Consider the following 72,089-nt stretch of genomic DNA (forward strand, 5'->3'; position numbering starts at 1 on the left):
CCCCACGAAACCGGGACTAATGGTCACATTAGTCCCGGGGTGTAAACAAGTAGGGACTAAAGGTGCGGGCGAAAGGTCGGTTTTCTACTAGTGCATGTCAGATTCACTGGAATGTTTGTAGGTTCACCTGCTATCTTGACAATCGAGGACATGAATTATGACATTTATCCGACATAACTTGTCTAAAACAACTACGAAAAAAATGATGTCCCCATAGAAGTGCACCACATCCATCATGAAACCTTGTTCTTTATAGAAGACTTTATGCATTTTGGTCATGTGGTTTTTTATAAAAATATCCATAGATCTTCATTTTTGATGAAAAATTGTTTATTCATGATGAAAGTGATTCGTCGCGGAAAATCGTTTTTCTTTGTAGTGCTATCGGGTACCATCAGCGACAAGTGACCCCGGGACGGTGACGACAAAGGTGCATGAGTGTAAAATCCTGTTGTGGGGGTCTACAAAATGCTTATTCAAAATATGGAGTAGAAAATTACTTTGGTCTGTCCGATTGCCTAGGGCTTAATTCGTGACTTTGCTTTGAGAAGCCTTTAAAATGACCCAACGTGCATGGTGAATGTAAATTTTGTGTTTGACTCACATGATTTTAATTTCTTTGAATTTTGCACATTTTAGTAGCCACCCTGGTTTTTATGAAGATGTCTTGAAGGCTATTTCTTTTATTGACGGCCTACGTAGAGAAGCCATTTCTTTTTCACTTATATATCCCTAGGCCGGGCGCAACGGGACGTCCGATATGACGCATTATGCGGCAACTAGCTGCGGCTTTGAACAGAGCACTTATTCGCCGGCAGTCTGGGCCGCGCCGTACAGTTCTCGCTGTTTCTTCGTGGCTTCACACACAACAGCTTTATTTTTTCTTTTTCTTTTCTTCTTTCCTTTTTCCTTTTTATGTTTTTCCCTATTTTTCTATTTGAAAATTTCAAATATTTTTCCAAAGGTTAAAAATATATTTATCATCTCAAATTTTTATTCATAATTTAAAAAATGGTCATGCTTGAAAAATTCTTCAGGAAATTCAAATACAATTCTAGGTCTCAAACTTTATTCAAAATATTTAAGAAAAATTCTAGACTTTCAATTTTTTACTTAATTTAAAAAAAAAGTGTTTCAGAAAACTTATAGAATTTTCGAAATCAAATGTTGAAAAATTCAAAAACTGTTCAAATTTTCACCAGGAGTTTTCAAAATATGAACATTTTTGTGATAAAGAGAAATTTTTTGAGAAATCCAATTTGTGAACAATTCTTGAAAATTAAAATATTTTTTAACGCCACAATATTTGTTTGAAAAATAGGAACATGTTTTTCAAAAACAAAAATATTTTCAAAAATGATGAACATTTTTGTATTTATGGAAAATTTTAAAAATCGACAGTTCTTATTAATTTAGAACATTTTTAACAGCAAGAACATTTCTTGAAATTTAAGAACAATTTCCGAGCATGAACTTAGTTGAAAAATTGAACTAAATTTTGATATAAAGTACATTTTTTGGAAATACTGAATATTTTCTGAAAATATCGAACATTGTTTTAAAATCCCAAACATTTTATTAAGTTATGAGCGCAACTCGGAAAATCCATTTCTGAGCCCAGACTCATCTACACCCCTCCTGAGTGGAAACAAATTCAAAAAAAATACTAAAAACATTCAATACATTCCATTTTTTTTGGGTGATAGAAAATTTCATGGGTGTGGTTCGTTCCAAATTTTGTACAATTTAAACATCTGAGAATCTCTCGGCAAAATAGACAAATTCGGAATCTCTAAAAAGTTTAATGTACATGCACCGTTTTAAACCGTTTTATGTTTTTTGCTGATGTTCAAATGATACAAAAATTAAAACGGACCTCACGCATCAAATTATCTATCATCCAAAAAACATTAGAATTTTATTTAATTTGTCTAGTATTTGTTTTGATTTTTTATTAAACGGTGCAGATGAGTCTGGGCACCAAAACGCCGCACTCGCGCAACCCTCCCCTCTCATGGCCATGAATAGCATTTTTCGAGCGCAACTCTCCCCTCTCATGGCTCTAGACCTCGTCGCATTAAGACACCTTGTTAGATGGGCCAGGCCCAGCGCACGAGGGCGAATGTTCACTTCGACTGCTCTACTGCTGGTGCGCACACTTTTTTTAATTAAGTTGGTTTTTCTTTTTAAATTATTTTTCGAAATTTAACAAATAAACATATTAAAACCATTTTAGTAAAAAATTCTCATCTGGATCTAGAAATGTGCTTAATCAGCTTAAAATGTGCTTAACCAGTTTACAAAAACTGACTGTGCATTTTAAATAAATTGACCATGAAATTTGAAAACATGTTCATATAAGGACCCGTTCGGTAATCCACTGGCTGCTAGGATCTGTGAAGCGGCTGTTTGCTCGCTCCAAGATTTTGCACTACAGCTCTGTCCCCTTCCGGAGCAGAGACGTGGAGCGGAGTGACACCGAACGGGCCCTAAATCAACAAAATGTTCACACATCAAAAAAACTTGTTGACAACCTTTTTTATAGACAATTCACTACATAGGGTTCACGGAAATTTAAAAAATACATATAAAAATAATATCTTTACCATATTAGTTTTGCAATAGCACTTAAAAAATGTTCAAAGATGCATTCAAAAAAGTGTTGAACGTCTTTATTTGAGAATAATTCTATGTGTTCGTGTTGTGTCCTTTGGCTGTATAGCTTTATATTTAAAGCAGGGTGAAAGCCTATTATAAGAGGTAGAATATTGAGAGTTTCTTCCAAAAAAAAAAGAATATTGAGAGTTTGAACAGAAAATACTCCTCAAAACCTGGGGACCGATAAACCTGATGTGAGAAAAACATAGCAACTCAGGAAAAAGTAAATAAATAAAAATTAGAACAAACTTCACCACTGGCGTACTCATATAAAAATTTCGCCAAAGAAAAATCCCATCTGAAATCTTGGTGGAAAAAACAGAAATTTACATGATAGAAGATTGAATAGTAATACAGTGTTGATTTTAACTTTGTCACCAACAATACTATGAAGGTAATTTCTTCGCAAAAAGTATATTTCGGTCTGTGCAAACATCCGCTTCTACTTCAACATTTCTCTCAGCTGCCCTCTTCATTTGGATATTTCCTGCTAGCTGACTTTGTTTTACTACGGTGGCAGTAAAGATCTTTGGTGTTGAATTGAATCTCTAAAGTGAAACCTAACAGCTGATTTTGACTCCTCGAGGATGGCAGACGTCAAGGGTCTCAGGACCTGCGCTGGTTTCAAAACTTTCAGTGTTCTTTAAAGCCAATGCATGCATCTCCTGGAACAACATCAATAGCTAGAATACCTTTGAATTTCTTCAGGTGCTCCTCTTTGAGAGTGCACACACAGCTCCTGAGTTTCGGCTTCCCTACCTGATGACTTCAGTGGGGTAGCAGCCAGGAAGAGTGCGAAAGCAATAGATGCACAAGACATTAGAATAAGTACAGCATGGGGAATTAGCACAGGGGTTTCTGTGTTCCCTTTCACGCTGTTCGTCCAGGCGCTGTCGCCGAACAGAATTTCCGCCGCGAAGATGATATTTATAAACAACGTAAGACAAAATGAAAGGAAGGCTAATATTTCAACACGTAGAGATACCGTGTAGTTGCCCATTATCCACCTTGATGAGGCGATGCGGAAAATAGGGATAATAGACGAAGGCAGGGTAAACGCCTGGATTACTGGACACAGAATGATTAACTGATATACCCCTTCAGAGCCTGCTACCTTTGCAGAATAGATAGCAGGAATCATGGAAAGAAGCTTAAGTAGCACATGATGAGCAAACAGAGATATGTTCACGCCAAAGAAATGCTCCGTGACTACATGGCTAGCGATAACAGATGTCAATGCAATGATGTGGCTTGAAAAGAGAAGAACAGCTAGCAACACAAGTGGTGCCATGGAACTCGTAAATATCTGCAGAAAACAAGAATCCAAATAAACTAGGGATTTTTAAAAACAAGCCATTAAGACATCCAAAGTCATGTTTGTGATTTGAAGAGTTTGATTGATAGTATGGAGACAGGACTCACAAACCTCGTTCATTAGCTCGACAGCATCGTGAAAGGTATGGATCACATTGTGACTAGATTCTGCTGCTGCTGAGCTCAACAAAATATAGTTCACAAGAAAAACCCCAGTAAAAGTAAATAGTATTGAAAAAAGGTGGTCATGAAACAAGCCACCCACGGTATGAACATGAGATTTCTGAACCTGCATATATGACATCCAAGTTAACATGAAAGGGTAACTCAAATAAGCAAGAATAAATAGTAAAGTGACATCAGTATCTCATCATGGTGTGCAAAGCCATGTCGAAAAAAAATCATGGTGTGCAAAGTGTAAAGACAGCGCTCCTGCCAGTTCATCGAGAGAGAAAAGGTATACATCACCGAGTACAACGTGAAAAGTACAGTGCAATTATCTGATGTGTTTCAAAGTATCTCCGAACCACCATAACCAGAAGTTCAATGGTTTTTTCGATCTTGTAATAGGTGTATTAACTACTCCATCTGTACCTAAATAATTGTAGTTAGAAAAAACTGGTCTAGTTTTTCCCAACTACAATTATTTAGGTATAGAGGAAGTACATCATAAACAGCAAACAGTATACAATGCTAGTTCGGCTCTGCCTCGGGTGGCAAAGGCTGTGGGCACAGCGACCGGCCTTGCGTCGGGCAGCGGCGTTGACTGCGTCCGTCAGCGGCTACTGGATTTGCGGCGACAGGCCATCTGGCCCCGGATCGGCTGCGACGGCATCGAGGACCTGGTGGACGGGTTGGCGACATGCGTGGTCTGGCCGGTGCGGCCTACTCATTGCGCGGCGGTTCAGATCGGCGGCGAACCGTGCACACGATGCTTGATAGAGGTTCGTCGAACGCATCCGGATGAAAACCTCGTTCTCGGCTTGTTGCTAAGACCAGCGATGGTGGCACTCTTTTGTGTCTTTACCTTCTTGAAGGCATCGCCATGAAGAAGCTCTAGACCTTTATCCGCTACCTCTGTGGGAAACCCTAGATCAGTAGATCAGATGACGGCGGCACTCTGGTGCCTCATGGGAGAGGGCCATTCTTGGAGGTGTATAGGGGCTCGAGACACCAGTGGACGGCTTCATCTTACACATTGATGGCGGCGGATCTCGACGACGTGGCACAGTGGAGTCTCAGCGTTCGATGCACGAAGATGGACTCACGTAGGAGGAGGACAATGTCTGGCGTCATGGTGGCATCGATGGCAGAAAGGCCTGACAAGGTCGGTGCGTCAGGTTTTTCTATGGAGATGGATTGGTGGAAGACGGCGACGATGTCACATGAGTGTGCCTCGGACTGCTTTTTACCCCAAACCCAATATGTGGCTTAGGCCCTGTTTGAAACCACAATAGATTATAATAATCTAGATTATGAAGGTAGATTATATAATCTGGTTTACAAAAATAATCTAGGTGGATATGTTTGGACGCCAGATTATATAAACTGCAATCCAGGTTTTACATTGCATAATGATCTGTCCGCCCTTTGTTTTTTTTTAAGAAAGAGGAGGGCGGCGGTGGCAAGAATATAAGTATCTCCAACTTTACAAGGGTAATGGGTATTAGTTATCCATAATCTGATTTTAGCTGGGGGTAGAGTATATTGTGAGTTTTTAATAATCTGTCCATCTAGTTTTTATAATCTACATCATAATCTATTCTGTTTGGATACAAAATAGATTATAAAAACTGGATTATATAATCTGAGTGATTCCAAACAGAGCCTTAGTTGGAGCCTCCGACTTTAGATGTTAGGCTTTATTGCGATGTCTGTTTGGTATTAGGCTCGGACTATCGACACCCCTTCATCAAGTGAATAGGAGTAGCGACAATTGTTGTTATGATGATGGCTTCAGACTACCAGATATACTACTTTGTAAGATTTTTATGAATAATCAATAAAATGTCTACATGCATCGCGCAGATGCAGAGGACAGGGTAATCCTCCTTTTCTAAAAATAAAATAAAAATAAAAATGAGTACATGCAATACCATTTGCAGAAAGACAAGTTACAACAGCTAGCCTAACATGGCATGAGCAAGACACAGGAAAATAGATCAGTTTGGCACAACTTATGCACCTCCAAATATAAACCCCAAATACATGGACAACTTTAACTAGGTATGAGCAAGACACAGGAAAATACCTGAACAATGGACGAATGAACATAAAAGTTGTGTGACATTATATTTGCACCCATAAGTGCCATCAGTGAGTAAGCGCTTTCACCACTGAACTTAGGGAACATCACATTCACATGAAGAGGAATTTCTGGTTGACTAACTAATAAACCAAGCACAAAACAAAGAATCGTAAAGCCAGCTATGCATGCATTTAACGTTCCAGCCATCCTCTTGTCCTAGAATGAACAAAAATAATAAATCATAAGCACACCGCGTCTTAGAGGAATTAGAACAAGTCACCCTTTTAAGAATTAGTAATAAACTTACCCTAGGGGAGAAAATATATGGCAGCACATTAATTACAAGACATGCAAAAATGATGGCTGTGATAAAATCATCCTGATCAAACACGAGGTTGTATCCAACTGCTATGCCTAAAATCTGAAATAGCCAAAATATTAAAAGTTCATGATTAATTAGCAATCCTCACATCCTCAAAATATAGTTAACAAAGGCAATACACATAATAGAGCATAATAAATATGTTACAATTAATAGAACATTGACAAAAACAGTTCTGTTTGAAGTATGTGCACATACGTACCATGGTTAGTTCTGATGTAAACAAAGACATCCCAGCTTGGAGACCGAGGCCAACACATATGAACTGGCTGTACTCCTGGTGGGAAATCTTGAAATTCATGTGAAAATATTACAATTAAGACCAGATAGTACATGTAACTGAGAAAATACACATAATCCAAGGGACCATCTTGCAGAATACTACAGTCCCCCCCCCCCCCCCCCCCCCACACACACACACACAAAAAAAAAACATTTCTTATCAGGTTGGAATATTTGAGAAGGATGGCTTTTTGGCTATTTGGCTCATGTACACCCACATAAACAGTGAATTGCAAACCAACATGTGGTTGAATGATTAGAAAGATAGTGGTACCCTCTATTCACCAGAGTTCAAGTACCAAACTTGACATTGGTGTTTGCATTTTCCTGGATTTATTTCATGTCTTCCGGTGATGTGCCTTCTCTTGGAGCAGGCGTTTCCCTCGACTACAAAGGCGTATGTGACGACTTGGTCAATCTCACGATGATGTGTTGGCTTGGTCTCTCGAAGGTGCTCGTATGGATAGGGTGTGCGTGCGTGCGTTTATAGGGACGCAATTAGAACAGATGAGCCCAGCTCATATTGGATCGGCCCCCGCTCGTCACCTGACGCGGCGGCACGGCCGCAGAAACTCCTTCGGATCGGCACCAGAGGCTCGGCTCTAGAGTCAAGCGCTCATCTTGGCGATACGCACCAATCTGGAGACACGCACGCGCCGCCACCGGACCCCCTCTCCCCCCCCTCCCGCTTCGCCGCTGCCGGAGGGGACGTTGGCGAAGCCGTGCGCGCCCCGAGGATGGCGGCGGCGGGGCCCCTCGCGTCAGCCCTCGGGCTCTGACGGCGGCGCCCCGCGTCGGCGGTTGCGGGATCTGGTGTGATCTCGCCAATCGGCGGCGGCGGAGGGCGGATCCGGGGCTCCATGGCCAGATCTGGCGGGGCACTTGGCCCTGGTGGTAGGGAGCGGCAGCCGGACGCGGCTGGGCACGAGTAGTGTTCAGGGCGCGCGGTGCAGTGGCCTTAGCTGGGGGTCGTGATGGTGCGTGGCGGCCATGCTCAGCGGTCGGTGGCGGTGGATATCCAGCGTAGCTCCGGGAGAAATCCTTGCTCCGGTCCTCATCGGAGCCGCGACGGCGACGCCCGCCGGTGCCGCTATCTTTCTTGGAAGTGTCGTTGTGGAGGTGTGTCGTTCCCTTCGTCGGCCGCTGCCTGCACCGCCACCTGCGCCCCCAGGTCCTGATCTGTGGGCCTCTCTCCTGCGGATTCTTCGCGGTGCCGGCGTGGTTGCCGGGGCCCTTCCTGCGGGTGAAGCCGGTGGAGGAGATTCGGATTGGGGGAAACCCCTTGGTTGGCCCAGGCCGGCCGCGCCGCCGACGACGCTCAAGGGCGCCGTTATTCTTTTTGGAGACGTCGGTATACATCTGCTCCTCTGCTCCCCTTCCTTGCCTCTCGGGTGAAAACCCTAACTCCGGTGAGCGGCGGCGGCGTCCTTGACGTCGTGACCTTCCTGAAGGCTTCGCTTTGAGGGCTGAGTGGTGGTGGTCACTATGTGGGTCCTGAACGGTTGCTGGTCCAGATCGGACGATGGTGGTACTACGGTGCCGTTTCTCTCTTGGGAGCATCGTTTGTGGAGCAGCGCTGGCAGACTGAGGCAGAAGGTGGAGCGGCTTCGTCTTGCACGGAATTTTGGTGGAGCTGTCAAGTCATGCCTGGCCGACAGGTGCTACGCACGACAGATCTCTCAGAGTCTTCGCATCTGGACGGATGAGCGCAGGGCGGTGACGCCGTGGTGGCGTCGACGGATGATTGGACTGGCTTTCCTGAAGATGGGTCAATGGTTCGAGGATGGTGGCGGTTGGTAAAACGTGTGCGTGAGGTGTGCGTTTTTGGTGTGTTGCACCGGCTGTTGTTCCCAATACGTTATGTGGATGGATTGGAAACAACACCGGTCTTAGATATGTGGAGTGAGAGCACTCCACATTATCGAGTTTGTAGGTGTGAATGGTGGCTTTGGATGAATTGATGTATATTCTTGTTAGACCTTTGTAGAATAATTAATAAGATGGCTGCATGCATCGATTGATGCAGAGGCCGGGGGTTTAACCTCCTTCTCTAAAAAAATAGAACAGAAGAACATTTTTTTGCCAGAAAATTTAGATTATTTATTTATTAACAGATTAAAAAAATGCTCGCCCGGGAGCATAAGAGCTGGGGCTTAGAACTGAATTTCTGTTTCCATGGAGAAATTAAATTCATGGTGGTCTGGATAAAAAAGAAACATAACATGTGCTGTTTTTCATGAGAGCATCACAAATAGAGTATTATTTATCCACAGATATTTGAACGCGGTTAGAACATGCAAACATATTTGCTTTTGCTGCCAAAAAATCAGAGTATTTTAGTATTAGTATATTTTTTTAAGGAAAAATACGGTGCACAGATGAGCACCCAGGAACATATGAGCTCGGGCTCAGAACTGAGAAATTCAGTATATTGGAGAAGATTCCTTGTCGGAAACAGTGACCTAGAAGTAGAGGATATTACTCCAAGAAAGAGGATACCTGGGGAACAAGAGCAGCAGGCCAGGAATTATTAGAGAAGAATTGGGTATGTACCTCTGCAAGATTCTTGCCGGTGACCATGCCGATGCAGGTGCAGAGATACTGGTTGAGGACCGCGGAGAAGTTGAAGAAGAGCACCAGCAGCACGAGGTCGTACCCGAAGCGAGCCCCGGCATCAACCGCCGCCACCCACTTGCCGAGATCGATGTACCCCACGGAGATGAGCAGCGCCGTCCCGAGGGTACGTGACACATGGTGCCGCCCATCTCCGCCAGCGAGGGACTCGACGCCCTGCACAGCCTCCATCGATCGCCGCAGCTGCACCTGCACCTGCACCTGCATGGTTTGGTTCGGAGCAACCATTCCCGGACAAGAAATCAGAATCAAGGAGAAGGCAAGACGGAAACGACACGTACGCCAGAACGAACAAGGCGAGCAAGTCAGTGGCCGTCACCGGAGACACCAGCAGAGCCAGTCGACCAAGTTCACCGGAGACACCTCAGTCTTCACTCTAGGTCACTGATGGAGGAGCTTCTTCAAGCAGCAGGTGGGGGAGGAGGCGTACGTGGTCTGCTGATGCTGATGCTGAGAGGATTCCCGGGTGATGGCGTGGGTGGGAATCTGAGACGAGGGCGGTGATCGGCGAGGGCAAAGAGGAGAAAAATCAAGGAAGGGGATAAGGCTGGACACTAAGCGGCGAGGGTATTTCCGGCACTTGGTGCCTGAATGGAATGGGACCAAAATTTTGTCTTCAACAACTAGTGCTGGTACAGTTTTTGCCGCTAGCTAGAAACCTGCAAGCCATCTGGGAAACCAACAAGTCACCTCGGAAACGGCTATTTCGTAGGGAGGTGCGTGACAAGTTTATGCTTACGCTAGGGTCTATGGTGAATGCGACACACATTGCATGCTGCCCACGAAAAACCTCCACACTCCATTTGGTAACCTTCGGGAATCATTGAAGTTCCGGGAGGGATTAGGTGTGAGAAATATATTTACTCTCGTTTCTCTGTTAGATATACTCCCGCCGTTCCTAAATATAAAGTATGTTATTTTTTTTATAAAGTCAAACCTTGTCTATGTTTGATCAATTTTGTAGCAAAATATATAATAATTTACGTTATTAAATATATAGAATATGAAGATATATTTCATGATGAATCTAGTAATAATTGTTTGTTATTCTAGACCTTGATATTTTCGTCTACAAACTTGATCAAAGTTAGTTTAAAAGAATAATACACCTTATATTTAGGAATGGAAGGAGTATGATGCGAATTGTTTTGGGATAAAGCCAAGCCCCACGAATCCAACATTTTTGAGCCGAGAGGCAAGAGAGAACCCCCGCGCCGCCCCGTCTCGGATGACTCGGGCGGCTCCTCAAACCCTAGCTAACAGGGTCGTCGCCACTTCTCCCCCTTCCTTCTGTCGCCACTGGGCTAAACCCGATGGTTGACGGTGGTGACGGGGTTCTGCTACCTGGACCGCGTAGGAGAGGGTCGTGCGGGGCCTCCTCGCATGAGACGACGAGGCCACGATCAAATCCATGGAGGTGTGACGACGTGGTCCGGACGACGACCTGGTGGCGGGTTAGCGACGGCGGATGGAGAGGGCGTCGTGGAGGTCTGTGTTGGCCAGATTGGGTCGGGTGCATGCGCGCATCTCTTGGTCTCCTCGCTTGAATCCAGGGGCACTAGTAAAAAACAGGCCTTTGGTCCAGCCGATGAAAGGGCTTTAATCCTGGTTCTGTTACGAACCGGGACCAATAATGTGAGAATCAATCTCGATTTGTGAGGGCAGGTTGCCGGCCGGGCATCGACAACCATCAGTCCCGGTTCAGATGGGACCTTTGGTCCCGATTTGAGCCATTAGTTTCGCTTGAATCCAGGGGCGACGACTCTGAAAGGTGGCGGCGGGGGAAGCTCAGGCGACCCGCATCGTCATGGCATGGTGATGTCCCTGGTCAAGGCGTAACTACGCCGACGATATGATGTTTTTGGCTTCGAATCGGTGACGGTGACAAGCACGCGTGGGACCCTTCCCGGTGAGGTAGGGGGTGGCAGTCGCTCCCCCCCCTCGAACTCTAGTGGTGGCACACGCATGCAATGATCGGTGTGCAAAGGCTCCCATAGTGGTAGTGATGCTATATGTGGTCGCCGGATCTGGAGCTTTGAAGGTGGGATGGACGATGAACAAGATGTCGGATGGATGCTCGTGGGACGAGATCTAGGCGAAAACTTTGTCTACAGGTGGTCGGTGCCAGTGATGGTGACACCCTTTGAGGTTTTCTTCTTGGAGGCATCATCGACGTGAAGTTCCCGCCTCATTTTGCTACCTCCGGAGAAAATTCTTGATCAGTCGATCAGATGATGCCGACACTCATGTGTCATTCCCCCATGAAGGCGTCATTCTTGGAGATGTGCATTGGCTAAAGGGACCAGTGGATGGTTCCAATGGTGCAACGGTTTCGTCTTGCACAAATCTTCTGCGGAGATGTCAAGGCATGCCTGGCCGACAGGTGCTATGTTGTGTCATACATGTTCGGCAAGTGGTATGGAGGACAGATATTCTAGACACTTCAAGTTGTGTTGGCTGGTGGTACTTGGCGGCATAGTGTTGTGGTGTACCGGCAACGACCGCGACATGCTCAAAAATTTGCGCACAGAGAGGCGGTGTCATTCGGCGTTGTCGTGGTGTCGACGGATGGCTGGACTGTTCGATAATGATGGCGGCTTCCAAAACATATGCACGTGGTGTATGCTTTAGGTTTGTTGCATTGGTTGTAGATTCTGATACATTATATGGATGTATCAGGGATTGATCATCTACGTGGCCTGCAGCAAGATGAACCGGTTGATTTTTGTTGTAAATGAAGATGTATCAAGAAAAATTGTGATAAAGAAGTACATCAACCACTTCTAAATGATCTGGCGGAAAGTAAATTGCTCAAAACCACCACAATTGTGGCAAGGGTATCCCAAAACCATCGCTTTTGTTGAAAATCACGAATAACCACCACTTCTGTGGCAAGTGAGTAACAAAATGCACTAATTCAGAATTGAGCCGCGTCTAACAGCAAAACTGATAGGTGGAACCCACTGTCAGGATGACTTGGCAAAGAAAGTAAGCCACGTGTACAGGTTGACTGGTCTTTCTCTCCCTCTCACTAGTCTCTCTCGAGCATTATGTCGAGCACCTAGCGTGAGTGAGACTGAGGTGCTCGCCGGCGGCGCGCATGAGCATTGGTGCGGCTAGGCGCTCCTCCATGGCACACCGCCGCGAGCACGGGTCGGCTAGGGCCCTCCCATAATGCGTGCTCCTATGGGCTTGGTTAGGGCGCACTGGCTCGAGCGAGGAGTCGCTCTGATGCCCATCCCATCGCGAGGCTCTCATCACCGCCGTCCGCTGGCTCAGATCCCGGCTCCTCCGCCTCCCACCCCTGGCTTCCCCCGTTCGACGTGGATCCAGGGAAGCAGAGGAGAGGAGCCCCACCGCCCTGCCTCCTCCGTCGACCCTCTATGGTCGCCGTCCTGCGCGGCGGTGCGCATGGCCTGGTCGGCCAAGATCCCGTTTTGGCGGTGCGTGAGCTGGAGCTCCATGGTGGCATGGCTTCGGGTGGCTCGATAAGAGCAGGTGACAACGACGCGCTTCAGGAAAAGAGGGATGGCAGCGTTGAGTGGCTCGGCTCGGCCCGGAGGCGGCGACGGCGTCAGGTGTTTCGTCTCAGGCAAGAGGCGGTCGCGGCGGTGGGTGGGTTGGCCAGGAGCAGGTGGAGGCGGTGCCGGGGGGATCCGGCGAGTGGCGGTGCCTTACAGAGGGAGCGGCGGTGTTGTACAGAGGGAGGGGCAACATTGCGGTGCTATGAGGGAGGAGTGGGAGTAGCGGCGTTGTGGGGATGAAGAAGGAATGGAGAGAGGAGATAAGAGGTGTGGCTGACAGGTGGGCCTCCCGTCCATCTCAGCATGTCAAACATTGACTAGGACTAGTCTTCGCCACATCAGCCCAGACATGTGGGTCCCACCTGTCAGTTTTGCTGTTAGACGCGGCTCAGTTCTGAATTAGTGCATTTTGTTACTCACTTGCCATAGAAAGTTGTGGTTATTCATGATTTTCAACAAAAGTAATGGTTTTGGAGTACCCTTGCCACAATTATGATGGTTTTAAGCAATTTACTCTCTGGCGAAACATGTATGGATGAATCATGGAAACCAATAGAAGTCTAGGATCTGTGAAAAATAAAATTTAGGTTTAAACTATGTGATTTGAATATTACCATTTGGATTGCTTAATAAATTTAAACTAAAACCACGACGCTTATTATGAAATGGAAGGAGTAATAATTTTCTTTTATTTATTAAGAGATAACTTCATATTACAACCTCAAATTACCATCAAGTCTGAAACACCTGAACTACGAACCGTCTAATTTACAAGCCTCAACTTTTAAAACCATACTAAAAACAACCCAATGGGGGTTTTGACTATGTTTTACCAGTTTTGACCAGTCACATATCCCAGTCAGCGCTAACTCATATGCCAGCTCTAACTCATATGCCACGTCACCATGCTCCTGAATTGAAAGTATGCTTGTACATCTTTAGCCAAACTAAAAACTTCTTGAAACTTTCACATATTGAATATAAGGATTTTATAGGCTTTTACTTTTTAAAAAAACTGAACTTATTTTTGGGCCTAAATTTGACCCTAAATTACTATGCATTTAAACTTTTGCTCTAACTATTTCTATACTTGTAAAAATTGTTGAAACTTTCCTAAATTGAATATAAGAGTTGCGTAGATTTTTGAGAATTCTTTCTAGAAAAAATTTTGTAGCCAAAAAATTACAAAAAATGACTCAGAATTTGAATATTTGCTCTGTACTTGCCAAAATTTGTTGAAAGTTTCCCAGATTTAATGCAAGGTTATGTGGATTTTTTAGATTTTTTTCCAAAAAATTCTGGAATAATTTTTTGTTTTGGCAAAAATTCAACCCAAAGGGGCATTGCATTTGAATTTCTTCTCTTAATATTTTTCTACTTGGTAAAATTTGCTGAAACTTTCCCAGACTGGGTATAATTGTTGTCTGGCTTTTTAAGATTTTTTCAAGTTTTTCTATGAAATATTTGTTCAGTCAAATCTTGATCCAAAATGGCTTCAAATTTGAATTTTCGTTGTGACATGGTGACAGGGCGCTGACTGGGAAGTTGACCAATCAAAAACTGTCAAATACCGCCCAAGGTTGTTTTTTGTCCGGTTTTGAAAGTCGAGGTGTTTTAGACTTTGATGGTAGTTTGAGGTTGTAATACCAACTTGCCTCATTTATTTGAGATTTGAGATGGCTCGGCAATGCCAAAGTTGTATAGAAGGCAACAGTGTTTTTAGCAAAGATGGAAGTTGCTCATTGGTGTCATGATAATCGATGGACACCCCGTTTGTCCACCTACCAACTTTTTAAACAAAATCTTCTATACATGCATTCTGAGCCCCCAGGATGTAATTCAGCTTCGCATTCTTTGAAGTCGGTAACATTCTTCACACTTTAAACAACATTCAGTTGATATGAAATTTCTGCACTCAGAGAACCACGATCCAATAAATCACATCTTCTAATTTGGCTATCTCATGGGCCTTCAAATAAACTTCTGCATAAATCATCTTGAACTATTCTCATAAGCTCACAGCAATTGGCCATGCCATGTCGAAAATCTGTAAAACTCACTCACCGAAGTTCGACGATGGAAATGCAGTGAATGCATTCCTACCTGGCTCACAGCAGAAGCAAAACAGAATTTTGAAATGGCCAGACAAACAACCTTAGTATGCTGGAGCATCTGGAATCAGAGGAATGTCAGGGTCGTCCAAAACCTCTGGTTTTTTCGGGTTGTCCTGCTGCTAATAATGTACTGCTGGAGCAAAGAATTCTGGCTGCATAACCCTGCTATGATATGCCCAAAGAGATACACTACCAGTTCGCCGCCCTTATATGTATCTACACTTATTTATAGATCGATCCTCTGCAAAAATATGGAGCATCAGACTGTCGGCAGGAACTTCTCGTCTTGAGCAGCAGCCGGCTTGGATTCCTCGTTCATCTTCCGGAAGACAAGCTTCTGCTGGGGGAGCTGTCCGTTCGACGGCACCGTCACCTGAGTGTCGACGGAGATGCTGTCCTCGTCCTTGAACTCGCCTCTGAGGATACCCTTGGCCAGTTCGTTCTCCACGTACTGCTGGAGCACTCGCTTCACTGGCCTGGCACCGTAGTTGGGGTCGTAGCCAAGGCTTCCCAGGAACTCGATTGCTGACGGTGAGACGTCGAGTTTGATCTTGCGGTCGGCGATCCTCTTCTGCACTCTTGCCAACTGTATTTCAAACAGGCAAGGCAAAAGAAAAACTGATTAACAAGTGGCTCACAACCATATGGCCTGGTACTCTTTTGCTAGCACTGACATTTTAAATTGCAAACAAAAATCAAAAGAAATGTTACCTGTAATTTCACAATGCTGTTTATCTGCTTCCTCTCAAGAGGCTTGAAGACGATGTACTCGTCCACACGATTCATGAACTCAGGACGGAAAACAGATCTTGCAGCATCCATCACTCTCTTCTTCATACTCTCGTAGGCCGAATCAGTTGCTCCACCTTCTTCGTCCATATTCAGTATGTACTGCGAACCAACATTGGATGTCATGATAATGATACTGTTGGTGAAGCTCACCTTCCGGCCCTGCGAGTCTGTAACCCTGCCGTCGTCCAATATTTGCAGGAAAACATTGAATACATCTGAATGGGCTTTCTCAATCTCATCAAACAAGACCACAGAGTATGGCCTCCTACGGACAGCCTCTGTAAGCTGGCCACCCTCTTCGTACCCAACATAACCTGGTGGCGCACCAATCAGTCTTGAGACAGAGTGTTTCTCCATATACTCACTCATGTCAATCCTGACAACAGCATCCTCAGTGTTGAACATAAAAGAAGCGAGGGCTTTCGCCAATTCTGTTTTGCCCACTCCTGTAGGTCCCATGAACATGAAGCTGGCAATGGGCCGGTTTGGATCGGACAAACCAGCTCTGGATCTCTGAATGGCCTCTGCAACTGCTTTGACTGCAGGATCCTGCCCCACTACACGCTTGTGCAGTTCGTCCTCCAGATACAGCAGCTTTTCTCTGTCGGATTGCTTTAACTTGGAAACGGGAATACCTGTCCACCTGCTCACAATCTCTGCAATATCATCTTGGGTCACCTCTTCTCTTAGCATGGATTTCCCAGAATTTTGATATTCATTCAGTTCATCCTCTGTTTTTTGAAGGTCCCGCTGCAATGCATTCAGACTACCATACTTCAGTTCAGCAGCACGATTGAGATCATACTCACGCTCGGCCTGCTGGATCTCCACATTTAACCTGTCAATCTGTTGGAACAGTTAAATGAAAGTCAGGTCAATTGGCAACAACAACCGTGCCAATCTACATAATACAGAGAGTGAGAAACTAAAATACTGGAACGGAACTTACCTCTTCCTTAATAGATTGAATCTTTGTCATCACCGACTTCTCATGCTCCCACTGCTCAGTCAATCCCTTCTGCCTTTCTTTCAAAAGTGACAATTCTGCTTCAATACGAGATAGTCTGTCTCTTGATGCTTTGTCTGTGTCATTTGTTAGTGAGAGACGTTCCATTTCAAGTTTAAGCACAGAACGATCAATCTCGTCCAGAACAGTTGGCTTAGATGTTATCTCCATTTTCAACTTGGCAGCTGATTCATCGACCAAATCAATTGCTGCAACAAAACAAGACGGTCACTGTTTAGAACCAGCTACAAAAGAGCCTGCAGTAGAGTTCATAATGCCCTATTATCAAGCAGGCTAGTAACTTCAAGCACATGTGATGCTATAGTAGTAAATACCTTTGTCAGGCAAAAATCGTCCGCTGATGTAACGATCTGATAAAACAGCGGCAGCAACAAGAGCACTGTCTGATATGCGGACTCCATGGTGCAATTCATATCTCTCACGTAATCCTCGGAGTATTGACACTGTATCTTCAACTGTTGGTTGATCAACATACACTTGTTGGAAGCGGCGTTCCAGTGCTGGATCTTTCTCAATATATTTGCGGTACTCATCGAGGGTTGTTGCGCCAATGCAACGTAGCTCCCCTCTTCCGAGCATTGGTTTCAGAAGATTGCCAGCATCCATTGCACCAGAAGTGGCACCTGCAATAAGATGAAGATTCATAAACTTCTGAACAGACAACAGGAAACTTGTTTTTCACATTGATGGTGATGATAAAGTTAGTTTTACGGCATGATGAGAGTCCAAGTTTGTAGACAGGAAACTTTGTCATGTACACTGATGGTAGTGGTAAGTTAGTTTTAAGGCGTGATAAGAGTCAAGTTATTAGACAGGAAACTTACTCATGTTATTCACGTTAATGGTGCTGGCAAGTAGTTTTAAGATGTGATAAGAGTCCAAGTTTGTTGTTCCATGAGAATGTAATGCAAGCGAATTTCATGAGAAAACAGCTATCGTAGAGTTTTCGTGTTGTTTCAGCCGTTGACCCCTACAGTGAACCTATGTAATTTTGATGCATAATACATGTACCTTTTACCAAATTTTCAGTGAAGAAGAACAGCAGGATGAGAACAACCCCACTAGCTGTTTGGACTTCCTAGCATCTACTGAAAGAACATGCAGAGCTGATACTATAACTTCACATCTCCAAATCACTTGGTTCATAATGAAAGGAAACTTAACAAGATGTAACAGCTTTGCCATCTCTGTCAAGCCGGCACAGTGTTGTGCTCAAAACATGTTATGCATTATTTTTCTAACTCGACAAACAAATATCATGTGAGAATACAGGAATAAAAAAAACTGACAAACTGTTTTATTGTATGGAAGAATCAGGAGTTTATCTAAGTAACAATCATCAAACAGATATATAGACTTCGGCTGTAAAATTGCGTTGATGCAACTCAGTATTCATAAATCATACTATTTCACATACAGCGCCCAAATTGAATCAAATGCTGGAGATTCCCAAAATAATATTGTCACACAGTTCACTAGCTACTTGAAACTAGTGCCAGCCAAGCAGCATTTTTTGATGCTGAAGTTAAATTTAGTGATCTATGAGATCCAAATGAGATGACCATCACATGGTTGGTAAAAATTATTGAGTATATAGATCAGTCTAATCCTCAATTTTTAGGCTACGCATGCCATCTTTAAAAAAAAGAGAGGTAAATGTCATTATAAAATAAAATATGTAGGAAGTTAGTGTAAGGAATATGGAAAAGAAAAATCTCATGAGTCAAAACAATAATGATTTATGTATCTTGTTACCTGCTCCAACAACAGTGTGAATCTCATCAATAAAGAGAATGACCTGTCCATCAGAATCTGTGACTTCTTTAAGTACAGCCTTCAGCCTATCCTCAAATTCTCCTCGATATTTTGCACCAGCAATTAAAGCACCCATGTCAAGTGTAATCAGCTGCTCAAAACAAAGTAAAAATCACTCATAAGATCCTCCTGATATAACCCTCAACAATATAGGATCATTGCATGGACAAGTAAACTTACTCGACGGTTTGTCAGTGCTTGTGGGACATCTCCTTGCACTATCCTCTGAGCGAGCCTAATAAGAATGCAAAATATGGTAAGAGAAACTACTTTCACACTCATAACTGATCAAATGATGTGCAAAATTTATAGTTCTCCTACCCTTCAGCTATAGCCGTTTTCCCCACACCAGGTTCACCAATCAAAACAGGATTATTCTTTGTTCTCCGCGACAAGATCTGAATGCACCTACGGATTTCATCATCCCTTCCTATAACTGGGTCAAGCTTCCCCTGACGTGCCATAGCTGTCAGGTCTTTCCCATATTTGTCCAAAGCTTCATACTTGCCCTCAGGATCTGAGAATAGATCATTTTAGTGGATTAGTTAATACTTGTTATTCAGGAGGAAAAATATGCATACCTTTAAAACTGAAGAAATAAAGGAAGCATCCAGTTTTCATGCCTAGTGAAGAACATATATTTAACAAAATTTAGCAGCATCTTCTCTGCTACAAAAACCAGGTCTCTTTCGTCCACATTTGAGCCATACATATAATCTTGTCTTGGGTTATCACTTAGCCATTGAATTTGTGTTTCAAACAAATAGCACCGTAGTGACCTCAAAAACCAACATTTTACAGGGGAAACTCTAGGTTGCACCATGGAATTTTATCAGAGTATGCAACGGTATGAGCATGTGAAGAATGTCAACAAGTTATTCAAACACTAAATCATAGCATTCAGATAAAAGAAAATATTTGTACCTTGATCAATCACATTCTGCTTCCCTCTTATGGATTCAATAGCTGTTTTCAAGGTTTCGACGGTGATCTGGAAGTCCTTGAACAGCTGTCTTCCAAATCGCTTATCATCCGCAAAACCAAGAACAATGTGCTCAACCGAGACAAATGAATCACCATACTCTTTCTTATAGTTTCTTGCTCTCTGTATCAGAGCTTCCAAGTCACGCCCCAACATCGAGCCAGGATCTTCACCTAATACCTGAATCATCAGGGAAAAAGAGGTCTCATTGCAAGTACTTGTTTATATTTCTTGTTTGTTGACAATAAAGCTATATACTGTAGTGCACAAAGAAATGTTAGGGCTGGTATGAAAGTAGGAGAGTCAATTGATATGTGGGTCCATGATAAACCACCTTAGGCTGCCGCTGGATGTACTTTTCCGTGGCCTCGAGAAGCCTTGTGTTATCAACTCCAGCCTTGGAAAAGATCCGACGGGCGAGCCCGTTCCTCTGCTCCAGCAATGATTTCATCAAATGTTCAGTCTCAACGATCTGGTGCTTGCTTTCTTTGGCCACTTCAGGCGCCAGAACAATGGACTGCCATGCCATCTCAGTGAACTCTTGCTGTGTAATCTGGCAGCCAGAGAAATGATAATGAATTACTTAAATGAGTATTGTACTTCTTCTTGCACCAAAGGGATAAACAGGATGCATACAAAATTATACAACTCCAATGTAAGGATACTGAATAAATCTGAGGTCGCGCGTGCGTAAATAAATAAAGAAAGAAAGAAAGAAGATTTCTTTTTGTGATTAAATGAAGAAGATAAGGGAGCGCGGGTCCTCACCCTCCCGTCCCGGGAGCTGGCGTTGCACCTGACGGAGAGCGCCGTCCGCGGCGTCCCGGTCACCGGGGCGAGCCGTCCACGTCCCCTGGCCGCCCTGAGCGCGACGCGGGGCGACGACGGGCCCTTCGCCGTCCTGCTGCTGCCCCACGCCGCGGCGGCGACGGCCGGGGCCGGGGCGGCGGCCGGGTAGGAGATGCGGAGGTCCGCGGCGAGCGCGGCGGCCATGGCGCCCGGTGCCTTGGGTTCTTGGACTGGCGGAGAGTGTGGAGTGAAGTGGCGAGCGGCTGTAGATGTGGTGCCGTATGTGTCTCTGCGAATGATCTGTCGTCGTCCAGATGCGGAGGGGGTGGGATGGATGGTGGTATAAAAAGATGGAGTGGACGGACGGACGGCGGGCGCTGTCACCGGCGTCGCGGCGTGGGGGGTTCTGGGAGGTTCAGGGATGCACGAGGAGGCCGTGGAAGGAGGAAGAAGATGATTGGGTGGGGGTGGGGGTGGGGTGGGGTGAGGCGCGTGGCTGGCTTCGGGTGGGGGAGCGCCGTGAGATCTCCGGACTCCCGGTCCCGGTGGCGGTGGGCGGCCCGATCTGCGGCGACCGGGTTTCACTTTCAGTTGCGTGCGTCACAAAAATAAAAACCTTACCTCTGTCAACAAATACACTCCTAAGGCATTTTAGGTCCATAAAAAATGCAAGACGTTTGTTTTAGGTGACGTGACCGAAAAAGTCTTCCCCGTTCCTTACAATTTAGAGCATATACATCCAAGCCACGGTTTGCAAATCTGAATCCTCGTACGACTGACCGGTCACTCCTTAAATCTACTCGTTCATACCTGACTCTTTCATATTTGATCCCCTAAGTTCATACAAAACATGCTAAAAACAATACAATACCTATTACGGATTACCCTACTCTTCATCGTTCAAGATGTCCTCTAGCTTATCCTTGTCCGCCGCCTCCATCTCCTGCCGATGAAGACGGCTCGCCTCCGCAGCCAACTTCGAGCGGATGGAGTTCGGGATGGCATGATGCTACGCCTGCATATCCACGTCCTCCTCCAGCGCCGGTGCCTCCTTCTTCCCCACATCCAGCGTCGGTGCCTCCTCCTCCCCCACATCCAGCGACGTTGCCTCCTCCTCCTCCTCCACCACATCCTTTGCCGGCTATTACTCCTCCTCCACCTCCTCTGCCTCTTCTTCCTCCTCCAAATCATCCTCCAGTTCCAGAGGTAGTCGTGTGGCCCTCCGGATCCGTACCTTCTCAAGGAGCCAAAGTCGGTGCTACGATGTATAGTGGCAGCGACCTGGAGGCATGGCTTATTAATGGAGAGGAGGAAGATGCGGAGGGATAGGGTTTTGGTGTCGGCGATCGGCTTAAATAGCCAGGCTAGGGATTATGTGGTCCGTCGGTACGGTGCCACGTGATGTTCACACTGCCACGACGGAGGAGGCGTCCGTTGAACCACCGGATTTCCACGCGATTCAACGTGGGTCCATGTCGTGAGACCGACATCGTGGGCGTGCCCGAGCGCGTCCGGACACCTTCGTATCCACCTCATATTTGGACTGGATATGAGGAGTGCGGGTTAGTCCAGGCGTTTGAGGGCGGTTTGAAAGGCCCGGTTGGGTCGAATTTTTGTGACCGGTCAGTGTCCGGGCAGCCTGTCCGAAAGTTTGAGACGGATATGAGGGGTCTGATTATAGATGCTCTTACAACATAAGTCACGCACACTGGATGAAAAGCTATTAAAAAGAATACCATAGGATCTATTATCAAAACTAAACTTTGAAATTTCATGAGCCAGACAACTGGTCTTACAAATCTTGAAATGTTTGAGAAACTTAGAGATCTTGAGACTTTACTTTTTCAGATCAACGAGAGAGGTTATTGTTTGCAAGAAAGGATGTCACATACACACAATTCGATGCACAGGTTGAAGGTGAGCTTTCTTTTCTAAAGAAAAATACACACACTTCGTTTCCGAAAATTAATATGGTTCTGAAGGGAGAACCGATATAGAGACAGGTGAGACACATGTAAAGCTCTAGTTCATCCGCACTTGCGCATGACCCCATAAAATCCCACCAAGAGACGTTGACATCGCTGGAGACAACAACCCTCAAGCTCGCAAGAACCCCTACACTCGTGACACGCATGCTCTCCACAAAACTAGTAGGCCTGCAAAAAAAAATTAGTTTGCTATTAAAATTATTTTTAGTTAATATTTTTTGATTATTCTTAGTTAATGTTTTAGTTGATTCTTTTTATTTTTTTTAATAAATAAATAATTTGATAATTTTAGTTAATATTTTAGTTGATTCTTTTTAGTTCATTCCTTTTAGTTAATGTTTTAGTTGATTTTTTTAGTTCATTCTTTTTAGTTAATATTTTAATTGATTCTTTTTAGTTTATTTTTTAATAAATAAATACTTTGATAATTTTAGTCAATACTTTTTTTAGTTCATCCTTTTTAACAATCAATACTTTGATACTTTAGTTAATATTATTTTAATTTTTTTTAGTTCATTTTTTTAGTTTTTTTTTGCTATTAGTTATTCTTTGAGCTAAATGACCCTGAAATTGAAAATGACTACAAATGAACTCTGAAAAGGTTAAAAATTGACATTATATGATCATTCCACCCATATAACATGTGTTAAAAAGTTAAGAGAGTTATCGCAAAAACTGGATGTACTTTCTGTACAAAATGGACAATTTCTTTTGAAGTATCACGGTTTTGAACGTAAACTCATCTGTTATAAAGATATTTTATTTTTTTTGAACTTATTTCAACTCCAGACTTATTGTGCGTTCAACAGGCACCATTCAAAGTCACATCATCAATTTTCAAACCTTTCTAACTTTATTTGATATTTTTTATGTATTTACTGATTTTTTTAAGCTAAATGACTCTCAAATTGAAAAGCACTACAAATAAATTTTTGAAAAGTTTGAAAGTTGGCATGATATCATCATTTCGTCCACATAGCATGTGTTAAAAATTTAAGAGGGATATGGTAAAAACTGGATGCACTTCGTGTAAAAACGAACAATCTCTTTTAAAGTATCACGGTTTAGAACGAAAATTCATCTGTTACAAAACGATTTCATTTTTTTTAAATTTCTTTCAACACCAGAGTTTTTATGCGTTCAAAATGCACCATTCAAAGCCACATCATCAATTTTTTTCTTTTTCTGATTTCATTTGGTATTTTTCACGCATTTACTCATGTTTTTAGCTAAATGACACTGAATTTGAAAAGCAGTACAAATTAACTCTAAAAAGGTTGAAAGTTGGCATTGTTTCACACACATAACATGTGCTAAAAAGTTAAGAGGGTTACGATAAAAACTGCATACACTTCGTGTACAAAACGGACATTTTTTTTGAATTATCACAGTTTCAGACGAAAACTCATCTGTTACAAAGGGATTTCATTTTTTGAATTTATTTCAACTCCAGAATTTTTGTACATTCAACATGCACCATTCGAAGCCACATCATCAATTTTCAACCCATTCTGATTTCATTTACTATTTTTTATGCATTTACTGATTTGTTTTGAGCTAAATGACTCTAAAATTGAAAACCACATAAATGAACTCTGAAAAGGTTGAAAGTTGGCATTGGAATCATCATTCACCCACATAGCACATGCTAAAAAGTTGAGAGTGTTACGACAAAAACTGGATGCACTTCATATACAAAATGGAAAATCTTTTTCGAAGTATCACTGTTCGAATGAAAACTCATCTATTACAAAGGGTTTCATTTTTTGAACTTATTTCAACTCCAGACGTTTTGTATATTCAACATGCACCATTCAAAGCTAAATCGTCAATTTTCAACCTATTCTGACTTCATTTGATATTTTTTATGCATTTACTGATTTGTTTTGAGCTAAATGGCTCTGAAATTGAAAAACACTACAAAGGACTCTGAAAAGGTTGAAAGTTGGCATGATATCACCATTTCACCCACATAGCATATGCTAAAAGTTGAGAGGGTTACGTAAAAAAATGGATGCACTTCGTGTATAAAATGGACAATCTCTTTCGAATTATCACAGTTTCGAACGAAAACTCATGTGTTACAAAAGTATTTCATTTTTTGAACTTATTTCAACTGCAGATTTTTCGTGTGTTCAAAATGCATCATTCAAAGCCACATTATCAATTTTCAACACTTTCTGATTTCATTTGGTATTTTTCCTGCATTTGTTGATTTTTTGAGATAAAATGACCCTGAAATTAAAAAGCACTACAAATGAATTCTGAAAAGGTTGAAAGTTGGCATGGTATCATCACTTCACCCATATTGCATGTGCTAAAAAGTTGAGAGGGTTACGGCAAAAATTGGATGCATTTCACGTACAAAATGAACAATCTCCTTTGAAGTATGAGGGTTCGGACGAAAACTTATCTATTACCAAGGGATTTCAATTTTTTTGAACTTATTTCAACTCCAGACTTTTTGTGCGTTTAACATGCGCTATTCAAAACCACATCATCGATTTTTAACTCTTTGTGACTTCATTTGGTATTTTGTATGCATTGACCCTGAAATTGAAAAACACTATAAATGAAACTCTAAAAATGTTAAAAGTTCGCATGGTATCATCATTTCAGCCACATAGATAGCATGTGTCAGAACAGTTCGTGAACAGTAATTTTTTTTACAAACCCCGATTTGTCTTTTTGCTGAGACCTGCTCAGATGTCCAAATAAGTTGAAATTTGGGGCGTTCCTCACGCATCAAATTATATATCACACAAAAAAAATGAATTTGTTTCAATTTTTCTAGTATTTTTTTGTTTTATCGTGAGCGCGGGTGCAGATGAGCCCGGAAACAGAAACGCCGCTCCCATGCCGCGCGTTATTTAATTTATAAGAGCATCCCTAGTAGTTGCCCTAAGATATGGACCGAGCCCATTTTACGGCACTTGGGGGGCAAAAATACAACCTCCAAGAGTTGCTTTATCATAATATTTTTGCCGCAAACCAACCTGTGGTTGGATGGTTAGAGGGACGGTGATAACGCCATCAGTGTTCAAATCCTGGTGCTTGCATTATTTCTGGATTTATTTCAGAATTTCCTGCGATACGCTTTCAGTGGGAGGAGACGTTTTCGTCGACGACGAGGCGTCTACAGTGACTTCGTAAATCTCAAGATGATATGCCGGCTTAGTCTTTTAAAAGTGCTCATAAAGATAACATGTGCGTGTGTGCATTCATAGAGGTTAGCACTGCCCAAATATTCAGCACCCCACCTGGGCTGCTGCCGATAAAACAGAAACACAACCGCTATGTTTCTGTTTCTCAACATCCCTAGTAGCTGCTCACAACTACTCATTCATGTCTTGATTTTTCTTCTCCAACCGTATATTTCTCAACGAAGCCCCGATGACTTGCCACTACTCAATCCACTACACCATGAGCAAAATTTAGGGGTCACAATATCTGCCGCAAAAACTAGCCAATAACTACATCATGGACGTTAGCCACACGAAGAACAACTGCATATGCATTCTCTTCATCCCTTACCCCCATGTCGGTGGTGGCGGTAGATCGACCGAGGGCCTTGAGCTCACCTGCGTCTTACCAAGCCCGAAAGAACCAAACAAAGGGCATGGAGCCAGGTGCGTGATCATCACCGACACGAAGAACAACTGCACATGCCAAAGGCGCGTAGCGTCTGTAGTATTCTTGTGTTGTGCCGAATAAATAGTCACATAAATGATAAAAAAGAAGTTACAAAAATAGGAAAGAAAACTGAGATTATCATAATTTACCGCCACATCAAACGAAGCTCCGAAAATGTGGAATCTCGTCTGGCGACAATTATAACCAGCGAGACGATTCACCAGGATAACCGGTGCATATGAAGTGCTTTGGTGACATGAGCGTATGCAATTTTGTTTGGCCGGGTTTTAGAGCATCAGGAGGGTCAAGGTTTTTAGGGAAACGGGAGGTTTGGCCGGTTTGAGGACCAATAACAGATTTGTATTTCCACTTTTGTATGCGCAAAGGCTCTAAATCGATCTACAATCTGGGTTTTCCATTTCTGAATCATGCATTTGTGCTACGACATGCAGGTGCAAACGATTCGCTTCTACATCCAGTTCTTATGATTGTGCTATTATGTATTTCTTGCACTCTGTGATAATATATTTTTTCCCCAACTATAACCTAACCACTCTTCCGGTCACACGGTTTCTTCAACAAACATACGGATTGCTCCGGTTCTGAAGGCCATGCATGGCGGTCAGTGGGTGCTTTCAATGAACTCTAACAAAATTAACTCCTGCGGCGCCGCCTTCTCTTCACAGCATCAGCAGGACAAGCATGATCAGGGCGATTCCTTGCGTTGTTCTCAGAATCCACAGGAGCAGGAGCAGAAGGAGAGACACAAGCAGAAGCACGAAGGATGGATATCGATGACCGCTGAGGTAAAATCAGCTGCACGTATTCTATCAGATCCTTTGCAGTCGCATTCTCTTCTTCAACCATCTTCCTCATCCGCTCCTTCATTGCCGTCAGGCTATCTAACATTTGCTCTGCCTCAACACGGAAAGACTCCCTATCCGCCTTCATTTTGGCAGCCATTTCCATCACTTCTGCCCGCACTTTATCAAGCTCCAAGTCAGTTTTTTCGCTAGAAGAGACATCCAGCGTCCCTTCACCTTTTTTATAATAGGCTGAAATGAGCAAAATAATGTGAGATGTAATTAACATCCAACTTTGAAGAAGCTCAAAACTTCATCCAGAATTTGACCTTGTTCCTCTGATCGATGGAACCAGGACAGATATATAGGCTCATAGGGAATTACCATATGAGGAGGTTAACCAGTTAAATGTATGCTAGATCTAGTTTTTTTATATAGTGTGGTCATCGGCTGTCTTTTACCTTGACCACCTCAGATTTTTCATGAGGTGGATCGGAGGAGAGTAAACTCAAAAGACAATATCCCAAGTAGTTTATTTTGACACATAAATAAACATATATAGCATCATGCAGTGTGTGGGACTGGTTATCTCTAACATTATTAGGAGATGATGTGGAGTAATCACAGAGATAGTATTGTTCCAAGTGTTGCTTTCCCTGAAGAGAGGGGAAAATGTATTGTTTCATATCAACCGAGATATATATCTAAGAAAAGAAACAACTAATAAATTAGTAATTCTAATACACATGTACACCAGAAGCAAGAGATAAAAACCTGTAAGCAACTGTCCCATAGATTTTCTGGTGCATATAGGTTGGTAATAAGCTTGTCTTCAAATTGTGCGCCACACTGAGGGCACTGGAAAGGAAGATATAGATGCATGCATAAGCCATGTACCTTCACTCACATATACCTACTCTGTTCCAAAATAAGTGTCGTTGATCTAATACAAAATTTATATTAATTTAATACTAAATCTGCAACACTTATTTTTGGACGGGGGGAGTACGCACGACACGAGAGATAGCTAACATAAAGTGTATACAGGATTACACATGGCACCTTTGCACTATCAAGGGCAGAATGATGCAGCCACCTCTCCAGACAAGATCTTCCATATACCATAGTATCTAGTTTTATTCGAGGCACCATGTCACCCACATCATTCGAATTATTTGGGCTACTAAATATAGAATTTATAGCTATCATCTAATCAGGGAGCTTGATCCAAACTGTATTTAATTACCTAACACATTTGATGTAGTAGATAACAAGTTATGACCTTATTTGTTTTCAAAAAACGGAAATGGAAATCAGCGATTACTAAAAATCTAGAAAAGAAAAAGAGGGAAAATGTTAAATGAGTAAAAGAGAGAAAAAAGGAGAAAAAGTGAACATCGGTTATAAAAACAAGACGAGTCAGTGAACTACGACTCAGCCACAGCTCGGTCAGTAGGAAAAAAAATGACAAGACAAAAGCGGCCCATTATCAGATGTAGCATGTATAGCCAGCGAGAAAACACTGCCCACATCACTGTCTAAAAATAGAAATATCGACAGCAAATAACACGAATATATGTGCATATTGATCCAATGGTCACACACGTGAATGAGACCAAACAAAAAAAATCAGCTTCCTGAATTTTATCATAACTGGTGAAAAACAAATACATTTTATATAGACAAATAAAAGGATAAAATTTTGACACACTAACTTAGAAAATGGAAAATTATTGATAAATCAAACTCAGCTAGCAAAACCGAATAACTTTACCAACGGCACACTCAAAAACAATTGTGAGTCCACCGAAAATTCACGTTTTCTGTGTTAGAGCATCCACAGCATGACCCTTAAAACCCTCCTCAAACGCCTGGTAGGCCGCCCGATCATAGCCCGGTCACAAAATCTCGACCCAGACGGGCCTTTCAAGCCGGCCTCAAACGCCCGGGCTGATCGACACCCTCCATTTCCAACCCAAATATGGGACGGATATGAGGACGCCCGGGCACACGTCTACCACACATATATTCGTCATCATCCATTCGCCGAACCAAACCCTAGCGACTCCCCTCCAGTCCCATCCCCCACCCAAGCTCACCTCCAACATCGTGGGCAGGGGATCCGAGTCCTTCACCTTCAGATTCGTCGACCACGAGCTCGTCCCACGCAGCCCCGAGGAAGAGATATGTTGTCCGGCTTGCGGTCCGCCACTCGCGGGAGGCGGCCGCCCGACGATAGCGCTCAGACGTACTCGCAACACCGGGATTTCATTGCTTTCGCATAACCGGTGCTTGGATCCGGCTTTGCTGCCTCACCGGAGGCGGTGCGGTCCATCTGACGTCTGAACGCCGTGGCGGAAGCGCAACCCCATCGTTGGCGCGCCGAGGATGAAGCATGGACGACCTCGGACGATGTCATGGCGCGCGTGCCGGTCGGGCAAGGCAACGGGCATGGGATGCGGCGAAGGCTCTCGCGGCGGCGGATATTGGAGAGACAGACTCATACTCTCCGGCGCCTCGTATGCTGCATGGGTGCGGGCGCCGCAAACGCGTCGTGGTGGACGTCGGCTCCTTCCAGGAAGGATCCTTCATCGGCTAGCACCGTCTAGGTCCTCGTCGATGATCAGACGGACACTATGAGGGGCGCAACCAACCGCCGGACATGGGCACAACGCGATCGGACGAGCTCTGCTTAGTATTAGGTTTACGTTGCATTTAATTAATAGTGTAGATTTAAGGTTTCCAATTTGAGGTATCCATATGTAAAATGCATTATTTAAGACGTGACCTGTCAATGCGTGCGGATGCGTTCGCAGGCATTCGAAGGGCCGAATTTGAGGCGTCCGGATGTAGATGCTCTTACGCGCACTAATCTTGCCAAACATCTTTCACTGGCTTGTTTTTTTAACACGTCTTTCAGTGGCTTGTTTTGGAACGAGTGAACGTCTGTAGGCGCACGCACACAAAATCAAAACCCGCGTCCACAGACGGTAGTTTTGGGCACGAGACGGGCAAACAGCAGCACGCAATTGTTGCAATTTCATATTGGCATGAGCGAATCATCCTCGATCTTATATATATATATATATATATATATATATATATATATATATATATATATATATATATATATATATACACTAGCAAAAGGACTCATGCGTTGCAACGGAAGAAAGAAATACCACACGGCACACGCTCTTAATTTATAAAAAATGTCTATAATTTGAGAATTTATAGTTACGATACAAATAAAGATGTTCTTATCCTACAAAAATGCAGTTCAAAATTTCACAGGTCTTCTATTTTAACACGGCTTGCATGTAGATTTAATACGTACAAAGAATCAGTCAAGTGACCTTCAGTTTCATCTCTAATCCTGATTTTGTTGACGTGTTTATTCCCAACCCGGATGAGTACCGGTATGAAAGAAAGACGAATAATGACTTATTTAGTAAGATTGCACCCTAGATAGTATTTTTATTAAACGTTTAACAGATAAAATAATATCATATTTAAATTCTACATATTTTTTTAATCAAATTCCATGTATACGGTTTAAAAGATATGAGTATTTAAAAAAATATTTAATATATACTACGAGTTTAATGTCATAAACAGTAAGAGCTTTTTTGTAAAATCACCTTGGTGGGTTTTCCGACAGAAACGATAGCCTCTTTATTATTATTATTATTATTGTTATTATTAGGTGTGTATATATATATATACTAGCATGCATACCGGCAGTCCGGCACGAGTAATTGACGCGCCATTCTCATGCAGGAATTGACCAGGAATTACATGATCGATCATCATATATGGCTGGCGCCTATCTGTATCCAAAACATAGCTAACTCAAGAGGATGCACACCGGCCGGCCGAATACAATTTCGTTCTCAGATCGAGCAACCATGAGGGACCTTCACCTCAGCAATCCTCATCCCCATGGCCATGCGAGGAGCAGCAGCAGATTCTTCGTCGTCGCCGTCGTGTCCCTCAGCACTCCTCGCGGCTTTCAACCTGCTGACCACGACGAGGATCCCAGACCGGCGGCCGCTTGCTTCCCAGTCCCACACGCGACGACGAGGCGACGGCATGGCCGGCTCGGGGTGCGACATTTTCAGGGGCGACTGGGTGCCGGACCTGGACCCGCCCTATTACACCAACGACACCTGCTCACCGGGGATCATCGACGAGCACTACGACTGCATGAGGTTCGGCCGGCCGGACCTGGGCTTCCTCCAGTGGCGGTGGCAGCCCGCCGGCGACGGCTGCGACCATGCCCCGCTTCGACCGGCGCCGCTTCCTGGCCCTGATGAGGGGGAAGACCATCGCCTTCGTCGGGGACTCGCTGGCCAGGAACCACAAGGACTCTCTCATCTGCCTGCTCACCAGGGTGCCTACTTCTCTTCCAATCTTCACTCCATCTTAATCGTCTTTACTTCTCTTTCTATATCTAAATGAAAATAATAACTTTAAAAAAGATTTTAGTTTTTTCCGGGATTTGTCATATAATTTCCGTTTCCGTAACAGTCGGTTTTGTTGGTTAAATTTATGGTGAAGCTTAGATCTTAAAAAATCTAAACACATTGTATTTTAGCGCGTCTACTGGAGCTACGCGCGCTGCATTTTACAGCGATTGCTGGAGCCGGCGCAGACTGCCGCGTCAAAACAGAAAAAAAACACGCCACATACTGATTTTTAACACGCCGTGTGATTGAGCGACTGTTAGAGCATGTACAATAATGTACAGTCAGCAGGCTGTAAGGATTAAAATACTATATTTTTGCTGAGTTGGATGAGAGAGAAGAGGAGAGAGAAGGGAAACGGGCTCTTCGTGAAGAGTCAGCTCTAACACGTGCTCCTAGGTGTTTTATGAGAATGAAAGGTGGACCATATATGATAAAAGTAGTACTCTTTTGTAGCTAACTATTGTACAAGCTAGCTATAAGGTGAGCTATAAAATGGCTTATAGCCAGCAGTTGGCTATACTATTAACCATGCTCTTAATAATGATCTAATACATGCATGCAGATGGCGAGGCCTATCATAAAATCCTCGAAAGAGAAGCACACGGTGTACTACTACAAAGACTACAACTTCACGATGGCCAGCTTCTGGGTGCCCTACCTGGTCCGGCACGAGATGATCGACGACGACGGGCCGGCACACACGGGCCTGTGGAACCTATGCCTGGACGAGCCGGAGGAGGTGTGGGCGTCGCATGTATCCGAGTTTGACTACGTCGTGGTGTCAGCGTCGAGCTGGTTCTACCGCCCGTCCATGTTGTACGAGGGCGGGCAGCTCGTCGGCTGCCACTATTGCCAGCGGCCCAACGTCACGGACCTGACGTTGCGCTACGCCCTGCGCATGGCGACGCGGGCCGCGCTGCGGGCGCTGTCCGGCGCCGACGGCCGGTTCCGCGGCACGGCGCTGCTGCGCACCGTGGACCCGTCGCACTACGAGGGCGGCGAGTGGAACAAGGACGGCGACTGCCTTCGGACGGCGCCGCAACGACGCGGGGAGAAGAGGGTCGAGGGCTTCGAGCTTGACTTCCGCGCGCTGCAGGTTGAGGAGTTTGCGGCGGCGGAGAAGGCGGCGGCCGATGGGGTGAGGGTGAAGCTCATGGACACGACGGAGGCCATGATCCTGCGCGCCGACGGGCATCCCAGCAAGTATCGGGCTTGGACGCCTGACAAGCTCATGAAGAACCAGCTGTATAGCGACTGTGTGCATTGGTGCCTTCCCGGCGCCATTGATACATGGAACCACATGCTGCTCCATATGCTGCTCAACGAGTGACTGCACTTTCATTATAAATAAATGATACGTACTCCGTTTTATAACTTAATATAAGACATTTTTATATCATTGTGAATTCTAAAAGCGTCTTATATTAAGTTACGCACGAAGTACATGATATTATAAATAACACTTTAGCTGTATGTATGTTGCCTGAAAATTAAATTTGGGCCAGTCAATTTTTCAAACCGTTGATTACATTTCCATTATTGGTGCTCTTCTTTTCTGTAGAATTCGTCCTTTGTGTGTGTGTGCGTGATTTGTTTGTTTTGGTTGAAAATTGGACCGACTTATGCTTTGGGTCTTTTAGTGGGCTGAAGCCATTAGTCTGTCTAACGACCCATCCTTTCCCCTTTTTTTTTAGCTTTTGTTTTATTTTAATTTATTAAAACTATTACAATTTTCTTTTGTGGAGTTTTTTGGATTTTAGGAGAGCATACATATATTTTATATAGTATGTGCAAATATTGCAATGTTATGTGACTAATTTCTGCATAATAAAAAAAGTGCAATCTTAATGTAAAGTTGGAAGTATTTTTTTTCCTAATACCACGTATTGTTTTTTCCTTATAAAGCATCATTATTTTGATTTTTTATTTACATTAGTTTTATTTCATATTTTTCTTCTTTAATGCCAACACCAATGCTTGCACTTCATTACTTTTTAAGGAAACTTTTTTCTTCATAAATTCCACAATTATATGTTTATTATAACATACTCCCTCTATCCCAAAATAAGTGACTCAACTTTGTACTAAAGTTAGTACAAAGTTGAGTCACTTATTTTGGGACGAAGGGAGTACTTTCTAAAATCACATTTTTTTGTATATCGTATGCAAATTATGTCATTGAACATGGTAGTTTTTTGTTTAAATTTTTGTTCTTAAATGGTATGTACGAATGCAACCAATTCATAATTTTTTAGATAACTTCTTTATTTAATTTTTAATTTTTCATGTTTTTTATTCTTTATTCTTAAACAGTAATACCAAAGCCAGTAATTGATTCTTTCTTTTAAAATTTATTAGTTTGATCGCTGGTTTTCGGAAGCTTCCTTCTTTTTTCAATTTGGTTTTTGCTATACTAGTTTTGTTTGGTTTTTATTTGTTTTTTTATTATTCTTATACTTCTTTTCTTAATGATGTATTTCATGTTTGCGATCTTTTTATAAATGTGATGAACCTTTTTTCGAAGTTAACGAATTTATGTTTTCAAGATTAATAATTTGTTTCATCTCGTTGAACTTTTCATAAGTTGAGAACCTTTTAAAATTTTCTAATTTGTTAATGTTTTCAAATTAGTAATTTTCTCAAAATTGATGATTTTTTTTCAGAATAGAGGTACTTTGTTTCAGATCAATGATTTTGTTTTCAATGCCGATGAACTTTCTGAAATTGATGAACTTTATTTTCAAATTTGACGAGCATGTTTAAAAATCAATGCATTTTTGTACAGTCAATGAACTTTTCTTTGAAGTTATTGATTATTTTTATTTTTTTGCAAGTTTTTGAATTCTTATTTTTTTTTAATATATTTTGTTGAAGGGTCATCGTTCGATCGGTCAAAAAGACAACCGTCAACTTGTCAAACTGGTGAACCAGTTAAACATGATAAGTTAACCGGGAAAACGACATGCCCGTGAGCGAGCGATGTCATCCTTCTTAGGCCAGCCCAAGAAAAGGTGAGTGTGGACGATGGTTTCATTTACTAGCGCAGAGGGCGCCAAAGAGGAGGTCTCCTAATTTGAAGAGGGGGTTGCCTTATATAGCCAGGGATAGGTGGGATAAGTAGACTATTTGGCTAGTTTAGATGAGAGGAAAATATTTAGCCTGTTATCATTTTTAATAGCAAATAGATATAACATTAGTGTGCGCATATTGAATTGTTGGGGCATCCAAGGAACTCCGACTGACTTGAAAATTCAAAGATAGCCTTGTTATAAAATAACAGGGCACACAGAAATAGCAACCTATTTGAAGTTTGTTGGATATTTATTTACAAAATAGCTCTATTTATACAATAAATGAGGTTTGCACTACGAGTGATGTCTAGACTCGTGCTAAAATCATAAAATAAATTGGGTGCCTCTCAAATAACACAAAAAGTATGTGTCCCTGGTTTGGGGCGAGTCTCGAGGTAGAACATTGAAAGGTAGAACGGTTTAGTATCAACAAAATAGCAAAATAAAATATCAAAGTTAATTATTGAATTAACCCAATATGATGCTTAGAATGCTTATGAGATGCATATGATGCAAAAATTAATATGATAACAAAATATATCCAGAGTATTACTTCCGGGCTATTACATGGATCGAGGGAGAAAGGGTAGTGTGACCTCGTACGTTTAGGATTAGCTGAACCGTGTTCCTGTATGTAGACTTAGTATCTGCCGTGTGTTTTCACCGGAGCTGATTTTTTATTTATTGTATAAAAGCTATGTCCCAATTAAGGTAGAAGGGGGCATCCTCTATTCTTAAATAGTTACATCCCATTATCTATTTTTTCTTTTCATGCAATTATGCCACATCATCAAGTCATGCATTTGCTTATAAGTTATAATTTATGCACTAATCTATTCATGCAACCATGCCACCTCACCAACCATGCATGTTAGGCCCTGTTTGGAACCATCCAGATTATATAATCTGGTTTTTATAATCTATTGTATTTTCAAACAGGACAGTTTATATTGTAGATTTTATAAACTAGATGACCAGATTATTATAATCTCATAATCTCCTCTACCCCAGCTAAAATGAGATTATGGATTACAAATGACGTGTTATCCTTGTAAACTTCAAGAGAATTACGCAGTGCCACCGTCACTTTTCTATTTTTCCTTGTAAACTGAGGGCAAACATGTCATTGTACAATTTAAAAGCTGGTTTACAGTTTATATAATCTGGCCTCCAAACATGCCCACCTGGATTATTTTTATAAACCAGATTATGTAATCTATGTTCATAATCCAGATTATTATAATCTATTATGGTTCCAAATAGGGCCTTAATTTGTTTCACTTTTTTTTATGTGGACATAGATGGTCATTTACACATTTTTGTAGCATGACCTACATATATTTGTATGTTGTACACTCGAAACAAATATATGTAGATCATATGTTACACATTTTGGTTAAAAATGGCACCAAGTTTGACTTCAATCCAATATGTTTCTCTTTTGACACAACATTTTGTCACATGCTTCATATACTTTATTGTTTTAAAATATATTCCAAGAGCATTCTAAATTTGTATTTGCAATAGTAATAGTTTTGTAGCATCTATTTATGTATATATTTTCCCAGGGTTCCCGAAGCAACGTGCGGAGCATCATCTAGTAATTCCAACTTACATGGCATGTGACAAGCGGGAAGCACCAAGGATTATAATTATAATTTTCTCATCATTATAATATGATAGGCTCGATCGTGCGTGGTCACCAAATTAATATGATGCATTTTTAATAGTTAACTTAATGTGATTCAACGGTGTACGAGAAGGTGCGGTCAAATATGACGTGGAATTGACTAACGTACTTACATGATGTTGCAAAAGGTAAGTTAATTAAGATGGAGTTGATGTAGTGTCGCAAAAGATAAGTAAATTAAAGTGAATGAGCGGCGTATTGGGGAGAGGCATGATGAAAAAAATGGTTGGATAAAAAAACATGGGATGGACATTGTAGAAAGGGGGAACCGGTTGACGAAGATTTCTGCGTGGCAAGAAAGAGAACACTATTAGTATCAGGGATAGAGAAGAGGATATTGGGCCTGACCCAATTCGTTTTTTTTTCACTTTCTTTAGTCAGTAATACATTAACATATTTTTCAACATGAACTTTGGAGATAGATATTCATGATCACTATTTTTATGAAATAAATGAAAGTTTGTCCATAGATTTGTACTTTTTTCTGAAAGTAAATATGTACTGACTTGATTTATATTAATATTTTTTGCGGGTATTATATATAGTAATCTTTTCTGAAAACATGAGATGAATATTTTTGTAATAACTTGCAAAATATGATCTAATTTTTTTAACATACTGAACATGTAGCATAGGGACCATTCGACATAAATGGAAAACTATATCTAAAACAATGAACATCCAACTAAAAAAAACAATGAACATATAGCATAGAGTAAAAATCACTAGCACTACTAGGAAAAGTGCTATAGATAATATAGACACTAATGGCGTACCAGACAAGCGGTGCGTCACTATTATATAGCAGTAACGCACCATGTGCAGGTGCGCCATTAGTGTGATGGACACTAATGGCGCACCACACACACGGTGCGCCACTAATAATATTTTTTTCTTCCAAAGTTACTAATGGCGCACCGGGGCAGAGTGCGTCATTACTAGTTTAACTAGTAATGGCGCACCACTCAACCAGTGCGCCACTCCTATATTTTTTTTGTTTTTTTACAAAACTACTAATCCATTAGTAACCAGTGTTACTAATGGCGCATTGTAGGTGGTGCGCCATTAATGACTCGTAGATTTTTGTAAGGTTGAAAGTGAAGGCGCCGCTCTCCTCCTCACTTGTCTCCGACGCCTTTGGATCTCGCCGAGCCGTCGCCGCCGCCCGCGTCACCATCGCGCCTCCCCGCCGCTGCGAAGGTACAGCTCCTCGTCGCCGCCCCTGTTCCCATCCCTCTCTCTCTCTCTCTTGTCCGCCGGCGCGCATGGGAGCCCCTCTTCCCCTCATCCTCCTCCCATCTCCCCTCCCCTAAATCCTTCATTATTAACTTGATTTTGGGGTGCGCTACGAACAGAGGAGGGGTCGCACTCCCACACGAACGAAGGAGCTAAGGTTCTCCTTCTCCGCCACCGACACTGCAGCCGGCCCTCCGGCGAACTTCCAGCCCGCGCCGCCGCCCGGAGCAGCGCGTCCCCAGACGGAGCGGGCGGTTGCCCTCTTTGGGTTCGACACCGACCGTACTCCCGTGGCTTTTCCTCGATTCACCCGGGGGCCAGGGCGACTTCAGGCTCAGGTACCCGCAGGCAGGCAGAGTCTAGATCTGTGTTTATTTTCGCGTCTCAAGCCGATGAACTGATTTGTAGGATCTAGTAGATCTGTGTGCGGGTTGTGTTGAATCTGCCATGGCCGGGGCTCTTGTAAAGTTGCAATTTTTGTGAGCTAGTAGTAGCATTCGAGGCCGGTCGGTGGGTTATACGCGAACAATACAGCAGGCTCAGAGCTAGGGCTTGTTGAGGGATTCGTGATTATTGATGGCTTATCCGTAGTTGAAGATTGATAACAAATTTGAGGGCTTCCCTCTTGACGACCACAGGGATGTGGTTTTTGTCAGTAAAAGGCTGCAATTTCGTCCATCCCTAATTCCCTATACAAACTGTCTGTTCAATTTTGTCCATCCCTAATTCCCTATATACAAATTGTCTGTTCAATGCCCTTCACCCCCCACTGGAAGCAGAGCTGCTTATTACAAGATTTTACTTGATGCTCTGTTTTTTACTGTTATGTTAATCTCTTTTCTTCTTCTTCTTCTGCTCTATTATAAAGAATAGATGAGCTAATTTAGATGTGAACCTGAGCTATTACATGTGAACCTACGTTACAGTTGGTATATATGTACATTTTTTAAGACGGGTACGGATTTATTCTTGATAGAATTGTAATGTGAAGGCAGGCAAAGTGTTGTACTGTTGCTACATTGTACTCATGGATGGTTACTGATGTGGACTCTTCTATTGAACTACCAATGTTCCGTGTTCTGATCTCCCATTCCATTACCTGAACTACAGACAAATACCGGCAACCAAAAGGGCAACGTCGGATTCTTTTGGAGCTGGTCTTATTGGAGCACATTTGTCTTAGCATGGTATGCTACTGATCACAATAACTTGTGTTGATTCGTGTATTAACTGGTAATGACGAGGTGAAAACTTGAAATGTCCTTTTCACAACATGTAACGTCTGAAACTGCTGCCTTGGTTTTCAATTGCCGAATCGGTCAATGGCACATTTGCTTAGCCTTCTTGAGCGCATGCTGCTTCATTGGTTTGTATATATAGTTTAATGATTTGACCAAACATTTCTGTCAGCTTAACTATATTACATCATTATCTGAACATGACTGCATATTATATTAACTATTGGGCATCCCTTAAATTCTTTTGGAGCTGGTCTTATTGTTGATGTTGCTTTTGTATACTGTAGGCAGCATGAAATAAAAAATCATGTCATCCTTTTTGTTGATGTTGCTTTTGTATACTGTAGGCAGCATGAAATAAAAAATCATGTCATCCTTTTTGTTGATGTTGCTTTTTTTTTCTTAATTTGCGTGATTTCCTATTATAGGTACTTACCAAATCTCCCTAATCGCCCAATGATTTTTCAGGTAGAACCCCTTTTTCTTGCGGAACTCTCTTTCCAGTAGTTATGTTATTTGTCTAAATACAAGACCATTCTCATGTCAAATTGTGTTCATCTGAACAGGGCTATCATTCCTACCATTAAAGGCTATGAGGATGTTGGAGATTTCACGGTTAAAGAAAGGCTGAAAACCAGTATCCGAGCGAACTTGCTCTATTATGAAATTGTGGGAGCTATCGGCTTTTCTGGAATAGTTCTGATCATAATCATGCATCATGATTGGTATGTACTCATGTTTCAAGTTTGAACTGAACTTACATATTGTACGACCCATCTAATATTTCTATGTAGTTCATTCATATGTGTGATTTTTGATTTGATCTGTTTGGGTGTGCTCTAGTGGAACAAATAGGCACTCTATTAGAACTTCTGTCTTACTTAATTATGTCAAGTGCCTTATAATGTTGTGAGCCAAGTTAATACAGATTACTCAGAGGATGCTTTTGTAAGCACAAGCCATATCACATTTTTGCGTGATCAGGAAAAAAAGGTAGAAAGTGAGGACAAGCCTTCAAAATGAGAGGGGGGGGGGTAATGCAAGGAGAAATGGAGAAATGAATTTATAAATTGGTAGAACTCAGAATTCAAAAATGTAGTGTTCCATTAAAAAAATCCATGTGCAGATTTAATGTGTATGATTGAACTATCTTTAGTTTATCGAGGTACTCTTCCTAATATTTAACTGTAATTCCAGGTTTTAGCCTTCAATTACTCGGTTGGAATGATAGAAGATATTATAATTTCTAGCTATATTTTTACAATGGTAGACTGGTCAAATCATTTTGTATGTGGGTGTACATAACTCATGTGAGGTTATGGTCGCGGTAGCGTGAGCTTTTTCATTACTTGATTTGTTTGTGCAAACCAATTTTTCTGCTTTTCAGTTTCTACTCGCGAACATGAGTAGCAGACGTGGTGTTGGGAAGCGAGCAGCAGCCGCAGCAGGCTGCAATGCCGACGAAGCGGTGGTCCATGGTGCCGTTATCATTGTCCTCGACAAAATGTCACACCAAGATGGATCTCAACATTCTCTGTGAGATTTGTCAGCCATTCTCTGTGAGTTTTTACCTGTAGTGTTGCTTTACATAATATATTGTTTTATTGGACCATGGTGTTGATGTGCTCGTTGTGTACGGCTCAGATTGTATGGCCGAGAAGCTTGGCGTACAAGCAGCACGGAACCACCATGGTTGTGCTGCCGAGCAAAGTTGTTTCCAGGTGTCCCATCAATGGCAGATGGCGCGGAGACAATGCTGCATTTGTCACAAAAAATGTATTTTCATAATACCATTGTATTTTCAAACCTTCTCTTTCCAGACAGTTAATGGAATCTGGACAGATTTATGTGAGATTATTATTTGCTCTGCAAACATTCTTAATAATTCCTCTACACGCCACATGTATTTTTTACCATCTTGCAGCAGATTTTATTTCTTGCACCATTCTCACTTCTTTGCATAGATCTGTCAAGTCAATTATCATTAGAGTTCTTTATGGTCTTTTTTATTAATTCTATTGTGAAATATGAACCATGTATGTACTTATGCATGCTAGGCTAAGTAATCTTCCCGTGAATATCAAAATAAGATGATGATAACGTCATCAGTATGACTATGCAATTAGCATTGCCATTCATGCATTCTTGACCAGTATACCTAAAAGGTCAAGCATTGCATTTGTTCTCAACCATCAGGCTATCTCCACGCATGCAGACTAGAGTATGCAATTGGAATTATTAACGTCATCAGTATGACTATGCAATTAGCATTGCCATTTATGCATTCTTGACCAATATACCTAAAAGGTCAAGCATTGCATTTGTTCTCAACCATCAGGCTATCTCCACGCATGCAGACTAGAGTATGCAATTGGAATTATTGGGGTTGCATGTTCCCTTGTTTATGTTAAGACCTTTGTTACCCACGTTTTGTTGCGCCACAATTTATCCTTTTATAGTGCCATTATTTTGATTTCTATTGCTTTGCTTCTTGATTTTCTGGGTTGTCGAGATTTTCTTGTTTTAGTTTGTTTTTCATTGTGCTGATACTTGCTAGCAGTATTTGTGCTGTGGAATACGGATGATGCAAATGGCATGTAGTGTTTATTTCAAATGGATTAAACATTTAAACTACCAATAATAACATGTAGTGTATAGTATTACCACTCAGTACCAAATTGATGCTACTACACTAATTTGTGTCTTTTCCGGCAATGATAAATTATTTTAAGTTAACTATCAAATGCACGAGAATGCACACGAGTTGTTAGTTATAAATTCTTTTCCATATGTTTGGGCGTCTTAAGTTATTTTATCAACACAACTTCAGTTCCTTTTGTGTACACCTTACTTGCCTACTGTAAGCTCTCAATTATTTGGTTGTTGTGTTGTTGACTTAAAACTAAAACTGATGTAACTCAGCTTCTTGTATGTACCCATTAAGGTTGTCATGGGCTCCACATGCGTCCTATTGTTGGCCCTTGATGCGGCGCCTCGGCCTTCCATAGAGGACCGGAAGCTTGCGGTAGCAGGAGCAAAAGCATCTCCGAGCCCTTCGGCCCTTCGTGACGAGCTGCACCTCATAGTTCATCACTGGAATCCTTGGTTTGTTTTTGTCGCTCTCAGGTTGCATATCATGCCAAATTGTCTCTGGCCTGCTCGCTCGTTGTTTGTTGTCTCATTTGTCTCTCGCTATGGAAGAAATATAAGAGTGTTTATATAGTACCCTATTCTAGCATTATTGATGAATTGTATTCGGAGACTAATATGATAAATTGTATTCGGAAACTAATATGATGAATTGTATTCGGAGACTAATCCTCTATTGTATTCGATAAATCTGCTATTTATATGTTGTGCTCTCTATATTCTGTGCAATAATATGTTTTGTAATCTGTGGAAATATCAGAAAAAAAATACCTGATATTCATACTAGTGGCGCACCGCTCAGCACTTTAGTGGCGCACTGCAAAAAGCACACTAGTGGCGCATCGTCAACTAGTGCGCCATTAGTAAGCCAGAGCACATGGGTAAATATGACCCTGGGAGGCATACTAATGGCGCACCATGAGCTATACTAATGGCGCACTGCCTGGTGCGCCATTAGTATACCAGATACTAATGACGCATCATGAGCTATACTAATGGCGCACTGCCTGGTGCGTCATTAGTATACCAGATACTAATGACGCACCATGAGCTATACTAATGGCGCATTGCCTGATGCGTCATTAGTATACCAGATACTAATGGCGCACCTGTGGTGCGCCATTAGTAAAAAATTCTAATGACGTGATGCTAGTGGCGCACCTGTAGTGCGTCATTAGTAGCTAACAGGGACGCCACTAGCAGGCCTTTTCCTAGTAGTGTAGGGAGAAGTTCTAGAAGACTATGCTATAGTACACAACTCATCGTAACGGAAACACTTTATTTGAAGTGAATAGAAACTGATTATAAAGCCAGATACAGATACCGAAGATCTCCGAGGAGTGGAGAGATGGAATCGCTAGCATGATCGAGCATCGGGTCACGCGTGCAATCCACTTCTTTATCGCGCTACATTATTGTTATTTTCTTGTACCAAACCGCCTGTCTCTGCTCTGGAAGGCCTTCAAGGCTTGGAGATATTCGGCCTCTCCGAAATCAGGCCAGAGCGTGTCGGTGAAGAAGAGCTCCGAGTAGGCCGACTGCCACAGCAGGAAGTTGCTGAGCCTCAGCTCGCCGCTGGTCCTGACGAGCAGGTCCGGGCAAGAGGAGGATTCGTCTGCTGCACCGCTCGTCTGCAGCTCGTCGGCGAACAGCGACTCGTCGATGTCCTCTGGCCTGAGAAGCTTGGCGTCCACCTTCTGGGCAAGCTTCCGGCATGCTTGCACGATGTCCATCCGGCCGCTGTAGCTGATGGCTAGGACAAGATCGAGCTGCGAGTTGTTCCTTGTTGCCTCTTCGGCATCTCGTATAGTCTTCTGCACACAAGTTGGCAGCCTTGTGCGGTCACCTATTATACGTAGACGGGTTCCTTCCCTGCAAAGAGTAACACACAAATAAAATCATAGTTTTCAATAACGAGCTATGTCTATTTTAAACGCTGTAGCGCGTGCTATTCGAAACCACAAACATAATCGATCTCTTCTCCTTGTGATCGATCCAAAACTAATAGTATATGTGAGCCAATTAATTTGCACAAGTGTGGTCTTCAATCCGTACACACCTCAAGAAGTCGGCGAGGTTGCCGTTGATAAACCTCTCGATCAAGGCCATCAAGAAGTCAACCTCCGGCTGCAAATGCCAGGAAATGACACCATCTATCAATCAAGAGCCATGGATATATGCACGGTTGAGGAGTGACAAGGTAGTAGTATAAGAGATGTGGACCTTGGAGCGATTCCAGTTCTCGAGGGAGAAGCCGAAGGCGGTGAGCACGCGGATGCCCCAGGCGCGGGAGAGCTGCAGCGTCTTCTCCAGCGCGCGCATCCCGTGCTCGTGCCCGTCCGTCGCTGGCAGGCCCCGCGCTGCCGCCCACCGAGAATTCCCGTCCATCACCAGCGCCACGTGCCGCGGCAGCGACTCCGGCCGGAGCCCTTCTGGGAGGCGCTCCTCAGCCGGCGCGGAGGTGGAGTCGGAGAGCGGCATAGTGTAGCGCTGCCAGGGTGGTTCGGAGCGGCAACCAATTTAACGTGGAAGTGGAACTGGGCTCTTCTCCGTGCTCCTCTATCTAATCTGTATCCCGGTGGCCCAAATTAGGGTTAGAAAATAAACGTAAGAGCCGGAGAATCAAGCCATCCACATATTGATCACATGTAAACTCTTGGAAGTCGAGAGATTTCGGAATGCGTAGAGTGCAGAAGCAAGTTCGAGGTCAAACAAAAGGGGCCCCGATCGAGGGCCATGCATAGATTTTCGTTGCTTGTAAAGTTTCTCTAATCAGCATCTCACTGTCAGTTACCTAATCAAGGTAAAAGCCCTAAGAGCAAGTACAATAGTAGAGCCGGCTGCCGGCTGTAAGCTCATGCCATGTCACCTATAGCCCATCTTATAGCTAACATGTACAATAGTTGGTTAGAAGAATGTACTCCATTCGTCCGGAAATACTTGTCCTAGAGATGAATGTATCTAGACTTATTTTAGTTATACATACATCCATTATATTTATTTTTAGGACAAGTATTTCCGGACGGAGGGAGTACTACTTATTTATTATATGACCCACCTTTCATTCTCACAAAGTGCCTAGGAGCACATGCTAGAGCTGGCTCTTAACTAAGAGCCCGCTTACCTTCTCTCTCCTCCAACTAAGCAAAAATATACTAATTTATTCCTTATAGCCAGCTGACTCAGCTCTATTGTAGTTGCTCTAAGGCCTAGCTAGAGAATCTTTCTGAATTTGCCATGCTGCTTGGCTGCATGACTCAATTTTTCAATCGATTTTTTTGCATGTGGTAGGGTGCTTCCCTGCAGATCCCCGATCGTTTCAACCAGCAGAGTTTTTAAAGAAACATGTATAGGTGCAAATTTTGCGACACTTATTTTAAAACGGAGGAAGTATAATAGTCTGAAATCAACATGTCTTCATTGTACTCTTGTTAAGAAGATGCACTACTACTGTGAAATTTCACCTGTTTCGAGTAGAGAAGGTTTACAGTGACAGTCCATCTTTCTAATGATGGATGCCGTCGATTTTTATTAATTCAATTAATTGATTTTAACTTTTTCGTCTGTGTGAGAGTAATGATCCAACGGTTTATGAAGGAAGTGCATGTCATGTTGTTTATTGGCCTTGAGACTTCGTGCTCCCAAAGAAAGTCATCATATGACACGTCCCAAGCTCCACATGTTTCGAATTAAGCCGAGTACATCATCTCAACAATGTGCACTAGTTTACCGAGTATTTACTCTCGACAAAGACCTAGCAAAACCAGTGACCATGGAGTCACTTTATTTTGCCGAGACGCATTGTTCGGCTCTCGGTAAATAGTTTGCCGAGTGCCCGACGGTTGGTTCTCAGACTAGTTTTGTTTGCCTAAGAGGTGTACGTCGGGTGCTCTTTGATGAGAACAATGCTCGACAAAGGCTTTCTCATCTTTATTTGGCTCGTCGAGTATTTATGGCACTCGACATAGATCATAGTTTCAGTAGTGCTACCTTTTATAAACACCTTTGAGATTCCGAGCATGTAGATCTTGAGAGTGAAGAAGCCGTCATAGGGCATAATGTGTAAAGTTGTGGCACTAAACATTCTTCCTATCATGTGAATTTGTGACAAAAGCAAGTTGATGGGTAATACGGAAAGCCCAAAGCCCCCAAGGGATAGAGATTCTCATTACATGTTAACTTGGAACATGCTCCTCCAATCTTTTTACCTTAGTACAATCTGGCCATAGTTTCTTCATGGGCATATCAGCTATTTCACTACATAGGGCTCAATTAAACTTAATAAGAACCCTAAGAGCTAAAGAATCAAGCCAAGATCTTTCTGCATATGGGATAGTGTCAGTCATATTTTCATAATATATAATATCTTGGTGGTGGAGAGATGGTGACACGTGAACTCGTGGCAGAAGCAAGTAGCAAGGTAAACCAGAGCAATGGGGTTTCTCACAAATCTACACCTTCTTGGCTAGATCAATGTAGGAAAAAACCGTTAGGGCAAGAGAATCTTTGGGTGTGTCTTGTTAGTGGCACGTTTTTTTATCATAAGAAGGGTCACCCCTCCGATTTTCATTAAACAAAAGTAGAAAACCATATGGTTCAGTAATAGCCTAAAGTAACCAACTATTACTAGGAAAGCAAACATAACACCAGTAGAAAATAGGGCTTTGGTCCAGCCGATGAAAGGGTTTTAATCCCGGTTCTGTTACGAACGAGGACCAATGGGAGAATCGGCCCCGGTTTGTGAGGGCAGGGCGTCGACAGGTCATCGACAGCCATGAGTCCTGGTTCAAATGGGACCTTTAGTCCCGATTTGAGCCACGCACCGAGACTAAAGGGGCGGTGGCAACCGTTCACCTGGCGCGAGCCATTTTAGTCCCGGCTCGTGGCTCAAACTGGGACTAAAAGTCCAAACTGTTCGATTCCCACGCCTAGGCAGTTGTTCCGTGCGAGATCATACTCTACAGTAACCGCGACCCATCAGTAAACGAGTGTCCATTCGATCTGTTCGTCCTCCTCTCTTCTCTTATTCCCCATCCTCTCTTCGATCTGTTCGTCTCCCTCCTCTCTTCTTCCCCATCCTCCAACATGAATCCAATCACTCGCTACGGGAAGGTGCTCGCACATGGCACGACCAATCTCAATGTCGTCTACACGAACGACAGCGCCAAAGTGAGTGTTTTTATTTCCATGTTCGAGGAATGGCTTCAAGAGGAGAAACACAAGTTCACGGGCCTCGATCTCAAGTACACGGGCGATGGTCGCGATGTTGCCGTTGTCCAACTTTGCTTAAAGCAACGTGTCATGGTCTTTCAGTGGGCAAGGTACGAAACTTGTCATAGTTTTAATTGGGGCTTCTCTTTGATTCATAGGATAGGAAAATTGCATAGGAATAGAAGGATTAGGAATGTCGAGAACATGTCATAGTTTCCTTCATTCATAGGAAAAATGCATAGGAAAATAGGTGTTTTTTCATTGATTCATAGAGGAATGGGGCTTTTCTTTAATTTTCATAGGAAAATTGCATAGGAATAGAAAATTTCATAGGAATAGGAGGATTAGGGAAATTGCATAGGAATAGGAATAGGATAGGAAAATTGCATAAGAATTTTTTTTGTACATATTGGTCATCGTGCGAACATGTCATAGTTTAGGGGCTTCTTTTGATTCATAGGATATGAACTCCATAGGAATAGGAAACTTGCTACGATTCTTATTATACTTGTTATGATTCTTATTATACTTTGCCGAATTATACTTGTTATGATTCTATTATACTTGTTCTAAAATATAGTATTTAACACATTTGTTCCATTTTTTTGTTGCAGTAGTGACAAGCACTATCCAAAACACATAGAGTTCCTTCGCATTTTGCCAGTGTTGATATAACGAATGACAAGATCAAGATGAGGCACACTTAGGGTATTGAGATAACAGCTGAATGCCATATTGATCTTCAGGGCAGGTTCATGCTTGAGCATGACAAGGCTTCAATGGCTCATATGAAAGCCGCCCTGATCGACGAGGAGTATGCTGATATGAAGACAAAATTCCCCAAGTCAGGGCACAAACTTTGGGAGAAGACCCCACTTGACCCTATCAACATTGACTATGCAGCAATAGACGTGTGTGTTGCATACGAGTTGTATCGCAGGATTCGAATCTGCAATTATGGGCAGCTTCACCTCGTACCGCTCTCTTGCTTTGGGGTATTCTGATACGGGGGTCTCTTGCAAATAGTAGTGTTTGCAATGGCGAACACTTTTATCTCTATTAGGTAGTGCTTGGGGGTCTCTCTTGATTCGAACGAGTAGGTTTCCAATCCGGAAGAGTAGGATTGAAGTACTTTCTGTAATGAATATCTGAACTGTTCTTTCTATTATGTCCCTGTTTAAGTACGGTTTGTGTGTAATAATATTTAGTATGATGTGAGAAAGCTTTCTGAAGCATTGTGATGTATGTGATGAAGATTATCCATGGTTACGGCGTAATAAGCAAGGGGCACACATGAAGAAAAAGTCAAGACTTTCTCTCCAGAAATTCTGATGATGGCTTTGATCTACAATATCACTGTAATTAAATATAATATTAACTAAAATTATGAAAGTATTGATTTGTTAAAAAGAATTAGCTACAAAGTCTTTGAAAGAGATTCTTCATTTTGTACCCTGATAAAAAGTCTGCATCCAGTTTTTGTCATAATCCTCTCAACTTTTTAGCACATGCTATGTGGGTGAAATGATGATGTCATGCCAACTTTCAACCTTTTCAGAGTATATTTGTATTGTTTTTCAATTTCATGGCAATTTAGCTTAGCTCAAAGAATGAACTAATAGCAAAAGGAATGAATTAAAAAGCTTTTATAAAACTCTAATAGCAAAAAGAATGAACTAAAAAGTTTTTGTAAAACTATAATAACAAAAAGAATGAACTAAAAAGAATCAATTAAATATGATATTCTTCAATAGCAAAAATAATTAACTAAAAAGAATAAAAATAATATTAACTAAAATTATCAAATTATTTATTTGTTAAAAACTTTAATAGTAAAAATATTTTTCATAAAATATTTTTTGTTACAAACTTTAATAGAAATTTTCATATAGTATTTTTTTAAACTCTAATAAGAATCAACTATAAAGAATCAATAAAAAGAATCAAAATAATATTAACTAAAATTATCAAAGTATTTATTTGTTAAAAACTTTAATAGTAAAAAGAATTTTCATAAGTATTTTTTGTTACAAACTTTAAAAGAAAATTGCATAAAGTATTTTTTTAAACTCTAATAAGAATCAACTAAAAAGAATCAATAAAAAATAAAACTTATGCTACTAAAATTATATAATATTTATCCAACTAAAATTATATAAAATTTATTTAACTAAAATTATATAACTAAAGATAACAAAATAAAAAAATTAAAAAAACATAACAACTGCAAAATAATTAAAAAAATGCCACCTACTCGGTCATCGCGGCCTACATATATACGACTAGGAACCCTACACAATAGTTGGGCGAGGATGCAGGCCCGGAGAAGGTCCACAGGCAAACATAGTTGGTTTACGCTCGTAGGCCTGCATTTGAGAGGAGCTCGAGAGGGTTGGCGCAACCGTACTTATAAACCACTCTCGGCTCCTCTCAGCTAGCGAGGTGGGACTAATCACCCACCACCCCGCGCCAGTGCTAGGAAGAGCCATTTAGTCCTGGTTGGTGGCTCCAACCGCAACTAAAGCCCTTTGCTTTCCGCACTTTCGGGTGCTGAAAAGGAGCTTTAGTCCTGGTTGGTGGCTAAAACCGAGACTAAATCCCACCCTTTAGTCTCGGTTGAAGCCACCAACCGGACTAAAGCCCTTTCCTGCCCGCCCTTTCGGCTGCTTAAAACGAGCTTTAGTCTCGGTTGGTGGCTAAAATCGGGACTAAAGGGAACATTTAGTCCTGGTTGGAGCCACCAACCGGGACTAAAGGTTGGGGTATATAAGTAGGACTTCGGAAATTTCGATCTCCCTCTCTCCATTCGATCCCCTGACGCCGACACCCCTGCCCCCGACGCCGCCAGGCTGCCGGAGTCGCTGCCGCCTCTGAAGCCGTCCTCGTCGTCACCGCCACCAACGCCAGCCGCCTACACCTCCTCCCCCTGCCCGCCGAAGAGCAGCTGTTGCGCCCATGCCCTCCTCTGCTCCCACGGTGAGCTCGGCCGCTCCTCCCTCTCCTCCCCTAGCTCGAGTCGTCTCCCGTCGGGCTTTGCTCCGACGCCCCCTCCTCTCTCCACGTCGCGCTCCGGCGCCTCCCTCCTCTTCCTCGCCAGCGTCGTGCACCACATTACAAAAGATGCAAGATTTGTTGAGATTTATTTTATTTAGTAATTAATGCTTGTGTAATTCAGATCATGATTTGACAAATGGATTGTAGTTTCAGAAGTTTGACACAAAAAATTGTAGGTTCATCTATGCTACCTCTTGAGCTTGCGTTGGTTTTTCCCTTGAAGAGGAAAGGGTGATGCAGCACAGTAGCAGTAAGTATTCCCCTCAGTTTGAGAACCAAGGTATCAATCCACTAGGAGTATCAAGACAAGTCACCAATGTACCTGCGCAAAAACAAACAAACTTGCACCCAACGCTATTAAGGGGTTGTCAATCCCTTCATGATTATTTGCAAGGTGAGATGTGAAGGTGGAAAGTGCAACAAAGTAAAAGTGTAGCGCTGAAAATATGATGTGAAGTAGACCCCGGGGCCATAGTGTTCACTAGAGGCTACTCTCATGATAGCAAGTATTACGGTGGGTGTACGAATTACTGTCGAGCAATTGATAGAACCGCGCAAAGTCATGATGATATCTAAGGGAATTATCATACATATAGGCATCACGTCCGAGACAAGTAGACCGATACTTTCTACATCTACTACTATTACTTCACACATCGACCGCTATCCGGCATGCATCTAGTGTATTGAGTTCATAACAAACAGAGTAACGCCTTAAGCAAGATGCCATGATGTAGAGGGATAAATTCATGCAATAGATATAAACCCCATCTTTTTACCCTTGATGGCAACAACATGATGCGTGCCTCGCTACCCCTTCTATCACTGGGTGAGGACACCACACGGTATGAACCCAAAACCAAGCACTTCTCCCATTGCAAGAATTATAGATCAAGTTGGCCAAACAAAACCCACAACTCGAAGAGAATTACAAGGATACGAAATCATGCATATAAGAGATCAGAGGAGACTCAAATAATATGCATAGATAATCTGATCATAAATCCACAATTCATTGGATCTCAACAAACACACTGCAAAAGAAGGTTACATCAGATAGATCTCCATGAAGATCATGGAGAACTTTGTATTGAAGATCCAAGAGAGATAAGAAGCCATCTAACACCTAGCTATGGACCCGAAGGTCCGTGGTGAACTACTCACGCATCATCGAAGAGGCAATGGTGTTGATGAAGAAGCCCTCCGTGTCCGAATCCCCCTCCGGCAGGGCACCGAAACGGTCCCCAGATGGGATCTTGCGGTGGCGGAAAAGTATTTTCGTGGCTCCCCCTAGTGGTTCTGGATTTTTAGGGAATTTATAGGCGAAAGAAGTAGGGCAAAGGAGCCATGCGGGGCCCACAAGCCTGGTAGGCGCGCCCCCAGGCCGTGGCTAGGGGGCTTGTGACCTCCCCCGCGGTCCTTTTCCTTGGTTCTCAAGTTCCCTGCGTATCTTCTGTTACGGAAAAACTCATTCCGCAGATTTTATTTTGTTTGGACTCCGTTTAATATTCTTCTCTGAAAAGGGTCAAAAACACGAAAAAAATAGAAACTGGCACTTGGCACTGAGTTAATAGGTTAGTCCCAAAAATATATAAAATAGCATAATCATGCATACAAAACATCCAAAGTTGACAAGATAATAGCATGGAACCATCAAAAATTATAGATACATTGGGGACGTATCAAGCATCCCCAAGCTTAACTCGTGCTCGTCCTCGAGTAGGGAAGTGATAAAGACTAAATTTTTGATGTGGAATGCTACCTAACATATTTGTCCTTTGTAACTTCTTTCATGTGGCATGAATGTTCAGATCCATAAGATTCAAAACAATAGTTTACTATTGACATGAAAACAATAGTACTTCAAGCATACTAGCAAAGTGATCATGAACTTTCAAAATAACAAGGCCAAAGAAAGTTATCCCTACAAAATCATATAGTCTGGCTATGCTCCATCATCCTCACACAACGAATTTTAAATCATGCACAACCCCGGTATTGGCCAAGTAATTGTTTTCGCACTCTTACTTTCTCAAACTTTTTCAACTATCACGCAATACATGAGCGTGAGCCATGGATATAGCACTATAGGTGGAATAAAGTGTGGTGGAGGTTATGAGGCAAAAGGGAGGAGATGGTCACATTGACTCGGCATATCAACGGGCTATGGAGATGCCCATCAATAGATATCAATGTAAATGAGTTGGGAGAACCATGCAACAGATGCACTAGAGCTATAAGTGTGTGAAAGCTCAAGAGGAAAACTAGTGGGTGTGCACCCAACTTGCTTGCTCACGAAGACCTAGGCAATTTTGAGGAAGCCCATCATTGGAATATACAAGCCAAGTTATATTATGAAAATTCCCACTAGTATATGGAGGTGTGAAAACGAGAGACTCTCTATCATGAAGAACATGGTGCTATTTTGAAGCAGAAGTGTGGAAAAAGATAGTAGCATTGTCCCTTCTCTCTTTTTCTCTCATTTTTTTGTTTGGGCTCTTTGGCCTCTTTTTTTCATATTTTTGTTGGTAGGCATCTTTGGCCTCTTTTTTTTATTTCTTCACATGGGACAATTCTCTAATAATGATGATCATCACACTTTTATTTACTTACAACTCAATACTTAGAACAATGATGACTCTATAGGAAATGCCTCCGACAGTGTACCGGGATGTGCAACGATCTAGCTTAGTGTATGACGTTGAAACATCTCGCTAGCTATCTTACGATCAGTCAATGGCAATATGAAAGTGACGGCACATGTCATGAGACGGAACGGTTGGAGTTGCATGGCAATATATCTCAGAATGGCTATGAAAATGCCATAGTAGGTAGGTATGGTGGCTGTTTTGAGGAAGGTATATGGTGGGTTTGTGCACCGGCGAAAGTTGCGCGGCACTAGAGAGGCTAGCAATGGTGGAAGGTGAAAGTGCATCTATACCATGGACTCACATTAGTCATGAAGAACTCGTATACTTATTGCAAAAGTTTTATTAGTAATCGAAACAAAGTGCTAAACTCATACTCCTAGGGGAAGGGTTGGTAGGTATTAACCATCGCACGATCCCGACCGCAACACAAAGGATGAAAATCAATAAATCAATTATGCTCCGACTTCCTAACATAGCGGTTCACCATACGTGCATGCTACGGGAATCACTAACTTCAACACAAGTATTTCTAGATTCACAACACCCTACTAACATAACTCTAATACTACCAAATCCATGTCTCAAAACTTAATTGTTAGGAATCAAACTTCTCTTTACTAATCAGTGCACATGAATATGGAATTTTTTATTATATCCTCTTTGGATGCGTGTCATCTTTAGGACTACTTTCATAGCACACGCCAATTACCAAGTTACTTAGAGAGAGCACTCTCAAAAAGATATAAGTGAAGATCGAGGGTTCTTATTTCTCGAAAATATGACACCACCGTGCTCTAAAAAGATCTAAGTGAAACACTAGAGCAAAGTTATCTAGCTCAAAAGATATAAGTGAAGCACATGTGAGCTAAATTGCCTAACTCAAAAGATATAAGCGAAGCTCAATGAGTATTCTAGCAAATTCACAATGAGTGCATGTCCCTCTCAAAAAGGTGTGCAACAAGGATGATTGTGACAAAACAAAAAGAAAAGACTCCTATAATACACGACGCTCCAAGCAAAACACATATCATGTGGTGGATAAAAATATAGCTCCAAGTAATGTTACCGATGGATTGAAGACGAAAGAGGGGATGCCTACCCGGGGCATCCCCAAGCTTAGGCTTTTTGGTGTCCTTGAATTTGGCTTGGGATGCCTTGGGCATCCCCAAGCTTGAGCTCTTTCCACTCTTTATCTCATTGTCCACGAGAGCATAACCCAAAACTTGAAAACTTCACAACACAAAACTTAAACAGAAACTCATGATATCATTAGCACAAGAAAACAAACCACCACTCTTTAGGTACTGTAGTAATCTGGATTCCTATTTAGATTGATGTTGTATTACTGTATTCTAACTTTTCCATGGCTAGTACCCCCCGATACTAACCATAGTTTCATCAAAATAAGCAATCAACCCAACAAAAACAGAATCTGTCAAAAACAGACCAGTCTGTAGCATTCTGTATACTTCGTATACTTCTGGTATCCCAAAACTTCTTAACAATTACGACAATTTGGGCAATTTTTGTATCAACCAGAAAAAAAAGAATCAACTCAAAAGCTATTTCTAGATAGGAATGAAAAATAATTTCGTGAGCGCAAAGTTTCTGTCTTTTTCAGCACGATCAAACAACCATCACCAAAACTGATCGTAAAGGTTCTACTTGGCACGAACACAAAAAGAATCATAAAAAACACAATCATAACAGAATTAATATGGTGTGGACACAACAAAACATAAAGGAAAAAGCAAAGATAAATTCATTGGGTTGCCTCCCAACAAGCGCTATTGTTTAACGCCCTTACCTAGGCATAAGGCGATAGAATAAAGTGTCGTCATCTTTGGTGCTCAAACCATAAGTAGCCCTCATCATGGATTCATAAGGCAATCTTATTTTTTTCTAGGAAAGTGTTCCATGCCCTTCTTTAATGGAAATTGAAATCTAATATTCCCTGCCTTCATATCGATGATAGCACCAATAGTCCTAAGGAAAGGTCTACCAAGAATGATGGGACATGTCGGATTGCAATCAATATCAAGCACAATGAAATCTACGGGCACATAGTTCCTATTTGCAATAATAAGAACATCATTGATCCTTCCCATAGGTTTCTTAATAGTAGAATCCGCAAGATGCAAATTAAGAGAGCACTCATCAATCTCATTGAAGCCTAGAACATCACATAAAGGCTTTGGAATAGCGGAAACACTAGCACCCAAATCACACAAAGCATTGCATTCATAGTTTTTAATCTTTATTTTGATAGTGGTTCCCACTCATCATGAAGTTTTCTAGGAATAGAAACTTCCAACTCAAGTTTCTCTTCAAGAGATTTCATCATAGCACCAACGATATGATCGGTAAAGGCTTTATTTTGGCTATAAGCATGTGGAGAGTTTAGCATGGATTGCATCAAGGAAATACATTCAATCAAAGAGCAAATATCATAATTGAATTCCTTGAAATCCAAAGTAGTAATTTCATCACTACTCAAAGTTTTGATATCCTCTACTCCACTTTCAGTGCCTTTAGCATCAAGATAAATAGACTCCAAATCATTGGGGTGTTTCTCAACCAAAGTGGATTCATATCCAGCCCCATCATCATTAGGATTTACATTAGAAAACAAGGATTCAATAGGAGTCGCACCAAGCACTTTAAGATCTTCGTGATTCTCATCACGAGAACACGCCTTTTTAAGCCATTCATGTCTAGCACGAATTTGGGCGGTTCTTTCTTTACTATCATTCATGGAAACACGCATAGCTTTCAGAGTTTCATCCATATTAATCTTGGGAGGAGCACATCTCAATTTCAAAGCATCAATATCAAGAGACATTCTATCAACGGTCCTAGCCAAGTCATCAATTTTGAGCAGTTTTTCTTCTATGGACGCATTGAAAATCTTTTGCGAGTTGATAAACTCTTTAATATTACTCTCAAGATCAGAGGGTAATTTATTTTAATTTCCATCAGCATTGTTGTAGGAATTGCCAAAGTTATTAGAGGGATTACTAGGAAAAGGCCTAGGATTAAAGTTACCTCTATAAGCATTGTTGTTGCCAAAATTATTCCTATCAACAAAATTAACATCCAAGCTCTCATTGCTATTATCAATCAAGGAAGACAAAGGAATATCATTTGGATCTAAAGGAGCACTTTTACTAGCAAACAATTTCATTAACTCATCCATCTTAGCACTCAAAGAGTTAATTTCTGCTATAGCATGCACTTTTTTACTACTAGGTGACCTTTCAGTGTGCCATTGAGAATAGTTTGTCATGATATTATCTAGGAGTTTTGTGGCTTCTCCTAGCGTGATTTCCATGAGAGTTCCACCGGAGGCGGAATCCAAGATATTTCTAGAAGCAAAATTCAAACGAGCATAGAAGATTTGTATAATCATCCAAAGACCCAGGCCATGAGCGGGACAATTTCTAATCATCAATTTCATTCTCTCCCAAGATTGTGCAACATGTTCATGATCTAGTTGCTTAAAATTCATGATATCATTACGGAGAGAGATAATCTTAGCCGGTGGAAAATACTTGGATATATAAGCATCTTTACACTTGTTCCAAGAATCAATACTATTTTTGGGTAAAGATGAAAACCAAGTTTTTGCTCTATCTTGTAATGAGAACGGAATGACGGTATTAAGATGGGATGCGACATCTTCACTAGGAAGGCCGGAAAATTGCTCTTTCATAACAAGATTCAGCAAGGAAGCATTAATTTCATATTATTCCGCACTAGTGGCGGGAGCAATCGGAGTACTAATAAAATCATTATTATTAGTATTCGAGAAGTCACACAACTTGGTGTTTTCAGTCATGGTGACTTAGCAAACAGACAAGCACACAAGCAAACAGAAAGCAAGCGAAAGAAAAGGGCGAACGAAGAAGGCAAATATTTTTGTAAATTTTGTTTTTTCAGAAGTGGGGGAGAAGAAAATGAGAGGCAAAAGGCAAATAATGTAAATGCAAGAGATGAGTTTGCGATAGTTACTTGGATAAGCTTCACTTTGAATAGTCCCCGGCACGAGAAATTGACACGTTGAAGGGAGACTATTCTTGACTTGATACTTCCCGGCAACGGCGCCATAAATTCTTCTTGCTACCTCTTGAGCTTGCGTTGGTTTTTCCCTTGAAGACAAAAGGGTGATGCAGCACAGTAGCAGTAAGTATTTCCCTCAGTTTGAGAATCAAGGTATCAATCCAGTAGGAGTATCAAGACAAGTCACCAATGTACCTGCGCAAAAACAAACGAACTTGCACCCAACGCTATAAAGGGGTTGTCAATCCCTTCACGATTATTTGCAAGGTGAGATATGAAGGTGGAAAGTGCAACAAAGTAAAAGTGTAGAGCTGAAAATATGATGTGAAGTAGACCCGGGGGCCATAGTGTTCACTAGAGGCTTCTCTCATGATAGCAAGTATTACGGTGGGTGAACGAATTACTGTCGAGCAATTGATAGAACCGCTCAAAGTCATGATGATATCTAAGGCAAAGATCATACATATAGGCATCACGTCCGAGACAAGTAGACCGATACTTTCTGTATCTACTACTATTACGCCACACATCGACCGCTATCCAGCATGCATCTAGTGTATTGAGTTCATAACAAACAGAGTAACACCTTAAGCAAGATGACATGATGTAGAGGGATAAATTCATGCAATAGATATAAACCCCATCTTTTTACCCTTGATGGCAACAACACGATGCGTGCCTCGCTACCCCTTCTGTCATTGGGTGAGGACACCGCATGGTATGAACCCAAAACCAAGCACTTCTCCCATTCCAAGAATTATAGATCAAGTTGGCCAAACGAAACCCACAACTCGAAGAGAATTACAAGGATACGAAATCATGCATATAAGAGATCAGAGGAGACTCAAATAATATTCATAGATAATCTGATCATAAATCCACAATTCATCGGATCTCGACAAACACACCGCAAAAGAAGGTTACATCGGATAGATCTCTATGAAGATCATGGAGAACTTTGTATTGAAGATCCAAGAGAGAGAAGAAGCCATCTAGCTACTAGCTATGGACCCAAAGGTCTGTGGTGAACTACTCACGCATCATCGGAGAGGCAATGGTGTTGATGAAGAAGCCCTCCGTGTCCGAATCTCCCTCCGGCAGGGCACCGAAACGGTCCCCAGATGGGATCTTGCGGCGGCGGAAAAGTACTTTCGTGGCTCCCCCTGGTGGTTCTGGATTTTTAGGGAATTTATAGGCGAAAGAAGTAGGGCAAAGGAGCCACGTGGGGCCCACAAGCCTGGTAGGCGCGCCCCTCAGGTCGCGGCTAGGGGGCTTGTGACCTCTCCCGGGGTCCTTTGCCTTGGTTCTCAAGTTCCCTGCGTATCTTTTGTTACGGAAAAAATCATTCCGCAAATTTTATTCTGTTTGGACTCCTTTTAATATTCTTCTCTGAAAAGGGTCAAAAACACGGAAAAAACAGAAACTGGCACTTGGCACTGAGTTAATAGGTTAGTCTCAAAAAAGATATAAAATAGCACAATCATGCATACAAAACATCCAAAGTTGACAAGATAATAGCATGGAACTATCAAAAATTATAGATACGTTGGAGACATATCAATCTACAACTAGAATTTTTGTCCCCACTATATTTGCGTGTTATTGAAATTTTTAGCGTGTTACTTTTAGCATGTTCACCTACAAACTTGGTTAGGTTTGTGAATGGCGCGTGTTAGTTTTTATTAATTTGCAAGGTTTATGAATGTGATTGCATTGTTTATGTGCCTTTATTTCCTTTTATAGTATATTGCCTAGAGTGAGAAGTTGATTACAACCTCATTTATTAAATAGTTGTAAAAGTTTCGAAAAGTTTATTAAATAGTAGGAATTTAAATAGTTGTAGAATTGGTTCTCGACGTCGACGTACGATGCATGGCCCACATCCTCGTCATCGACTCGGTGGCGACCACCTGCTTGAGAGGCGCCATGTGCGGGACTGGGCTCCGCCGGGCTGGCACTGGGAGGAGCTACCTTCCGGGGCACGCAGCTTGGTGAGGAACCGGGATCCCGTCGTCGACCCGGAGCTTCTTTGTTGGCGGTCGCGTGGGGCCACTTTCGGTGCCAAGGCTGCCGGCCCCCGAGGAGGAGGTACGTCGCCGTGTCAGGGAGGAGGACGAGCACGTCTGTCGCTACATGGAGGCGTTGGATGTCAGGTTCTCCAATATCTAGCTGGTTCTTCGGGGATCTCACCCGAGCTATGTTCAGGTGATGGTTCCTGCTCTTTGCGTGTCTGATAACCCACAAGAATAAGGGATCGCAACAGTTTTCGAGGGTAGAGTATTCAACCCAAATTTGTTCATTCGACACAAGGGGAAGCCATAGAATATTCTCGAGTATTAACAGTTGAGTTGTCAATTCAAGCACATCTGAAAGACTTAGTATCTGCAGCAAAGTTTCAGTAGCAAAGTAGTGTGATAGCTAGAGTAGCAACGGTAACAGTAGCAGGAGTGACAACAGTAGCGGCAAAGTAACGTAGCAAGGACCACCAGTAGGAAAAGCTCGTAGGATTTGGATCGGTGATGGATAATTATGCCGGATGACATTCATCATGTGACAGTTATAACATGGGATGATTTGTAACTAGCTCCAGTTCATTGATGTAATGTAGGCATGCATTCCGTATAGAGTCATGCGGCTTAAGGAAAAGAACTTGCATGACATCTATTGTCCATCCCTCCCGTGGCAGCAGGGTCTTAATGGAAACTAAGGGATATTAAGGTTCTCCTTTTAATAGAGAACCGGCACAAAGCATTAGCACTTAGTGAATACATGAACTCCTCATACTATGGTCATCTCCGGGAGTGGTTCCGGCTATTGTCACTCCGGGGTTGCCGGGTCATAACACATAGTAGGTGACTACAACTTGCACGATAGGATCAAGAACACACATATGTCGATGAGAACATAATAGGTTCAGATCTAAATCATGGCACTCAGGCCCTAGTGACAAGCATTAAGCATAGCAAAGTAGTAGCAACATCAATCTCAGAACATAGTGGATACTAGGGATCAAACCCCATCAAAACTAACTCGATTACATGATAGATCTCACCCAACCCATCACCGTCCAGCAAGCCTGCGATGACATTACTCACGAATGATGAAGAGCATCGTGGAATTGGCGATGAAGGATGGTTGGTGATGACGATGGCGTCGATTCCCCCTCTCCGGAGCCCAGAACGGACTCCAGATCTGCCCTCCACAGGAAGAACAGGTGGTGGCGGCGGATCCGTATCGTAAAACGCGATGAACTCTTCTCTCTGATTTTTTTCCGGGCAAGAGAGACTAAATAGAGCTGGAGTTGGAGGCGGCGGAGCCACGTGGGCCCCACAAGCCTGCTAGGCGCGGCCAGGGGGGGCGCGCCTCCTGGGCTTGTGGGCTCCTTGCTCTGTCCCTCCAGGTAATTCTTGCGCCGGTATTTTTTATATATTCCACAAAAAATCCTCATAAATTTCCAGGTCATTCCGAGAACTTTTATTTCTGCGCAAAAACAACACCATGGCAACTCTGCTGAAAACAGCGTTAGTCCGGGTTAGTTCCATTCAAATCATGCAACTTAGAGTCCAAAACAAGGGCAAAAGAGTTTGGAAAAGTAGATACGATGGAGACGTATCAACTCCCCCAAGCTTAAAGCCTTGCTTGTCCTCAAGCAATTCAGTTGACAAACTGAAAGAGACAAAAGAAAAACTTGTACGAACTTTGTTTGATCTTGTTGTTGTAATTATGTCTAACTCATATTCAGATTTTCAGCAAGATCATAAGCTAATCACATAAGCAATGATATTTAGATCTCATGATGAACTCATATCAATGGCAAAATCAACTAGCGATCAATAATAATAAGTTTCAAACATCAACACTTCAATCAAAACAATCATGAAGCAATATGAACATATGGTATCTCGCTAGCTCTTTCTGAGACCGCAAAACATAAATGCAGAGCACCTTCAAAGACCAAGGGCTGACTGAACATTGTAATTCATGGCAAAGAAGATCCAGTCACACTCATACTCAATAACAATTAAAAGGAAAGCATAAAAATGATGGAGGTGCTCTCTAATTGGTGCCTTTAAAAGGAGAGGATGACCCAACAGAAACGTAAATAGATAGGCCCTTCGCAGAGGGAAGCATTGATAAGGTGCTAGAGCTCAAGCTTTTAAAACAAAGATAAATAATTTTGGGTGGCATGCTTTCATTGTCAACGCGATGACCAAGAGTTTTCACCATCTTCCAAGCTATACATATTATAGGAGGTTCCCAAATAGAAAAGTAAAGTTTTGACTCCCCCACCACCGATCAATCACACTCCACGACTAGCCGAATCCTCGGGTGCCGTCCATACCTACAACAATCCAGGGGGAGTTTTGTTTGCAATTATCATTTTGATTTGAGCATGGAACTGGGCATTCCAATTACCGGCCCCTTTCTCGTGAATGATAGTGAATAAACACGTATCGAGGATAACACGCCTAGCATGGAAGATACTGACCGCTCCTTGTAACCACATGAGCGGTTCGGGCATACAAAACAGATTATTTCTTGAAGATTTAGAGAGTGGCACATGCAAATTTACTTGGAACGGCAGGTAGATACCGCATATAGGTAGGTATGGTGGACTCATATGGAACAACTTTTGGTTTATGGAAGTGGATGCACAAGCAGTATTCCCGCTTAGTACAAGTGAAGGCTAGCAAAAGACTAGGAAGCGACCAACTAGAGAGCGACAACAGTCATCGATATGCATTGAAATTAACCAACATTGAGTGCAAGCATGAGTAGGACATAAATCACCATAAACATGAATATCATAGAGGCTATGTTGATTTTATTTCAACTACATGCATAGACATGCGCCAAGTCAGGCCACTTGAATCATTCAAAGGAGGATACCATCCTATCATACTACATCATAATCATCTTGAAATTCATGTTGGCATCCAAGACAAACCATTATAAGCTCCTAGCTAATTAAGCATGGCATCAGAAACTATGATCTCTAAGTTGTCACTGCAAACATGTTTCTCTCATAACAAAGCTGAATTAGGAACAATGAGCTAGTCATATTTACAAAAACAAAATAGATCAAGTTCATACCAGCTTTTCCAGGCTCAGTCACTTCATCATATATCGTCATTTTTGTCTTTCACTTGCACAACCGAATGATGTGAATAATAATGAGAGTGTTCGTGCATTGGACTAAACTGGAATCTGCAAGCAAACACATAAGAGAAGACAAAGTAATATAGCTCTTTGACAGATAAACAGATATGCATACGAGAGCCACTAAACAGTTTAACCATGGTCTTCTACCTTGACCCAAAGAAAAGGAAAACTATTTACACGGGAAAGCTCCCAACAAGCAAAAGAAGAACGAGAAATCTTTTTGGGTTTTCTCAATCTAAACAAACACATGAGAAGAAAGCGAGAAAAAGAGATAAACTAGCATGGATGATACAGTGGAAAGGTGTGAACACCGACTATCAAAGTGAAAGCGTGAGCATGAATGTAAAGTCGGTGAGAAACACGTACTCCCCCAAGCTTAGGCTTTTGGCCTAAGCTGGTCTACTCCCATGGAGGGAAATAACCATCTCCGGGGTACTCTGGAGTGTACTGAGGGTGCCACTACTGGGTGAGCTCTTCTGGCTCCCACTGATAAACTGGCGTTTGGTACTCGACTAGTAGCTCGGGCACGGGCGCCTGTGGTGGCGCTATGCCCCAATATGTGTAGATGTCCGAGGGCATAATAATGTACCTGCCTAGATGAAGATTGAATAAAGAAGGAGCAGGCAAAGTAATAGTCTCACGTGTACCCTGGCTAAATACCAGGTTATAAATCATCCTCTTATTTATATCTTTATCGAGAAAGTCATGCCGAACCATGCTATCATAATCTAGATATCTCTCAGGAAGAAGCATCTCTTCTTCCTGGTTCAGTCTAATAGGTATCTCAAAATCTCTAGCAAGATGGGTAGCATAGATACCTCCATAAACAACGCCTTTAGAACGATTCGTGTTCAATCGTTGAGCCACTATAGTGCCCAAGCTATAAGTTTTATCATTATAAAGAGCTTCGTGCAAAACCGCAAGATCTGGGAACTAAGAGCCCCAGCTTTCCCATGGCCAATCAAACAATTTCCCACGAATAATGAGAAATACCGAAGGACAGGAAAATGAATGCTAGCAACTCTAGCGCAAGATACTCCTCTCGCCTCTCCTACATCAATAGTATCTATGAAAGCCTCCAAGTCCCGTGGACGAGGTTCATGAATATCCCCAACATAAGGTAATTTGCAAACATTGCAAAAATCCTGAAGTGGCATGCGCTCGGGGATATCATATAACTTGAACTCAACCATAGGAGGATTCTTCCTTGGATAGAAGTTAAAGCTTTGCACGAAAATATTAGTGAGGAGGATGTATTGTGGACACTTATCTTCAACAAATGCGGTAAGGCCTGCGTTCTCCACCAAGTAATAAAAATCCTCATAAAGACCGGCGGCACGTAAGAACACATCGCTTGGCCACTCGCACGCTCGAACTTCTGCAAATCGGGGGACCGGATACTTGGGTTTCTTCTTCTCATTTTCATCATCCTTGGGGTCACGGCTTGAAGAGCCTCTTAGGAACCTCCTCATCTTTTCCTTTTTCTTTCTCTGAAAACTTCTGAAATTTTTAGTGACTCGAAGGAAAAGTGAATAAGGCTCAACAAAACTCATAGCAACTACTCCTCCAAGTGCCTAGAGGCCATATCATGCATCAAAACTACTTGGGACCAACTAAAATTAACATGCAAAGCTCAAGAAGAGGGTCACCAAGGAAGCAATAATACACAACAAATAAGGCACTAGAGCAAAAACTAATTGGACCAATGGAGGAGTCACATACCAAGGAACAATCCCCCCAAAACAGTTTGGTGAATGGGGCTTTGCACAAGGAGATCAAAAAATGCAGCAAGAAGAGCAAGAACACGGGTTTGAGCCATGGAATGATTTTTTCTGGAGGTAGGAGAAGGAGATGGGACCTGAAATAAGTGGAGGGGGGCCACGTGGGCCCCACAAGCCTGGTAGGCGCGGCCAGGGGGGTGCCCGTGCCTCCTGGGCTTGTGGCCCACTGGTGCATCCCCCTGACTAGCTCTTTGTCTCAGAATTTTTCAAAAATTCCAGAAAAAATCATACTTGATTTTCAGGGCATTTGAAGAACTTTTATTTTCGGGACACTTTTCTAAGGGACGCAAAAAGAAGAAATCAGGAAAAACTAAAGCTAAACAACAGAAGTAAACGTTAGGGGCAGAAGGTTGTGACTCTCAGATTTATCCATCTCATGCTCATCAAAACAAATCCGTCAATGAGGTTGATCAAGTCTCCTTGACAAATGATACGTCTCCGTCGTATTTACTTTTCCAAACTCTTTTACCCTTGTTTTGGACTCTAATTTGCATGATTTGAATGGAACTAACCCGGACTAACGCTGTATTCAGTAGAATTGCCATGGTGTTGTTTTTGCGCAGAAATAAAAGTTCTCGGAATGACCTGTAAATTCACGAGGATTTTTTGTGGAATATATAAAAAATATTGCACAAAAATCAACCGGAGGAGTGGAGGGAGGAGCCCACAAGCCCAGCAGGCGCGGGCCCCCTAGCCACGACTAGCAGGCTTGTGGAGCCCTCAGAACTCCACCACCTCCAACTCCACCTCTATTTAGTCCCTTTCGTCCGGAAAAAAATCAAGGAGAAGAGTTCATCACGTTTTACGATACGGAGGCGCCGCCACCTCCTGTTCTTCCTCTGGAGGGCAGATCTGGAGTCCGTTCTGGGCTCCGGAGAGGGGAGATCGTCGCCATCGTCATCACCAACCTTCCTTCATCGACAATTCCATGAAGCTCTTCATCATTCGTGAGTAATCTCATCGTAGGCTTGCTAGACGATGATGGGTTGGATGAGATCTATCATGTAATCTAGTTAGTTTTGATGGGGATTGATCCCTAGTATCCGCTATGTTCTGAGATTGATGTTGCTACTACTTTCCCATGCTTAATGCTTGTCACTAGGGCCCGAGTGCCATGATTTCAGATCCGAACCTATTATGTTCTCGTCAATATATGTGTGTTCTTGATCCTATCTTGCAAGTTGTAGTCATCTACTATGTGTTATGACCCGGCAACCCCGGAGTGTCAATAGCCGGAACCACTCCCGGAGATGACCATAGTATGAGGAGTTCATGTATTCACTAAGTGCTAATGCTTTGTTCCGGTTCTCTATTAAAAGGAGAACCTTAATATCCCGTAGTTTCCATTAGGACCCCGCTGCCACGGGAGGGAAGGACAATAGATGTCATGCAAGTTCTTTTCCCTCAGCACGTATGACTACATACAGAATACATGCCTACATTACATTGATGAACTGGAGCCACTTACATATCTCTCCGTGTTATAACTCTTGCATGATGAATATCATCCGGCATAATTATCCGTCACCGATCCAATGCCTACGAGTTTTTCCTACTGGTCCTTGCTACGTTACTTTGCTGCTACTGCTGTCACTGCTCCGATTGTTACTCTGTCACTACTGTTGTCACTGCTGCTACTGTTACTCTGTCACTACTGTTGTCACTGCTGCTACTATTACCATTGCTACTGTTGCTATCACACCACTTTGCTACTGATACTATGCTGCAGATACTAAGTCTTTCAGGTGTGGCTGAATTGACAACTCAACTGCTAATACTCGAGAATATTCTTTGGCTTCCCCTTGTGTCGAATCAACAAATTTGGGTTGAATACTCTACCCTCGAAAACTGTTGCGATCCCATATACTTGTGGGTTATCAAGACTATTTTCTGGCGCCGTTGGCAGGGAGGCATAGCTATATTCTCTGAGTCACTTGGGATTTACGTCTGCTGATCACTATGAGGAATCCGAGAGATCCAAAAACTAAAGTCTTGCCCTCAACTACGAGGACAGGTAAGGAACTGCCATCTAGCTGTGCACTTGATTCACCTTCAGTTATGAGTAAGTTTGCGACACCACCTCCTGCTAGAAATTTTAATGTGTCGCCTGTGCTTGATGATGCTACTTCTGCTATCCATGATGCTTGTGATGATGCTTTGCTTGATACTCCTTTGCCACTAGGTGCATTCCTTGATGCACAAATTGCTAGAGTTGCTGCTGAATGTGATGATACTTCGGAAACTGTTGAGATTATTGAAGTAGAACCTGCTATTTCACCTGTTAGAACTAGCTCTCCTAGATATGAATTGCCTGATATACCTGAGGTTTATGTTATGGAGGGAGAGATAGATGAGGACTTTCTTGCTTGTAAGGATAGATATGATCTTGAGAAATTATTGCGCAAGTGGAAAGAAAAATCTTTGAACGCTAGGATGAAATACGACCCGAAGTTTGCTACTTCGCCTATCTTTGTGACCGATAAGGATTATGAATTCTCTGTCGACCCTGAGTTAATCACTCTGGTCAAATCTGATCCTTTTCACGGTTATGAGTCTGAAACGGTTGTAGCACATCTTACTAAGCTGCACGATATAGCCACCCTATTCACGAGTGAGGAAAAGATCCGCCACTACTATATCCTTAAGTTGTTTCCTTTCTCGCTAAAGGATGATGCTAAGACTTGGTTCACTTCTCTTGCTCCTGGTTGTGTGCGTAGCCTCCAGGATATGATCTACTACTTCTCTGGAAAATATTTTCCTGCCCATAAGAAGCAAGTTGCCTTGCAGGAAATATATAACTTTATGCAAGTTAAAGAAGAGAGTCTCCCACAAGCTTGGGGGAGGCTTGTCAAGCTACTGAATGCTTTGCCTGATCACCATCTTGAGAAGAATGAAATACTTGATATCTTCTATAATGGACTAACCGATGCTTCTAAGGACCACCTAGATAGTTGTGCCGGTTGTGTTTTCAGGGAACGAACTGTAGAACAAGCTGAGATCCTATTGAATAATATCTTGTGCAATGAGAATGCTTGGACTATTCCCGAACCACCTCCGAAGCCAACTCCGAAGAAAAGAGGTATTCTATTCCTCAGTCCTGAAGATATGCAAGAAGCTAAGAAATCTATGAAAGAGAAAGGCATTAAATCTGAAGATGTCAAAAATCTACCACGTATTGAAGAGATCCATGGTCTTGATAACCTGACACAGGTAGTAGAGGTAAATTCTCTTCGTAGATTCAGTGAGAGTGATATACCTTTTGATAAACCTGCTAGCTTATGCCTGGATGAATTTGATAACTTTGCTGCCAAACAACAAAGTTTCAATGATTATGTTAGCAGATAATTGGAACAGAATGCTCGTATGCTTAGTCATTTAAGTGCTTGTGTGGACACAAACGTCAATGATCTTAAGCTGTTGAGTAAACATGCCTCTATGGTTACTACTCATGTACAACAAGTACTTAAGGCTCAAAATGACTAGCTCAATGAATTGAATGACAATTTTGTCAGAGTCGTCACTAGAGGCGGTAGAATGACCCAGGAACTTTTGTATCCTGAGGGTCATCCTAAGAGAATTGAACAAGATTCTCAAGGAGTTAGCACTGATGCACCTAGTCATCCTAGGAAGAAGAAGAAAGGTGATAGGAACTTGCAGGCTAGCAACCCCGTTGCTGTTACACCCGAGATTTCAATCGATGTCTCTGTTTCTAATGCCGAAACACAATCTGGTGATGAACATGAGCCTAATGATAATATCGATAGTGATGTTCATGTTGATGCTCAACCTAGCAATGATAAGGATGTGGAGATTGAACCTGTTGATCTTGATAACCCACAACCTAAGAATAGGAGATACGATAAGAACGACTTCATTGCTAGGAAGCATGGTAAAGAAAGGGAACCATGGGTTCAGAAACCCATGCCCTTTCCTCCCAAACTATCCAAGAAAAAGGATGATGAGGATTTTGAGCGATTTGTTGAAATGATTAGACTTGTCTTTCTGCAAATGCGTTTGACAGATATGCTCAAAATGTCTCCGTATGCTAAGTACATGAAGGATATTGTGACTAATAAGAGGAGGATACCTGAGGTTGAGATTTCCACCATGCTCGCTTATTACACCTTCAAGGGTGGAACTCCTAAGAAACTAGGTGATCCCGGAGTGCCCACTATACCTTGCTCCATTAGAGGCAACTACGTTAGAACTGCTTTATGCGACCTTGGAGCCGGTGTTAGTGTTATGCCTCTCTCTCTCGCTCTCTTTATCGTAGACTTGAACTGGATAAGTTGACACCCACTGAAATCTCTCTGCAAATGGCCGACAAATCAACTTCTTTCCCTATCGGCATTTGCGAGGATGTTCCTGTTGTGGTTGCTAACATTACTATCTTAACGGACTTTGTTATCCTGGATATTCCCGAGGATGATGCCATGGTGGTCATCCTTGGAAGACCCTTTTTAAACACTTCAGGGGCTGTTATTGATTGCAACAAAGGCAATGTCACTTTCCATGTCAATGGTAATGAGCATACGGTGCACTTTCCAAAGAAAGAATATCGGGTACATTGCATCAATGTTATTGGAAAAACTTCATCGATTCTTATTGGGAGCTTTGAATGCCCCATACCTACTGTTAAGATGAAGTATGATTTTCTTGTTGGGGATATGCACATCCCCATTGAGGTAACCTATTGACTATTCAAAAAGTCTCCGTTTTTACGTGATTAAAAAAAAAGGTTTGTCAAGGAGACTTGAGCAACCTCATTGACGGATTTCTTTTGATGACCATGAGAAGGGTGAATATGAGAGTCACAACCCTCTGTTCCAAACCTTTACCTTCGGTAGCTTAGAAGAAAAATGATAGATTTAGCTTTAGTGTCTCTTGTTTTCTGTTTTTTGCGTCTTGTAGAAAAGTGTCCCGAAAATAAAAGTTCTCCGAATGCCGTGAAAATCAAGTATGATTTTTTTTGGAATTTTTGAAAAATTCTGAGACGGAGAACTAGTCACGGGGGATGCACCAGTGGGCCAGAAGCCCTGGAGGCGCGGGCACCCCCCTGGCCGCGCCTACCAGGCTTGTGGGGCCCACGTGTCCCCCCTCCACTTATTCCAGCTCCCATCTCCTTCTCCTACCTCCAGAAAAATTCATTCTACAGCTCAAACCCGTGTTCTTGCTCTTCTTGTTGCGATTTTTCGATCTCCTTGTGCAAAGCCCCATTCACCAAACTGTTTTGGGGAAATTGCTCCTTGGTATGTGACTCCTCCATTGGTCCAATTAGTTTTACTCTAGTGCCTTATTTGTTGCGTATTTTTGCTGCCTTGGTGACCCTGTTCTTGAGCTTTGCATGCTAATTTTAGCTGGTCCCAAGTAGTTTTGATGCGTGATATGGCCTCTAGGCACTTGTAGGAGTAGTTGCTATGAGATTAGTTGAGCCTTGTTAACTTTTCCTTTGAGTCACTAAAAAATTCAGAAAAGAAAGATGTTTAGGAGAAACTACCATGGTGGTTCCTCAAGCAAGAGGGGTCCCCGTCTCGCGATTCGGTAACCCGATCCTTACCAACCGAGCAACGCACAAGTACAACCATGTGAATGGCCTTCTAATGAATTCATGATTGATGCAGGTTTCAAAGACGAGTTTGATACACTTGCTCACAATGTTGGACTTGAAGATATCATCTCCAATAAATGTGAACAGTATACTACTCTCACTGCCTCTTTTGTTCGTAGATTCAAATTTTCAGCTGGCCATGACACATCTGTAATGTTTGAATTCTATGACAAATCGTATACCATGGATTTAGAGGATTTCAATAGAATTTGCAAGATACCTGATTGGGGTAGTCTCAATGATCCTCCTAAATCTTCGGTTAGGGATTTTTTCTCTAGTATAACTGTTGGAGAAACTAGAGATATTACGCAGGCTACCATGGGGAGCATTCATTTTCCTGCCTTGCATTACTTTGCCCTCTTCATAGGTAGATGCATTAACGGCAAGATTGAGCATTGTCACCTCTGCGCACTGATACGTCTCTGATGTTTGCTGTGTATCCCTGGCAATGGTGCCAGTAATACTTCTGCTACTGCAACAAAAGACCTTCCAACGACGCCAGAAATAGGCACGTCGACCGGAGAATACTTGGCTTGATCTTTCTGCTGCGGCTATGCCTTAAGTGACTTCCTAGGCAAGTATGCAAAGGATTTCCCCCGTGGCCTTGGAGCCTTGCGTTGGTGTTCCCTTGAAGCGGAAAGGGTGATATAGCACAGCGACGGTAAGTATTTCCCTCAGTTTGAGAACCAAGGTATCAATCCGGCGGAAGAGTATCTCAAGATCCTGCACAAACACAAAAAGCTTGCACCCAACACTATGAAGGGGTTGTCAATCCCTTATAGATTGTTTGCCAAGTGAGAACTGAAAGCAACAAAGTAACAAAGCAAAGTAAAAGCGGAGTTGTAAACGATGGATGTGAATAGACCCGGGGGCCGTAGTGTTTACTAGTGGCTTCTCTCATGAAAGCAAGTAGACGGCGGGTGAACAAATTACTGTCGAGCAATTGACAGAACTGTGCAGAGTCGTGACGATATCTATGCAATGATTATTTCTATAGGCATCACATCTGAAACAAGTAGACCGATACTTTCTGCATCTACTACTATTACTCCACACGTCGACAACTATCCAGCATGCATCTAGTGTATTAAGTCCATAAGAACAGAGTAATGCCTTAAGCAAGATGACATGATGTAGAGGGATAATCTCAAACCAATGATAAAACCCCCATCTTTTTACCCTTGATGGCAACTGCTTGATGTGTGCCTTGCTGCCCCTACTGTCACTGGGAAAGGATAGCACATGGCAGAACCAAAAACCAAGCAGTTCTCCCATTGCAAGAATCATAGATCTAGTTGGCCAAACAAAACCCAAGACTCGGAGAGACTTACAAGGATATCAAATCATGCATATAAGAAATGAGCAAATACTCAAATATATATCATAGATAATCTAATCACAAGTCCACAATTCATCGGATCTCGACAAACACACCGCCAAAGAAGATTACATCGGATAGATCTCCATGAAGATCATGGAGAACTTTGTATTAAAGATCCAAGCGAGAGAAGAAGCCATCTAGCTACTAACTACGGACCCGTAGGTCTGAAGTGAACTACTCACGAGTCATTGGAGGGGCAATGATGATGATGAAGAAGCCCTCCACCTCCAAAGTCCCCTCCAACAGGGTGCCGGGAAGGGTCTCCAGATGAGATCTCGCGGAAACGGAAGCTTGCGGTGGCACAAAAGTATTTTCGAGGCTCCCTCGATTTTTTTCGGAATATTTGGGAATATATAGGCGCAAGACCTAGGTCAAGGGGCGGCCAGGGAAGCCACAAGCTTGCCCACCGCCGCCTCCCCCTGGTGGCGGAGTGGGGGCTTGTGGGCTCCGTGGAGCCCACCTGGCTAGGCCCAAAAGCCCTCTGGACTTCTTCCGTTCGGGAAAAAATCATTTCAGGGTATTTCTTCCGTTTGGACTCCGTTCCAAAATCAGATCTGAAAAGAGTCAAAAACACGGAAAAACAGGAACTGGCACTTGGCACTGAATTAATAAGTTAGTCCCAAAAAGATATAAAAAGGTACATAAAACATACAAAGAAGACAAGATAACAGCGTGAGACCATCAAAAATTATAGATACGTTTGAGACGTATCAGTCTCCAACGTATCTATAATTTTTGATGGTTCCATGCTATTATCTTGTCAACTTTGGATGTTTTATATGCATGAATATGCTATTTTATATCTTTTTGGGACTAACCTATTAACTCAGTGCCAAGTGCCAGTTTCTGTTTTTTCCGTGTTTTTGACCCTTTTTCAGACGGAGTCCAAATGGAATGAAACTTTACGATGATTTCTTTTGGACCAAAAGAGACCCCCGAAGCTTTGGAAGAAGGCCAGAAGAGCCACGAGGGAGTCACAAGCCCATGGGGCGCGAACTACCCCCAGGTCGCACCGTGCAGGCTTGTGACCTCCACGTGGGCCCAACTGACGCAATTCCACCGCCATAAATTCCTATAAATTCAGAACCCCCCAAAAAGAAACCTAGATCGGGAGTTCCGCCGCCGCAAGCCTCTGTAGCCACCAAAAACCAATCTGGAGCCCGTTCCGGCACCCTGCCGGAGGGGGAATCCATCTCCGGTGGCCATCTTCATCATCCCGGCGATCTCCATGACGAGGAGGGAGTAGTTCTCCCTCGGGGCTGAGGGTATGTACCAGTAGCTATGTGTTTGATCTCTCTCTCTTGTGTTCTTGAGATGTCTTGATATCGATGTACCATGGGCTTTGCTACTATAGTTGGATCTTATGATGTTCTTCCCCCTCTCCCTTCTTGTAAAGAATTGAGTTTCCCCTTTGAAGTTATCTTATCGGATTGAGTCTTTGAGAACACTTGATGTATGTCTTGCACGTGTCTATCTGTTGTGATCAACTTGCGGGTTTGTGACAATTGGGAACCTATGCATATGGGTTGGCACACGTGGATTCATGTGAGTACTCGATGTATGTTTTGGTGATCAACTTGTGGGTTCGTGACATTGGGAACCTATGCATAGGGGTTGGCACACGTTTTGACTCTCCGGTAGAAACTTTGGGGCACTCTTTGAAGTTCTATGAGTTGGATTGAATAGATGATTCTGAGATTGTGTGATGCATATCGTATAATCATGCCCACGGATACTTGAGGTGACAATGGAGTATCTAGGTGACATTAGGGTCTTGGTTGATATGTATCTTAAGGTGTTATTCTACTACGAACTCTTGAATAGATCGATCAGAAAGAATAAC

The 72,089-nt window shown here is 42.4% G+C and overlaps 3 protein-coding genes and 1 pseudogene across 5 annotated transcripts; 1 reads left to right on the forward strand and 3 right to left on the reverse strand.

Moving 5' to 3' along the window:
* Window positions 1–2,884: 2,884 nt before the first annotated feature.
* On the reverse strand, window positions 2,885–10,064 carry LOC123450067 (protein ETHYLENE-INSENSITIVE 2-like). 3 transcript variants are annotated; one of them, XM_045127471.1, is made up of 8 exons: window positions 9,838–10,064; window positions 9,438–9,713; window positions 6,805–6,891; window positions 6,528–6,641; window positions 6,224–6,436; window positions 4,085–4,261; window positions 3,351–3,964; window positions 2,885–3,276 (listed from the first exon to the last, which is right to left on the reverse strand). In XM_045127471.1, exons 2-8 carry the CDS (start codon window positions 9,687–9,689, stop codon window positions 3,219–3,221), a joined length of 1,515 nt encoding a protein of 504 aa, XP_044983406.1. In that variant the 5' UTR covers window positions 9,690–9,713; window positions 9,838–10,064; the 3' UTR covers window positions 2,885–3,218. The 3 variants fall into 3 exon arrangements, with proteins under 3 accessions (XP_044983406.1, XP_044983405.1, XP_044983407.1); XM_045127470.1 differs by having other exon boundaries at window positions 9,438–9,719; XM_045127472.1 differs by having other exon boundaries at window positions 2,885–3,271; window positions 9,438–9,719; window positions 9,838–10,063.
* A 5,108-nt stretch (window positions 10,065–15,172) lies between these two features.
* Window positions 15,173–21,059, reverse strand: LOC123450068 (chaperone protein ClpB2, chloroplastic). Its single transcript, XM_045127473.1, has 10 exons — window positions 20,541–21,059; window positions 20,107–20,325; window positions 19,715–19,952; window positions 19,112–19,307; window positions 18,971–19,025; window positions 18,731–18,881; window positions 17,290–17,598; window positions 16,898–17,163; window positions 15,868–16,794; window positions 15,173–15,742 (listed from the first exon to the last, which is right to left on the reverse strand). Exons 1-10 carry the CDS (start codon window positions 20,763–20,765, stop codon window positions 15,416–15,418), a joined length of 2,913 nt encoding a protein of 970 aa, XP_044983408.1. The 5' UTR covers window positions 20,766–21,059; the 3' UTR covers window positions 15,173–15,415.
* Window positions 21,060–30,927: 9,868 nt separating this feature from the next.
* LOC123450939 lies at window positions 30,928–32,784 on the forward strand (annotated as a pseudogene).
* Window positions 32,785–42,605: 9,821 nt separating this feature from the next.
* Window positions 42,606–43,873, reverse strand: LOC123447616 (cis-prenyltransferase 4, chloroplastic-like). The gene is made up of 3 exons (XM_045124223.1): window positions 43,562–43,873; window positions 43,398–43,465; window positions 42,606–43,210 (listed from the first exon to the last, which is right to left on the reverse strand). The coding sequence occupies exons 1-3, from the start codon at window positions 43,817–43,819 to the stop codon at window positions 42,757–42,759; spliced, it is 780 nt and encodes a 259-aa protein (XP_044980158.1). The 5' UTR covers window positions 43,820–43,873; the 3' UTR covers window positions 42,606–42,756.
* Window positions 43,874–72,089: the final 28,216 nt, after the last annotated feature.

The sequence above is a fragment of the Hordeum vulgare genome, chromosome 4H (genome assembly GCF_904849725.1).
Source record: "Hordeum vulgare subsp. vulgare chromosome 4H, MorexV3_pseudomolecules_assembly, whole genome shotgun sequence".
In the NCBI taxonomy this organism is placed as follows: Eukaryota; Viridiplantae; Streptophyta; class Magnoliopsida; order Poales; family Poaceae; genus Hordeum; species Hordeum vulgare.

Coding starts and splice junctions, on each gene's coding strand:
- LOC123450068 (XM_045127473.1), bottom strand. CDS start 20,765: ATGGCCGCCGCGCTCGCCGCGGACCTCCGCATCTCCTACCCGGCCGCC. Junction 19,026..19,111: donor AAAACGGCTATAGCTGAAGG/GTAGGAGAACTA, acceptor CATTCTTATTAG/GCTCGCTCAGAGGATAGTGC. Junction 17,164..17,289: donor ACGATTTTTGCCTGACAAAG/GTATTTACTACT, acceptor GTTTTGTTGCAG/CAATTGATTTGGTCGATGAA.
- LOC123447616 (XM_045124223.1), bottom strand. CDS start 43,819: ATGCCGCTCTCCGACTCCACCTCCGCGCCGGCTGAGGAGCGCCTCCCA. Junction 43,466..43,561: donor AGAACTGGAATCGCTCCAAG/GTCCACATCTCT, acceptor TGGCATTTGCAG/CCGGAGGTTGACTTCTTGAT. Junction 43,211..43,397: donor AACCTCGCCGACTTCTTGAG/GTGTGTACGGAT, acceptor TACTCTTTGCAG/GGAAGGAACCCGTCTACGTA.
- LOC123450067 (XM_045127471.1), bottom strand. CDS start 9,689: ATGGAGGCTGTGCAGGGCGTCGAGTCCCTCGCTGGCGGAGATGGGCGG. Junction 6,892..9,437: donor CCGGCAAGAATCTTGCAGAG/GTACATACCCAA, acceptor ATGAATTTCAAG/ATTTCCCACCAGGAGTACAG. Junction 3,277..3,350: donor GCACCTGAAGAAATTCAAAG/GTATTCTAGCTA, acceptor TTTTGAAACCAG/CGCAGGTCCTGAGACCCTTG.